The 72,089-nt window shown below is 37.0% G+C and overlaps 1 long non-coding RNA gene across 1 annotated transcript; it reads left to right on the forward strand.

Annotated features, from left to right (window-relative positions):
* The first annotated feature begins 20,844 nt into the window (after positions 1 to 20,844).
* LOC125244187 lies at positions 20,845 to 24,211 on the forward strand. The gene is made up of 3 exons (XR_007179245.1): positions 20,845 to 21,039; positions 21,142 to 21,239; positions 23,561 to 24,211. It is a non-coding gene; the product is annotated as an uncharacterized LOC125244187 (long non-coding RNA).
* The last annotated feature ends 47,878 nt before the right edge of the window (positions 24,212 to 72,089 follow it).

Here is a 72,089-nt window from a genome sequence, read left to right on the forward strand (position 1 = left end):
GTAGTATTTTTTTTAATTATTTTTTAGCTTGAACTGTCATAATATGGGCTCATCAAAATTCTCCTTTTGTACTCCATGAATATAACAGCATACCAGCATGAGGGTAAGAAAATAATGACATAATTTTCATTTGTGGGTGAAATATTCTTTAATGGAGTTGGTAATGGGTATTCCTGAAAATATCAGGGATTTACTTTTCATGATCTTGCTCTCAGTGACTTCATCCAGGTGAGACACAGGCGCGCTCATAAAGATGTCACTGGAGTTTTTTATTAATTGGCAGTCTTCTGACTGCATCCCTCAGTGCACGAGAGAAATTGAATATGGATATTCGGCTCTCAGTCTCATTTATCCCTCTGGCTTATAGATGGATGTGTATTCAGTGGAAATGAACTTTTGGTGAGTAAATGGAATGGAAAGTGCCCGAAGAGGATCCACAGGAAGAGTGGGTGATATGTGCCTGCAGTTGGAGGTATGAGAATTGACTGGGCTTTGGTCTCTGGATGTATTATAGACATTAGGATTATTTGACCTGAATTAATGCAGCAGTAATTCCAAAATGATTCCAGGAGTAACATACTGTTTATCCCGTGTGAAAGTGCCAGTGAGCGTTTACTCTATCGCACTCTCCTATTACAATCCGATTGCTCCCTCCAGACTTAAGTTAAACTGAATATCAGAGTCATAGAAATCTGGCTGTAAAATCATTGTGTTCATGTCAAGTTTTCTGTATCACAAATCAGACTCTAAAATACTAGGGAAAATTTTACAACACAGTTCATTTCCAAAAGGACACGCTCTGCCCGGCTGTCTGTTCTCTTTCTGTTTGGCTCATCAGTGGCCAGGCTGTGAGGTCAGATGGCTGTTGGACACTGGACAGCCTTGTCCCTCAGGGTTCGTGGCTCTGCGGACCAGAGATGATTAAATGTCTAATGAGTCCAGTGTGAAAATCCAACACCATCTGGAGGGTACGATCATCCTCTGTTCATCCAACAGATCTGGAGGACCACCCTGAGAAACAGGCCTGTGAACTTTGCACGCATGTGTACGCGCCAAGATGGTTATGTATTAAAAAAGCAACTATATGTTTTTCTTTTAGACATTAAATATACTTTGAGGCAAAAATACATCTTGGACCCAAGAAAATCCCACGAGGCCAAAGGAAATAATGAAGAGAGTATTGAGGGCACACAAGTTAAACTGTGAAGTTTTAATCCATTTCTCTGATTGTTTTGGACAGTTGTAAAACGAGCATAAGAACTGTTTTCCAGGTATTTTTCGAATTTCACGATCCACTTACTTTCTTAGGAATAGTAATCAGGACCTATGAGATTCATTCCGACTCTCTATAGGTCAAATGCTGGACTGAACAACAAAGAAATCATAAAACTGTGGAAAAGAGAAAAAGGAATTGAATTCTTGTTGAAAGCATTTGATAGCGGTAATGAAACGCTTGGGGGAAAACTGTGAGAAAAATGGGATGCTGTATAGCCACATGGAGAAATTAATGGATGATAAAGAATGATGAATGAATTGGGTAGAAATGAAAGACTTGCCTAAAATGAACATTTACAGGTTTTCAAGAGTATCTAAAATGAAAATGAACTACAAATTGTGGGTCAATAATACATAAAAAATGAATTACCTTAATACCTTAATAATTCTGTTAAAAAGCTGTGCTTTAGGCACATTTATATTATGTTTTTGGAAGTGAATTTTGATATTTGTTGCAAAATAGATAATTTGGCAAAGATTTATTAGTGGTAAACACAGCATTCATTGAGTGGATGTTTACCCTTTTCCCCTAATAGGGAAAAAACAATTATGAAACAAAATAATTCATAAAACAGCGACAATGTAAAAATATCCAACCATTGTTTTGGCCCAAAGTATTGTAATTAAGTTGGCTTGAAAAAGCCAACTTACTGTTACGCTATTTTCTTCTGAGACTAAAATTTCCAACTCTAACTCCTCCTAGAGCTTTAACTCTACATACTCCAAACTCGGGTCAGATCTTCAGACTGTTCTGACTTAGTGTGCTGTCTTTTCTAACTGATCAGACTTATGGTTTTCCTAAAAAAGACTGTTAAAGCTCGGAAAAATCCCATTGACTTTCATTGACGGAATGTTCAAATGAGCCAAGACTGTTCAAACTCCAACTGTCAAAATTCAAATTTAAACTACGGAAGCCCATTAGACTCAAAAACTCAATTAGACTCAAGTGCCATTCTATGTACTATTTCTAATCCATTGAAACTCATTGAAACTCATAAACTCATCTAATCTATCTATCTATCTATCTATCTATCTATCTATCTATCTATCTATCTATCTATCTATCTATCTATCTATCTATCTATCTATCTATCTATCTATCTATCTATCTATCTATCTATCAAACTAAATCTATCTATCAAACTAAATCTAGCAACACCCTATCAACCACCCCGAGTACCCTAGCAACCGCATAGCAACACCTTAGCAACCACCCCGAGTACCATAGCAACCGCATAGCAACACCTTAGCAACCACCCCGAGTACCTTAGCAACCGCATAGCAACACCCTAGCAACCGCGTAGCAACACCCTAGCAACCACCCAGAATACCTTAGCAACCATCCCGAGTACCCTAGAAACCGCATAGCAACACCCTAGCAACAACCCCGTGTACCATAGCAACCACATAGCAACACCTAGGCAACCACACAGAGCACCCTAGTACTCTATCAAAATTACTAAACTAAACCTGAAACTTTCAAACTGAAATCTTTTAAAACTGCTTCAAACTTTCTGGACCGGCTTTTTCAAGCCAACTTAAAGTTTGTCTCGACAAACTTTTTTATCTAGTTAATAAACTGTATGCCCTCATGTCATTACAAACCTGTGTGACTTTCTTTCTTCTGTGGAACATAAAAGAAGATATTTTGAACAATGTTGCTAACCAAACATTTGGTTTTGGTTGGCACTGACTTTCATTGTATGGAAAAACAAAACAGACATTTTTTTCCAAAATATCTTCTTTTTAGAATTTTTCTTATTTTGGGGGAAACTTAAGAGGGTTTTGGGTTAGGTGTTTGAAACCAACATACAGTATAAATCCACTGCTAGGGAAAACATTTTTTTTCAATCAAAACCGTACAGTTATTGAGATTTTTTGACAACTATATTGTGTGATTTCAAATACATTAATTGGCAATACAATGAACAAACTGTTTCTTTGCCACACATTTTTATGTGGGCTGCACCTGTAATTACAACCTAAGCATTTTGCGGTAGACTGAGCTTTTCAGCACATTTGAGCATAACAGTAGCCCACATGTGTTTTGTTTTTAGAGTACAAGTGTGTGTTGTGCACTCGGTTTTGTTACCTCTTTAATAAGTGGATGTTTGCTCGATCTCTCTGTCTTATTCAGACAAGCCTTATGAAGACACAGCAGCTAAAAGCTCACTGTACTCGTCAGATTTTAGACCAGAGTGTCAGCAGACAAACCCGTTTTTGCCACAGCGATGATTACTCCCTTAACTGCTGATGTCATTGTGTTGCGTATTTACCTCATGTTTTCTCTCGCTTTCTTTGTCTCTAGGAGACAGTCTTCTCTGCCAGTTGTTCTCTTATATATGCAGGCTGTCAGCTGGTGATGCCCTTGACTCGCGACCTTGACGGAAATGATGGACCTTAATACAGGAATGTATTTTTTGTTTAATCAGCAGGCATGTGCACTAGTGAGGGGTCTTAAAGGAGCAAAGGCCACCCCCCAGGTGAACAGAACTGTATTACTGCCCTGCGGGCAGCCGCACGCTTTTCCAGTTTTCTGTTTATTTCATCTCAGCTGGTTCGCACATTAACGCAGTAAGGTCCTTTCAGAACACATGCATGAAAAAATCCATATTTAAAAGATTAGGACAGAGGCCCACAGGATGAATCAAATATCGCAAATTCACAATGATTTACTAAACAACAAAAATCATAAACAGCCATTAATCCTGTCTGGGCACGACTCTTTCCATGCCAAAAACATTCCTCATGCTGTGTAGTCTTGGGAAAGGGGTGCAGAGCTGCTGAACATGTGGTGGTGTCTAATCACGCAGCACTGTTATCCCATTAAAAACCGATGCTGTAATTTCATTTATGAGACAGAACAGCAGTTGTCCTCCTTAGCAGGAAACAAATGAGATAAATATCTGTTTATCTCAACACTCTGACATGGAGTATATTAAGCAATGAATTAAATCCATTAAATCAGTTAATATGAGTGTGTGCATGGGTGTGAATGTCACTTTGACATCTATTCAATCAGATACGAAAAGATAAGTGTGGATGCGTTGATTATGCATCATTCATTACATTATTAAAGGAAGTAAACAGAAACATTTGCTTATTTAAAGGTAGTTGTTATACCAAAAAATTGAAAATCATTATTTGATATGGTCATATTACCCTTTATTGATTTTCAGTTTGTTGCTATTTTTTTTTTTTGCAAAGGCTTCCCCCGGGTGAACAGAACTGTATTATGTGCCTGAAGCCCATAAGGAGAAATTTATCCCAACTGTCGGATTTTGAATACATCTGATATAATTTTTTCACAAATTATTTCTTAGAAAATGTGTCATTAATGTAAAATGCTAAACGCAATGTTTATGTATGTTTAGAATTATATTAGAATTTAGAATTTTGGAATAATTCAGAATACTGTTATAAAATACAATCAAATAACACAATCTCTGTCAAAGAATTTAGACTAAATCCTAGTGTGATTTTAGATTGAATAATTCCACTCAGTTGACCTTTATGTTATGATTATTGATGAAGATTGTAAAAATTAAACAATACAAACATGTCCCAAGGCAAGACGAATACCTACAGTTATAAATAACTAGAATAACTAGAAAACGTAACTCAAAACACCTTAATGTACATTACTGATAACAAAAATGAGAAGTTTTATAATCATATGTCAGGGCAGGGACTTTTTACTTTGTTTTCTTTTTTTTTTGCCATAATTTATATGGCAATTCATAGTTTTTGCTTTTAAAAAACACAATTTTGACAGTATTTACTAGGGCTGGGTATTGACACAATTTTCATGATTCAATTCAATTTCTATTCACATGCTTGCAATTCAATTCCATTCTGATTTCGATTCAATTCGATGTCAATTAGGCCCTATATATACAAACACTTAAATTACACTTAATTATGTTTTTGATAATAAATAAAGTTTAGAATTATATAATCATATGTCTACTTCAATTCGTTTTTCTGAAATATAAACATTTAAATCATGGCTGTCATAACTGATTTATTCAAACATGCATTAAATATTGAAGAACATTAACAATTATAATGAATATGTAATGGTGCATAGCTATATTTATCAGAATGCTGCTTTCTAGAGTTCATTTTTCTAGCTGACTAATGAGTTTATAGTCACTGAATATGGTTTTACTGAGGTAAATGTGAAGTTACGTGACATTGTTTACAAGCTGTTTTATTGACGTCTTTCCGAGGTTCAGTCAGAAAAATTATTCTAGCTGCTTGTTCAGTTTATTTAAATAAAATAAGCTGAACCAACACAAATCTTTAGTTTTTTACTTAATTGGCATTTGCACTCAATTGTATTATGTTAAATGAAATTAAATTGGCAAAATGTTAGGTTAACCTAAACCATTTGTGTTGGGACTACATGAATAATTTATGTTGCATTGATTGAAACTGGGCAGTGGATTTCTAGTTCCCAGCATGCTTTGCGTAGGGAAAGATCAGGACAGTAAATGTTGAACTTAAGTGCTGTTTAATGTGTTTTTTAGTAAAGGGAAATACCTTTTAAAGTTTGATGTTCAGTTATATTTGACATTTAAAAGAGTTTATGTTATGTTGATTTTTTTGAGGTTACCATTATGCTGAAGTGTAGACCCTGGGTGGCTACATGAAATAAATCTATGTTGTTCTCAACAAGCTTTAACTGTGCTAAAGCCAGTGATGAGAAGTTCTTTACCTGATCATTACTTGCATGCTATAAATGTTACTTAGAGTATGAAAAAGTGTTATTTTAGTTTAGTTTTTAACATGTATGTGTGTGTACAACAGCTACTCACAACCTAAGCACAAGCGCACATATTCACCACGATGGTAACAAAAAAATTAAAAATAAAAAAATTATACGCTACAAATTCTTTTAAATGTTCAAAATGACTAAACATTAAACACTTAAACACTAACAGGTCTTTCCATTTCCTTAAAAGCGCAGAAAACTTGAGCAACTCTGCACAAGCGCACCAGTCTGAATTGCAATAGCATTGGTTGGATCAACAAGAATGAATTATGTTCAGGAAACATTCACAGAATATGTCAAATGAAACTGGTGTGATCTCATTCAATTAGGATGAATTTTACTCATCAGTACAATTAACCTAGCTTAAGTTCAAATAAATCAGTTCAACTGTGTGGAAATAGGTGTCATAATTGAATTAAAGGTGCCCAAGAATGCTTTTTCACAAGATGTAATATAAGTCTAAGGTGTCCCCTTAATATGTCTGTTAAGTTTAAGCTCAAAATACCCCATAGATTTTTTAAAATAATTTTTTTTAACTGCCTATTTTGGGACATCATTAACTATGCACTGATTTTTTCAGCGCAACGCCCCTTTAATTCACGTGCTCCCTGCCACACGAGCTCTTGATTATATTACAGCACATTTACAAAGTTCACACAGCTAATATAACCCTCAAATGGATCTTTACAAGATGTTCGTCATGCATGCTGTATGCATGCTTCGAATTATGTGAGTAAAGTATTTATTTTGATGTTTATATTTGATTCTCTATGAGTTTGAGGCTATGCTCCGTGGCTAACAGCTAATGCTACACTGTAGCTACACCTGTGCAGATCCAGACGTTACTGGCTGCCCTTGTCTAATGCCTTTCATAATGTTGGGAACATGGGCTGGCATATGCAAATATTGGGGCGTACACCCCGACTGTTACGTAACAGTCGGTGTTATGTTGAGATCCGCGTGTTTTCCGGAAGTCTTTTAAACAAATGAGATTTACATAAGAAAGAGAAAGCAATGGAGTTTGAAACAATGTATGTCTTTTCTATGTATTGAACTCTTGTTATTCAACTATGCCGAGGTAAATTCAAATTTTGAATCTAGGGCACCTTTAAGTTAGACCAAGTTATTTTTTTGAGTGCTGAAACACTGATTGAGCTATTACACAAGACATGATATGGATTTCGGTAAGTTGTACTGTATCTTTTAACATACCTTAAGATGTTTATTCATGTTTATTTTGTGCTGTAACTGGTATTAAAGCGGAGGAGATGATGTTCACATGCGCTCCATGCTGCCACTTCAGTGATCTGTCACACCACATTAAACAGTAACAAAACAGTATTTATTTTTTGATGGATGTCATTTGAAATCTGAGACTTTGCTTCATATCAAAAGTAACAAAGCACAAAGATTATTGCGATATATTGGATGGGAGGTGCACTACATGTTCCGTTCGTTCATCAACTGAAAACAGACTAATCGATTCTTGGGATTTAAGAATCGATATCGGTTCGTAAAAATGAGAATTGATTAAAGTCGAGAAATCAATATTTTTACCCTAGTATTTACAGTAAAATTCAAAATAATGTATTTTTTTAAAATGTAATTTAAAGTAATTGGATTTTAACTGATTAACAGGTTTAGCATTTTTGCATTTTTTTCTGTAAAAATTACAAAAAAAAAAAAAATGTTTACAGTGTAGTGACATCTATGGTCAAGAGAAAAATTGTGCTATAGGGGAAATCTTAGCCCGGGGGAGGCATCTTATCCCATCTTACCCTATTTGTGTGAAAAAGGGAGAATTATGGGCCATATCGTGGGAGGTAGCCGTCAGCAGTCTACCACAGACAGGTGATCCTTTTGTTTTATCTCAGGGAGAATGAGGGGTGAACGCCTGCTTTAAACTGACAAAACACTGCAGTCAAATATCACATCATACACACACATCCACACACACTCCATTTCTCTCTATCGCTACTGTCAGACCGGGATGTCTCTTCCTATTTCATCAATCCTTCATTTCTCTCCTCTCCAGTTCCATCTCTCCCGCCTTTCCTCCTTCGTTTGTCCTCGTGTCAGTCCATACAGAGCAAACAGACATATTTCCGTTGCACGCGCTGTATGCGGAAAAGCCTCTTCTTGCTTCCACAACGCTATCTTTTAATTAGCACCCACTTCTTTACAATTAATTTCTCTCAATTTGCCCTATTAGCGTAAGCATATAACTGCAAATCTTTGCTAGTGCTAATTTTATATTCACTTATTAAGGGGCTTATTAGAGCTCATATTAAATTAAGGATTGAAAAGCTACTTAAGAAAGGGAGAGTGGATGGCAAGAAAGCAATGTTGTTTAAATGCATAATTTCTGATGTTTTAGTCCTTATTGGTTAAAAAGGACTGTGGGCATCTATACAGTATGTTAAAAAATAACCTAACATGCTTAACTATAAATGTTTTTTAGACATTTAGGGTCTTTGTGCTATTTAGCAATGCATTTAGCTTCAGCTGTTGGCATACTGCCACCTGTTTTGATGTATTAAAGGCGTATTAAAGGTGCACTCTGTAACTTTTTGCTAATTAAAAAGTTGTACACATAAATAAATAAATAGCACTTTGGAAAATATCATTAAAATGATGTACAATAGTGTAACAACCCTAGATGTATCAGTCTAATATAAAAGGCTAGGATGGGTTGGGATTAAATCCAAGAAAGTCATAAATTTGTGTAGTATGAGTAGTAAGGCACAAAACGAAAGATAAACAAATAGCTCAGCAGAGCAGTTAGTAAATAAATTTCATGCATCCAGGCCACTAGGTGTCAGTCCAAAACCATTCATACCACTGGGATGAATAAAATCCATGAAACTCATATAGGCTGCGTCCGAAAAATTGCCCTATTAGGCAATGACTTTGCAGGCGGCGTTTGCACATGAAGTTACATCACAAAACTGATTTCGGACAGACTTCTGAGGCAGCGTAATATTATAATGATCTACAAAGAATTTCTTGTGAGAAATTACATCAAAAGTGGAAAACGTTGATCAAAAACATACATTTACACGCAAACTGACTACCAACCGCAACTTTTAGATGCCATCTTTCTTTTTTAGCTTAACTGTCATGGAGCACAGGATTGTGGGATATCAAAGGCAGCGAAGGATACATCTATGCTGCCTTCAAAAATCGATCAGATGAAGGTATCTCAGGAGACAGAAAGTGAAGTTAACACTGAATTCAGACATACCGTGATGCCTTCCTACCTTGCAATGCATCCTTTTAAGGCAGCATTTTTACGACTTCAGACACAGCCATAGTGAACTATTAAGTGGGGATGGCCATTCTTAGTGGTGTCCAAAATGAACATGGATATTATCCAGTGCATTCATTTAATCCCATAATGCACCTCAATATCAAGTGTACAACCAATAGTGGCTAGTCGTTAAACAATACCCATGCTCTGTGATCATTACATCTAATGAATTCCCACGTTTTGCCAGAAGATGGTGTCTGGTGCACAGTGTGTCCAAATTCGCCTGCTTGTTTTTATTCATTCATTCATTAAGTAGACTGTATTAGTCAAGTAATGTCGAAAGAGGGTGTAGGGGGCAACCTTTCTGAGTTCATTTTTAATGGTTCAACAATGTCCTTTCAACATCCTCCATCAAACCCCAAGCTTTGTTCTTCGTTTTGATTCACTGATTGATTAAAACAAGTTTAGGGTCACCAGTATTAATATTTGTGTTTAACAAAACACTTCTACACATTATATTGAAAACACAAATCTTTATATGTCATATGAAAAATGTGTCTTTTCTATTTGAATTACATCTGTTGCTTGGACTTCTGATCCTTGGAGACAAACAACAGCATGTAACCAATAATTATTTGCAGACCCATGAGCCAACCAATCATTTCAGAGATAGTGGGAGGGATTAGTTCAGGCTATATACCAACAGTGGGATTTGACTTGGGTCACAAATTTCAGTCAGTCTTTTCTATCTCAGTGTCTAATAACCAATGTATATTCACAGTCATGGGCAGAAATCTTGTTATTTTAGTCAGTGAGTTTGCAGTGACACTTTTCATACAAATGCTCAGAGTTTGTAGACAATGATGTGTGTGTGTGTTTTTTTTGTTTTTTTTTTGCACATTTTGTAAAGCCATAAATCAGAGGATATTATTGGAGTGAACTACACTTAGTAAGGTTTGACCTCTGAGTAAAAAGGACACTGATATAGTGAAAAAGCTAGTTAGTTAATGTAGTTAGTAAAGCTGACAACATTTTTGATGCTCAAAATGTCATATTTTGGAATAAATGAAGACACTTTTTTTTCTTTCTACGGCTAATTTTATGAGCACTAATTTCATGTATCTTTAATATACATCAATTAAATTATATTTTCACACTTTTTATCATAGTTTAACAGAATTACAGTTTGATTGGAAATGAGACGCAATAAAAATACTGTTCGCATGTGATATTTACAAAATGATAATTGACTTTCTTAACTTTTCATGTCTCATATCTCAATCTCTTCAATGACACTTTTGTTTCCTTGATAACCAAGTCCACTAAATTTTAATAACTTTATTAATGTTGTTTGTAGTTAAAATGACACCTAATTCAAAGGTGTAATTCAGGTAAATACTGAGATGAATTATTTTTACATTTTCACAATAAACATTACAATGAACTGACTCTAACTGACTGGCTGAGATAATCAGTTTTTATTTTAAAGTTATATTTAATTGATGAGAGCAGCTTGCTCTCATGCTCTCAATAATTATTTTTATATCAAAATACAAATATTTTTATGATGAATTTTCATATTTGAAAACTGAAATGGTAAAATAATAATAATAATCTATACATAAAAGGCATTGAGGTGCTGATAGAGAAACCGTTATCCTGAAATGTATATATCTTCAGTGCTGCACAGGATAGTTTTGAATGCAGTAAAAAGTACCATATTGTGGTGTGTTGTAAAATAAACAATGATATTATAAAATTATACAGCCATCAGTAAACTCACCATCTTCATTGTTTTCTAAAAGCACTAAGAACTTGCGTGGGACTTTCTTGAAACGCTAATATTCTGCTGTCAGTGACACAATAAAACAGCCTGTATGAGTAATCTAGCCCAAAGCTGTTCTCATCTCGGGACAAGCGCCTCTGCTGCCGAGGGCACAATTTACGAAATGTGCTGAACACAGCTTTCGGTCTCTCATTTGCATGAGTTGTTATTGTTTGAAATGATAAATAAATTGAAAGCGTAGATGAAAAATGGCCAGTCCTCAATAAGACACTGTGTTTTTATTGGAGCATGAAGCTAATCTGAAGCTTTTCTCTTTTCACCATTACCCATAATGCAGAGGAGACAGAACGCATTCGCATAAAAACATGCACTGATGGCTTTCTGACGCCTTCTCTTCATTTTCTGCCTTCGCAGAGATGTGAGGAGATTGCATAAAATTCTGTGTTGTAATTCACTCACTTCAAAAAATCTGCGGTATTAAACCGGTCATCCGATTCTGAAACAATCCGCAAACAAACAGGTTGGTTTATTGAATTGGTGGAAGTTTGATTTTGTGACTGACATTTTATGCTCTTTACAGTATGTTATGCAGATCTTTGGCCAGATGCACATATCGATGCAAATGAGAAGAATCTTTCCACATGACCGAAAACAAATAAGAATAATGGCAAACGAAAAGTGACAAAAGTGATCATTATAATCGCCTTGTGTTAACACAAAGAACTGAACAGGTAAAGAATGAACAGGTTATCAGAGCCAACGTGTTTTTTTTTTTTTTTTTTTTACTTTTCAATTTGACAGAAACCTGTTAGTAGACGGAGGGGGAAGAGGGAGTTAATCAAATCCCTTCATAATTTTGAGCGTGTCCAATCAGTCCAGACCAACCACCTCTGATTTTACCAACAGGTCTTGATTAACGTTACTCTGAATCCCAAACGAAATCACAAGCCTAATCAAATTCAACATTCTCCAAGAGCCATTGTACAGATCATTACCAAATCCTCTTGACTTTGTCTCAGGTCATTTAAGCCTCAAATTAGACTGCTTAGATTCCTGCAAATTAAGAAGCAGTCATGAGATCAGTGTGTTCAGCTAATGACATTAGTCAATATAAAAAAGTTGCCAGGTCATTGGACCTGTATGAATTTTTTAAATGGATACTTGAGAAAAGTCTGCCATGTACAACAGGAGTTTCCCACCCCTCCCTACGGGCTCTCGCCAGCTGCGGCGGGAGAGGAAACATTGGCAGAAAGTCTTCGCCTAAAGAAGCAACATCCATCACACTTGTTTGTCTTTCAACTCGGCCATCTTGGCAGACATAAAGAAAACCCTTCACCAATTGTGAAACAACAGCAGCACTTCTTGAGTTCCTCTCCACCGAGTCATTGACAAATCACTGGCTCACAAAAATTGCCACCCCCCACCTTTACCAAAAAACACATTTCTCGCTTTCTCCCACCCTCCCTGGGGGTCATGAGGTTGCCCGGCTGACAAAGATGGCTGGGATGAGATTTCTCTCAATGGGACCCGGACACATGATAGACAGCACATGACTAAAGACTTCACTGATTGACGGAATGAGTGAGAGAGAGAGGAAGATAGCGAAAGGAGAGAGACTCACACACACCCACGCAGACAGACAAAGGAAATAGATGCGTATGGAAAGAGACAGGCTGAGGGAAAGGGAGAGAACAGGGACGGCTGTGTGTGTTGCGGTGAGAAGGACGTGTCATCAGCAGACATGTGTCTGCAGCACACAATGGCTGTCTGCAGCTCCAGCCTGATGTTGGTATCAGAGCGATTGTGCTGCTCCAGGGGGAGCCTGTGAGCTCCGGGACGGAGGGAATCACGGAGAGGGGGAATGAGCCTTTCAGGAGATGCGTGTAAACGTTCTGTGCAGAAATTCTTCTGAAAGGCTTGCAACAAATGCACATGATTTGGCTGAATTTTATATGTATGTACATTTGTGTGTTGTTCATGCATTTCTGCAAATAATATGTATATACTGTACAACATGTTCAAAAGTTTGGGTCTGTAAATTTAATGTTTTTGAAAGACATCTCTTTTGCTCACAAAAGCAGCATTTATTTGATCAAAAATAAAGCAAAACAGTAATATGAAATATTGTTACAATTTAAAATAACACTTTTCTAGTTTAAAGAACCCCTGTGGTGAAAATCAAGTTTTTAAAGTGAAGTGATGTAACGTGAAGCCAAGTACTTGGAATTTGTGCTCTGCATTTCACCCACCCAAGTGCACACACGCAGCAGTGAGTATTGAACACACACTGTGAACACATACCTGGAGCAGAGGGCAGACTTTTTTTTTTTTTTTTTTCTTTTTTTGCGGCACCCAGGGAGTGATTGGGGGTTAGGTCAAGGGCACCTCAGTTCTGGGTAATGAGAGTGGAGGAGAGCGTTGTTCAATCACTCCCCCCACATATATTTCCTGCCGGTACTGAGACTCGAACCCGCATGTTACAAGTCCGATTCTATAACCATTGGGTGACAACTGCCCATGTTGTTTCAACACCATTGGTGAGTATTTTCTCCTTAAAACTGCAATGACCTAAAGACAGTCTTACGTTCCTTACGTCACAAACTACCTTTTAACCAATCACGTCAACGTGCAGGCAGGCTTTAGCATATCATTAACTATGCTCTGAAGCAGGGGAGTCTCATGAGAAGAAAGTATTTTTGCTCTGTTGATATGAAAAATTGTGTACATTTAGCAATATAGTGAATTATGAAAATTATGTATATTAAGATGTTATGATGAACTATATGCCTTTCTCCACTGATGTTCTAAGCTGTTCAAAGTGTTTCTAATACTGACGTTTAGATGGCAGACTGAAATGGTGAACAGGAACATGGTTTGTGTAACGTTAGCAACACACAAATAAAAGGCTAATCATATTTATTACCGTTATGTGTAAAGAGCCACTCTGATACATTCTGATACATCGAATTTGTAGACAACCATGGGTAATTCACTCTCTTCCATTTCTTCTGCCATCGCAAGCATTTACTACAGTAAAGTTGACCGAGTGGATCTCTGAGCTGGTGTGAGTGAGTAGAGGTGGGGCTAATTTGCATATTCATGGATCCACATATACTAAATGAAGTAAGGGTGTTACTATTTTAAGGCATTATTTTAAAGAATTCTTTTTTTTTTTTTTTTACAGGAAAAAAAAAAAATTTAAATATGTCATTTTGGTGACTAAAGATAAAATTATTGACTACAGGGGGACTGTGATGGCAAAGCTAAATTTTCAGCAGCCATTACTCCAGTCTTCAGTGTCACATGATCCTTCAGAAATCATTCTGTGCTGATTTGATGCTCAAGAAATGATTATTAATATCAATGTTTAATAGCTGTGCTGCTTAATATTTTTGTGGAAACTTACTTTGATTAATAGCAAATTCATAAGAACAGAATTTATTTGAAATGGGAAAATTTTGTAACATTACAAATGTGCTTACTGTCACTTTATGTGATCAATTTATGATTGGACGTCCTTGCAGAATATAAGTTAATTTCTTTAAAAAAAAAAAATAATAAAATAAAAAAAATCGGACTGACCCAAACTTTTTTCAAGTGTGATGATATAATATAATATAATACTAAATGTATAGTATTTAACAATTTTATAAAATAAATTTAAACAACAGTAGAAATGTGATCTACTCATGAACGTCTAATTAATGTAGTCTTGCTTTTTTCTATATATAGGTTTGTTATTGGTTTTTGATATGAGGGCATGTTACACAATCTGTCCATCTTGGCTGGCATATGGCTAATTTAACTGGCTTCTACTAAATGACAGTTGAATTTGTGTGAAAATACTCTAGAGTTTAATTTCACACAGCCTTTTTCTCTTCATTTATTTTACTATCCTACAATTATGCCTAATTTTAAGGCTAGTTACATTGCTCAGTTTGACCTTACTGTATCATTTTTCTTTTTCCTTCAGCACAGCCTTGCGGTACATTTTTTGAGGCCGTGACCCACCAGTTGAGAACCACTGCCTGAGGAAGAACCATTGAACTTGAGACTTGTGGACTCTGTAAGAAACTTTGAACGGAAAGAAGGGTTTTGAGATATTTAGCCATGCGGACCGATTAGCGGGTGAATTCAAGGATTATCTGAAAACACTCCAAACGAACTTTCATTTTAAACTCAACTTAATGTGTCCCCACCCGCCTCCGTTCATCCCCCCATCTCTTTCTGCCCCCCCTACGCTTCTCATTTTCACTCGCTTAATGACATGTAATAGGGATTTGTTTCAGGCTTTCACACTTCATTCACAAAAGCTGAAATCCTCCGGGTTCAAGGCACTGTGACAACCAATGCGGCGTAATTTTCCTCCCTGTCATTATTAGATTAGCACTTGTAACATCGGAAGAATAAATTGGAGCATCTCCCAACGAACGCTAGCTGTAGGGGTCTAATGTGCATCTCTGCTGTTTGTTTTCTGGTGCACAGCAGATGGAAAAGCCAGAAAAGCCAGAGGTGCAACATACTCTGCAGAAATGTGATCATCATTAGTGACTCGATGAGTGCATTTTGCCTTTAGCAAAGCATTTGAGAATTCAGTGTAACCTCAAGTTAGAATTTGAAAGGTTGTTTGTTTTTTTAGTGTTGTAGTTGTTTTTAAATGTAGTTTTTGAATGGTCACAAAAAGTGATGAGTAAACATTGTAATCAGTATTTTTTGGCGTGTATTTCACTAAAAATAACTGAACGTTCTGAACAATTCTTTATTTTAGATATTATTATTTTAGATATTGTTGAATAAAGTCGTTATTTTGTTTTTTTTGGTGCACAAAAAGTATTCTCGGTGCTTCATAACATTAAGGTTGAACCACTGTAGTCATATAGTCTTTTCAAAATTATTATTAATATTCCTAACTCATTTGCAAATTGTTGGTCCTTGTTTTAAACATAAACCTCATTAAATTTTGTTAGATTAATGCCTAATTAGAAAACAATATGCAAAAAAAAAAAAAAAAAAAAAAAAACTTAAAAATACACAACTCAAGATTCATTATTAAATATTATTAATATTTACATTAAATATTAACATATAATATATTGTATTAATATATTATGATTGTACACCATTTTGGACCCCAGTTTGGACCTCCAGTCACACATGGCATTGAACTTGCAAGAGCTTTCACCTTCAGCACAGGTCTGGCCAAGAATAGCCAACAGGGGTTGGTTGATTGACTTTCTCTGTGAAGGGTAATTGATTGGCGGGGGATTACGTGGAAAGCTTGGCCCTTGATAAAGCGGGAGGGGAACCTTGGATGAGCAGCCAAGTGATTTGTCCTGTCCATACATGTCCCTGTCTCACTTCATTACCGTATGGCTCTTACCTCCTCCTCTACCCGGCACAGCACGGAGGTATTTGTTACATCCTGCTGCACTCATTGCTTTCTCTCTTGATTAAAAAGTATCTACTTCACTTTTCCCATTCCTTTTCCAACCCAGACTGAGATGTACGTCTGGAGGGGGAATAGCCACAGAGGAGCCTGTGGATAAATATTTATTTAATAGCTGCCAAAAGCTCTCTTTTATTGTTGGTCACTGCTGAGATGGGCAGACGGAAAAAGACTCCTTTATGAGGCAATCAGACAAAACGGGCTCATAAATCACATGCCGACCAGCAAGCTGCCATGTATCAATGAGGGGGTCATTGAGGTAATGACATAGACTGAGAAAATGTTCCCAGCATGAAAAAAATCATATACAATTACAGTTAATGCTTTACTTTGTTATTTTAGGAAATTACAAGAGCTCTTAGCACACATGTGCTATAGAAAAATGGACATTATGCGTATTAAAGTGGCCATTTTTGAACTTGCTTTAAAATGAATTCATTTCATTTCTTTAGGCACTTTATTTGATAGAAGGAGTCATTAACTTGTTGCTTCCAAGTCTTCCATCTTGATGGAGCATGCTTGAAGGATGTCAGCACCTTTTTTTATTGCTAAAAATTCAATTATTGACACATGTACTGTACAGACACATGCCCATTTTTCAACAGTTACTTCATTTATCAGTCAAGCTATTGGCATTTAATGAAAATACAGTATACCGTTTAAAAGTCTGGGGTCTGTGAGATATTTTAATATTTTAGAAAGAAGTCTCTTGTGCTTACCAAGGCATTTATTTGAGAAAAAAAAATACAGTAAAAACAGTAATATTGTGAAATTTTTATTCAGTAATTACATCAGCAGTCATTACTCCTGTCTTCAGTATCACATGATCCTTTAGAAATTATTCAAATATACAGATCTGATGATCAAGAAACATTTCTTATAATTATCAATGTTGAAAACAGTTAATATGTTTGTGGAAACAGAGATTTTTTCAAGATTCTTTGATGAATAGAAAGTACAAAAGCGTTTATTTGAAATAGAAATCTTTTGTAACTTTATAAGTCTTTACCGTCACTTTTGAACAATTTGATGCATTTTTGCTGAATAAAAGCATTCATTTCTTTAGTACTCACTGTGCATCTTTACACCTCAGTGTTTGCCATGAGAACTATACCACAATCTGTAGATGCCAATCACTCGAAGCTTTTTACTGGGAGAGAGCAGAAACATCCTCGAAACATGGCCCAGATTTGTGCTATATTTACTCAAGCAAGATGGAATTCCACATTTGCTGAAAATCTCACGAGCTGTTTTTCACTCTCTTGAGACGCCAGAACTTTTGCCGGTAGATTTGCAGTCGGTTTGTCCTTTTGTGTGTGAGTGTGTGTTTTATACGTGAGCAATGAAGGTGGCGTGAAGTTTGTTGTTGGAGTTTGCGGTGATAGCTGGGGATACAGTTCATTTTCAGATTGGACTTCGTTCAGAGGGAGACGAGAGATCACGCATCATGTTAATTTTCTTTATTTTACAAAAAGCACAACATTGTGTTTTTACTCTGCGTGTACACAAATAAAAGAAGACATTCTATAGTTTCAATTGATATATTACTTATGTCTCTATGACAAGAAATGACGGATTATTTTAAGTCTGTTTTGCTGCAATGTGAAAAAAATCCAGACTCCAGAGTTAAGAATCTTGAGAGAATACACCATTACAGCTTACCCCAACAACCTGTTTGAGATGTAAAATCTGTGTGCTGATAGGATTTCCCCAGTGGCGTCAGTTACATTTGATTCATCTGCATATTAGTGTTAAAGAAATAAGTCACCGTTTAGATTAAAGCTATTCCATTTGCACAGAAATCTGTTGGTACAAAATGCGGTACACTGAAAAACATATCTTGAGTATTCATGTTGTATCTGTGAGGGAAATTTTGCTTTCTGTTTGTGTGCATGTAGCTTTAAATGTGTTTATTCTTAGCTTGTATCTAATGGCCCAGTCACTGCCTTAACTTTAGCTTGACATGGAGAAATATAGACCTTTTTTTTTTTTTTTTTTTTTTTTTTACAATAACTGCTAAAGCTTTTAAACTAAAGAAAATGGGTGGATGTCAGATCATTGACTTACCACTACATAGCACAAATGCTACATCAAAAAAAAAAAGCTAGTGTTATATAAAAATGTTGATTGAATACCAAGAGTAGACACTTTTTTAATAAAATATAAAAGGGCAGAAGCAGTTCCCTAAAGGACCATAATAACCCATATTTAAAATTCTGTTCGCTTGAATGGTTTATTTTTGCGAGGGTCAAAGGTCTTTTAAATTAACTATGCATGAATGTGAATGACTGTGTGTACTGGCTGTCTTAATCTTTCAAACAAACAATAATTCTTGCCTGGTACATTTCTTGTCATCCTTATAGTGTTTCTGCATTGTGACTCACTCAGCCATTGTGGTTTATATCACTTAGCTTGTTTGCATGCTATTCATGTGAGCTTGTATGATTGGCATTTCATATTATTAAAAAAAATTCCTATAACACATCAATTACATGCTGTCTGTGCTACCATTGCAGGCTAGCAGTAGCCGTAATGCTAACAGTACAGACCACACAGTTAATGGCAACCCATTAGTGATTATTTTACTGCTTTGGTTGAAGTTATATAAAGGTCAGGGGCCTCATGTACTGTATGCTCAAAATGAGCATCGCACAAGAACCCTGACCTTTAGATAGCTTTAACCAAACCAGTCAAAACTGTGAATCACTAATGGGCCACCATTAACTGTGTGGTCTGTAATGTTAGCATTACAGCCAGTCTGTAATTGATTGTAATTTTAGCATACACAGGCTGTAATCAGTGGGTTAGTGGACTTTTCCCACACACATTTCATTTAATACACCACATCTTGCATAAAAGTTGAGTTAAGCACTTAAATCAGAAGTGATCATCCAGGTAATGTAAATTTATATTAATGTTATGTAACTAATTGAAAAGATGATAAAATATATTGTATATATGACTTTTCCAGTGAAGATTAGTTTAATAACCATCATGAGTCATTAAAAACTTGTAAAGATTTTTATTCCTGAAGGTCATGGGCTTGGAATTGTGCTTTAAATTGAAGAAACCACTTTCTTAGTTAAAAAAAAAAAAAGCTAAGTTTGGACTCATAGATGACTAATAGAAGACAGCAAAGTGAAACCTATGCATAGTTTTACATGGCATTAACAGGTGAAATATTAGAGATGATAATAACCATTAAAGGATTAGTCCACTTTTAAATAAACTTTTCCTGATAATTTACTCACCCCCATGTCATCCAAGATGTTCATGTCTTTCTTTCTTCAGTCGAAAAGAAATTAAAGTTTTTGATGAAAACATTTCAGGATTATTCTCCTTATAGTAGACTTCAATGGGCACCAAACAGTTGAAGGTCAAAATTAGTTTCACTGCAGCTTCAAATTGTTCTACACGATCCCAGATGAGAAATAAGGGTCTTATCTAGTGAAACCATCGCTCATTTTCTGAATTTTTTTTTAAAATTATATAAGTTTTAACCAGAAATGCTCATCTTGAACTAGCTCTCTTCTTCTTCTTTTCTATTAGAATTCTGGCAGCGTAGACACTGCTAAGCATATTACTGCCCTCCACAGGTTAAAGTTTGAACAAATTTTTATATGCAATATGCTAGTTCAATAGTATATAACAATTAGTTCAAACTTTGGCCTGTGGGGGCAGTATTACGCTTAGCAGCGTCTACACTGCTGGAATTCTAATAGAAAAGAAGAAGAGAGCTAGTTCAAGATGAGCATTTAAGGTTAAAAAAATTTCAATTTTTTTTTAGAAAATGAGCGATGGTTTCACTAGATGTGACCCTTATTTCTGATCTGGGATCATGTTGAACAATTTGAAGCTGCAGTGAAACTAATTATGACCTTCAACTGTTTGGTGCCCATTCAAGTCTACTATAAGGAGAAAAATCCTGAAATGTTTTCATCAAAAACTTTAATTTCTTTTTGACTGAAGAAAGAAAGACATGGACATCTTGGATGACATGGGGGTGAGTAAATTATCAGGAAAAGTTTATTTAAAAGTGAACTAATCCTTTAATGTTATCAGAAGCCCAAACTAACCTTTTTAAATGTACAGTACACATTAGCTATTAGCATAAGTATTTATAACTAAATTTAGCCTACAGGTAATGTATCTCCTTAGTTTGGAAGGCTCAAATACTTGTCAACTAAATAATAAAGAAATATATGTATAAAAAATATCTTTATATTATTTTGTTAGAAGCTTAATCACCTCTGTGAGATATTTGAATATACAAACTATTTAGACTTGCCATGAAAAGCTCAGTAAAAATAATTTGCAGTAACTTTTTCAAGTCAAGTGATGACAATAGAAGGAAATCTATCATTGACCAGCTTTGTTCTCATTGTCTGCAGCCAATGACTGCATGTTAATCGAGATCCATGTCAAGACTACATCACACAAAGAATTCGAAATACCTGGCAAGGGATAAATGAAAACTCTTCAAGTAGAAGTTGCCCTTGTGTCAGGTTATTATTATTTTCCTCATTTTTTGCAGGAAAGATTACAGCTTTAAACCCACATTGGTGCCGATTTAGACTCAATTTTCATGGAAGTTTGATGTCATTCAGACCTGCAGCGTGTGTGATGTCAGACGGCTTCAGACAGGCTTTAAAACTTCTGCACCTGAATCATTCTCTCCTGGGAGCTGGAGGCGGCCTATCGAAAGGTATAACAGATGTATGCTTACACATACACGCACACGCACACACACACACATGCGCGCACACACACACACACACACAGAGAATCAGAGTGAGTGATAGCACAGCATTAGGCAGAGTAAAGAGACATAACACAAACTGGATTTGCATACTGAGATGTTTGTGCAGGCCTTTGGGATCTCTTCTCCATCTAAAGTTGGCTGTTGCCAGGCAGCTGCTATATGGTGAACTAATGGAGAGCGTTGACTGGTGGATGAACCGCTCTGTGTGCTATAAAAAGTCATCCGATCATTCCTGGATCATTTGTGTACAATTCATTATCTGCTATGATCAGATTTTTCTTGTTCAGGGTCTTTCTTTGCTTTAATCATGTTCTTTTTGGGCTCTCTGAGATCTAGTTTGACTTATGAATTTATTTATAATCTTATAAGAAATAACTATAAATGAAATTTTGACTTGATAACAAGCTTAAACTGCCCTTTATGAATAATAACTTAAGTTTGGGGTTTCAGAGAGCCTAGATATGAAATATGAATAACTGCAATGCATTTTCACATGATAAGATTGTCTAAGTGGTATATGTGTCAAGATTTTTTTCATTGCATTTCTTTGCTATGCATATTTGCTGGGGTCAAGATGACCTCAAGACAGACACAACAGTAATTGAACAGATATAAAGCAGAGAGATAAAGCTTCATAATATCTGTCTGCTTTGATTAGGTCAGAGGAACATATTAAAGTATTCTGAAGGGGAAAATAAAAATGTTAAAAGGATAGTTCACTCAAATGTAACTCTTTTCTTCTGAGGAACATAAAAAAAGATATGTTGAAGAATGTTGGTAACCAACCAGTTTTGGTGACCATTGACTTCCATTTGGGGACTAATAAAATATTGATACATTTCTCATAATATATTATTTTGTGTTCCACACAAGAAAGTAAGTCATACAGGTTTGGGACAACATGATGGTGAGGAAATGACAACAGAACTTTAATTTCAGGGTAAACTATTCCTTTAATATTTAATTACATTTTTACATATACAAACAAAAATATTACAGTCAGTTTCAACAAAACATGAGGGTTAAAACCTGAATGACACCTTTATAGCTTATATCGCATGACAATGAATGCGAAGCCACAGCTCACAGGATATTCACTGCATTTATCAGATCAATATTTATTTTGAGGAGGAGAAAATACTCAGCCAGATTTGATATTATATACTCTGTGAGCCTGAGTTGGATGTTGTCTTTTAATCTTTGAAACTTTGAAGATATTTCTTTTGAATACCGAAAGACCATACACCAGCAGACAGGATGAGTTTAAAAATAACACTGTCGTGAATCATACAGATTAATGGGTAAACATCATACAAACAATATCAAATGATTCAGGCTGGGCACCAATCAAAGATTTTAGTTTTTCTTTTTTTAATATATTGGGGAAAGCACAGAATTAAAGTGGTTTTTTATTTAGTGTCTTGATGATAACAAAAATGCAAAAGTAGGTTGGTGTGCAGTAACAACAACCTCATTATCATCATCATATATATATTAACCCAATAATATTATAATATTTAAAAAATAACCTTTATTTTACCTTCACATTCTTACACTGTCCTAATCAAAACCCGGTAGGCAGAAATTATTGAAGCATTATCCATTTGTTTTACCACGAAGTAAACATGCCTTCATAGATTTTCATTTCAGATAACATTATTTCAGTTTGAGGTCAATATGACCCCAGCAAAACACATTGTTAAAAGATACAATAAAACAAATCATATAAACAACTGGCGGGAATGTACATCTATCCAGTCAGAAAATCCTAGGCTGTGAAAATGCACTGGATTTATTCATGTCTGGCCTCTCTGAGTGATGTTACACTTTTCAAGGAGGTTAGCTGATATGTGTTATCAAGTTGAAATTTTATTTACAAGCAGTTATTTTTCGTTAGATTAGGAGAAGTCAACATTGTTTTGTTTTTTTGTCACTGAAGGTCATTGTCATGTTATATTAAATGTCCAGTTTATGAATGCAAGTATTTGATCATGATAAAAACTTGAGAAATGTTACATTTTTCTTTATATGTGAGTATTTTAATCTTAGCAGATGCTTCATCCAGTATTATGCTATTTCTGTTCGCTTTTTCAGTGCTGCCAATACTTTCTTATGTTAATTATTTATATTTTGTGTGAAATGTGGTTAAAAATCATTTTATTACATTTCTATCCACAAACCCAAAGGAGGCCTGCAAAGCTGCTTATGCAATTTTTTTTTTTTTTTTGTTCGTCCTTGCTTACAATTTATTTATTTTTTTGTAGCAATTTTACTCAGATAACCCGGCAAACAGCCAGTGAGCCATCAAAGATTATTCCCAAAGCAATAAGCTTTATCTGTTCACCGAAAAACAGATTACAAAAGCCTGTAAATGCTTCATCACAGCTTATCACACAAACATTGTACAGATCACAGCCATCGATTCTAATGGAAAGACACTTGGAGAGGCTGAACTGGAGAGCAGAAGACGTCAATATGAGCAGGAGGAAGTAATTAAAACAGGTAATCCCTGATGGCACGAGGTGTTGATTCTTGCTCGTGCATGAATCTGCGGTTTTCACTTGGCTATATTTAGCGTCGTCTGATTGTTTCTGAGGCTCTGGGACACTGCTGGCATCCGTTGTATTCGTCTCTGCCCGGACATTACATTTCTAATTTATGTTTTGGCCTCCAGAGACAGACTGAAGGTATTTATTAATTTGTGAGCTTTGCACATGAAATGTACCATAATACTGTGTCTGAATCATCTGTGACCTCTTCTGGCATGTACGGAAGCTCACTCTTTGGCATCTGTCACATATTATGCTGATCTTATGACTGTGTATCTTATAGGGATAATTCACCCAAATATGAAAATTCTGTCATCATTTACTCACCCTTATTTCATTCCAAATCAGTATGACTTTGTCTTTGTGAAACACAAAAGAAGATATTTTGTTTGTTTGAGTAATTAATGAACACAGACATGTGAAGGCTGCCTCTTTTCTCTGTTTTATTCATATCTGTGGCTTTTAAGATGGCATCAAAAGACTCATGATTCTCCATTTCACTGTATCATACTCCAGTCATTGACCTCCACAGAATGGCTCTTTGCTTTGACATTTGTGAATTCCCAGATTGTTTTGTATTACCAGAACATTTTTGTAAGAAACAAAATCAAGCCAGCAGATTATCACGCCCAAGGTTATCTAGCACAAACAAACACATTTTCCTGTGCAAGGTTGCATATGCTCTGCAGAAGCTCAGTTTTATTATGAACCATGATGGCATTGGGCCGTTTTTTTGTTGAGATGGAACAGCTATGTTCATAGCTGCATTTGAGATAAGTTCCGTGTTAATTCCAAATGAGAAATTATAAGTAAAAGAGAGAGGGAAGAAAAGGTTGGGTGTCGGGAACTGAAAGAGCTCATTATAACTTCAGTTATTGCTCCTCAGCCCTCCGCTTGAGCTTTAAAACCCTCAGACTCTCCTTTTGTGCTCCGTCAGCGACTTCTTTATATGAGAGCCGTGTGTGTTGGCTTCACGGAAGACTTATCGTGAAGAAATTTGTGAACAGAGAGTAAAATATCTTTGATGTTGGATATGCACGCTTCCCTAAAACCATAAAAGTGTGTTAAGATGAGAGAGGAGAGTCCCAAGAGATAGAGACAGAGAGAAATTAGAGCGCAGAGAGATAAGCCTTGGGTAAGAGCTGGACTTTATTGGTGAGAAAATCACTGTAGTAACAGCAGCCGGAGAGCGGGAGAAGGTCGCCCCTCGGATCCACCACTCCTTACGGTTAATCCGCATGGACTCATACCGATGTTCAAAACATGCTGCATCCAAGGTCATTTCTGACAGATTTAGCAATTAATATTGCATCTCCTCCTGTTCTTGGAACTCATACATATTAAGTAATACAGTTGGATGAAGTAAAACTCTTCAGGTGTCAAAGGAAATGAAAAGAAAGGGAAGTGGGAAAGGGAAATTTACAAAAAGGAAGGAAACAGGAATGATAGAGGAAAAAAAAAGAATAAAAAAGAAGGAAAGGGAAAATAGGAAATAGGAAATCTAAAATGTGGTCATAGCCATGGCCTAGCAGTATGCGAGTTTAAATCTCACTTTTGCCATTTCCATTCCCATTCTTCTCCTCACAATTTCCTGTTCTCGATCTGTTATCACTTCCATTAAAGTTGCAAACCAATAAACATCAGCAGTGATATACTCTGGAGCACACAGTATTATTTAAGAGAAAATGATTGATGTGATTTTAATTGTGTGCGCACACATGCATGAGAGCAAATGAGCATGCTTGTATCTCATTATTAAAGACATCATTTTTCAAAGTTCTCATATTGATTACTGTCGTGCGATTTAATTGTGGCTGTAAAATTTGATGCATAATGTTGGAAAACGAAGGCTGAAATCGCCAGACTCTCATAATTCATCCGTATGTGTCATTTTAATGAAGCAGTAATTCTTCAACAGCTTGGCATTGTTAAAGAGACTTATTTGTACCTATAATTTGGTGTGGTAATATTACTCTTTCTAGAGGAGAATGGGCCCTGCTACCTGCTGCACAGATGGCTGATCACTTCCCTTTCATTATCTCTCCTGCCTTTAAAAAAAGCCATAACACAATTACAGAGAGAGCAATTAGAGCCACGCTGTCAACATTAAGAAGCTGAAGGTCGTAATTACTGCCGTGAAATTTGTGACGGCTTGGATGGCACCAGCCTCCCCCCACTTTTGCAATTTCTGTTCTTTAACATGTGAATGTGTAACTTCAGTTTGATAAGCTGTCGAGCCACATGAATGGATGCTTTCTGCCATTTTAGACAGTTTTACCTACACCGTAAAAATGTTTTTTTTTTTAATTATCCGGTTAAATGGACTGGTTTTATTCAAGTCAGAAATGTCATTTAATCTGACTAAATCAACATGACAAATTAGGTTAGAGCAACAAAAGTAAGTTTGTATTGGTTAGATCAAGTAGCAATAATTGTTAAAGGTCCTCTAAGCGATGTCACGCGTTTTTAGGCCAAAACATTTTTTGTCACATACAGCAAACATCAACTCACTATCCGCTAGCTGCCTGTCCCCTGAACACACTGTAAAAAAAAACGCGGTCTCTGTAGTCGCCACAAGCTGCAAAAACGGCAACAAAAACAAACTGGTGCAGCCTGGACCACGAAACATAATAAACACGCTCCAGCCAAGAATGATTTTAAATGGGCGTTCATGACTGTTTCAGGAAGCACGGATGGGAGGGGAGGAGGCGGAGGCGGAGGGAGGGTCTAGCTAGCCTCTGTTTTGTTTGACAACACTAAGAACGTCAACAGGAAGTTACATCCACCCAGTATCGCTTAGAAAACCTTTAAGGGTCACTGTAGGTTAATACTTTTTCAGTGAACACTAATATATTCATATTACATGATGATACATATATATATATATATATATATATATATATATATATATATATATATATATATATATATATATACAGGTGCTGGTCATATAATTAGAATATCGTGAAAAAGTTTTTTTTAAAAACTTTTTTTTTTTATTGTAAATTATTTTTAAAAATGAAACTTTCATATATTCTAGATTCCCTACATGTAAAGTAAAACATTTCAAAAGTTTTTTTTTTTTAATTTCGATGATTAGAGCGTACAGCTCATGAAAGTCCAAAATCCAGTATCTCAAAATATTAGAATATTTCCTAAGATCAAAAAATGGATTTTCAAAACAGAAAAGTTCAAGTTCTTTAAAGTATGTTCATCTGTGCACTCAATACTTGGTCGGCAGCACATATTACAGCAAATGACTTGCTCCTAGCACAAATTACAGCATCAGTGATGTGTGGCATGGAAGTGATCAGCCTGTGGCACTGCTGAGGCACTATTGAGCCTTCAGATCATCTGTATATTGTTGGATCAACTGTTTCTCCTCTTTCTCTTGAAAATATCCCATAGATTCAGGGGTCAGGCATGTTGGCTGGCCAATAAAGCACAGTAATATCATGGTCAGCAAACCACTTGGAAGTGGTTTTTGCACTGTGGGCAGGTGCTAAAGTCCTGCTGGAAATGAAATCAGCATCTCCATAAAGCTTGTCAGCAGATGGAAGCATAAAGTGCTCCAAAATCTCCTGGAAGATGGCTGCATTGACTTTGCACTTGATAAAACACAATGGACCAACACCAGCAGACGTCACGGCCCCCCCAAATCATTACTGACTTCAGAAACTTCACACTAGACTTCAAGCAGCTTGGATTCTGTGCCTCTCCAGTCTTCCTTCAGACTCTGGGACCATGATTTCAACATGAAATGCAAAATTTACTTTTATCTGAAAAGAGGACTTTCGACCAATGTTCACTGTCCAGTTCTTTTTCTCCTTAGCCCAGGTAAGATGCTTCTGACGTTGTTTCTGTTTCAGAAGTGGCTTGGTAGTCCTTTTCCTGAAGATGTCTGAGTGTGGTGACTCTTGATGCGCTGACTCCGGCTTCATTCTACTCATTGTGAAGCTCTCCCAAGTGTTTGAATCGGCTTTACTTGACAGTATTCTCAAGCTTGTGGTCATCCCTGTTGCTTCTGCACCTTTGCCTACCCAATTTCTTCCTTCTAGTCAACTTTGCATTTAATATGCTTTGATACATCACTCTGTAAACAGCCACCCCATTCAGTAATGACCTTCTGTGACTTACTCTCTTTGTGGAGGGTGTCAATGATTGTCTCCTGGACCATTGCCAAGTCAGCAGTCTTCCCCATTAGTGTGGTTTCAAAGAATAAGAGATACCCGGAATTTATACTGTAGGGATAGTCATTTAATGAAACTCAAATGTAAATATTCTAATATTTTGAGATACTGGATTTTGGACTTTCATGAGCTGTACGCTCTAATCATCAAAATAAAAAAAAACTTTTGAAATGTTTTACTTTACATGTAGGGAATCTAGAATATATGAAAGTTTCATTTTTAAAAATAATTTACAATAAAAAAATTTACTTTTTCACGATATTCTAATTATACGACCAGCACCTGTATGTATATATATATATATTTATATATACACAACAGTTCTTTCTGGTTCTCGAATCTGAGCCGTGCAATGTTTTAGTGATAACAGCACTCTTACCTTTTCACCGTTTGTATCACTCCGCTTGAAGCGACCATCATTACGGCCGAGCAAAATCCACCATAATTTTTGCAAATACTACAGTTGTTGTACCACGAACTGTAGTTTTAAGAGTTTTTTAGGCAAGAATGTAGTTGTTTAGACCTGAAATATGTGACTTATATTTAATCATAACTCCTATTTTACTATTTTGACGTTTTCGGAGATGCGAGCACCAGGCCGTCAGTGGCCGTTCAGGGGTTGTGTACGCGTAGAGAACAGCTATGGTACGCAATATGATATAAATGAGGAAAAAAATATTTGTGGTGTTTTTTCCTGCAATGGACACTATAACAATATCAATAAACATATATACTGTTTTTGTACATAAAGTTAGTGAGGTCCAAAACAACATGGGACCCATTGGCTAGAAAAAGTTTTAGGTCGGTAAGATTTTATGCTCACTAAGGTTACATTGATTAAAAATACAGTAAAACCAGTAATATTGTGAAATATTATTACATTATTTACATTAAATTTAAAAATTAAATTTATTTTATTTACTGTAGAACAGTTGTGCTGCTTAATATTTTTGTGTAAACAGATACATTTTTTTTTAGGATACTTTGATTAATAGAAAGTTCAAAAGAACATATTTTTAAAATAGAATCCTTTTGTAATATTATAAATGTATTTATCATTTTCATTTTTAATCAAAGTAATGTGCCCTTGCTGAATAAAAACTGAAAAAGAGAAATACAATTGTGGATTTTTCCCACTGCACTGTGTGTTCCTGCATTAGTTTGTGATGGTGCTTTTTATGATCTTCCAGGAATATATGTGTTTGTGACAGAATAGAAGCGGGCATGTTAACCAAAACACTGAAAGGCCCTAAATCTCTAAAATCAGTGGTGTGTGTTTGAAATGGCCCAAGGTGCCCTATCACCTCGTTAGAGTAGTATGTTTATCAGAACGGCAGTCTTTCTCCTTCTATTCAGCGAGGCTGAGGGGCCTCATGTTAAATTTATGGTGCCATTGCTCTCTGTTATGGGCCTAAATGTCTTCTCTGAATGAGAGGGAAGTCACTCCATCAGTATAGGCCATCAGCGCTAACGTTGATTGATTCGAGGAAATTTGCTTTGCCTGCTCAGTCACCCACAACCAGAGCACAAAATGGCAGCATGTGTTTCTGCAGCCCTCTGCAGGTTCTGTCTCGCCGGACTGGGCCTCTGAGCGCCACGATAACATTGTGCATTTAAACTGACTTCTGATGGGTTCATTATTATTTATTTTTCTTTGATAGAGACAATGTGTACCACAGACTGAGCTAATTGAAGTGTAAGGCAGTCATCTGTGCCCACATCTTCCTCTGACTGAATGCTTAAGTGCGTTTGGCAGGGCAATCCGGCCTCTGCGTTACTGTGAGAGCCACCAGCTGAAGCTCCCGCAGATGGTACGGACTCTCCCTCTCTTTTCAGCCACACCATTCATGGACAATTGCAGCCGCTATTTTCTTCCCTCGCTATTGACACGCTCAATTACTGGCCAATTAGTTGGTTTCTTGGAGTCGACTCCCAAACTTACTATTTACCAGAAACTACTATTTACGGCTCGGCACGCTAGCATCTTCAGCGTCAGAGCTTCAGTCTCTGACAAATACTTGTGTCAAAGTAAATTGGAGTGTCTGAAATAGATTCTAGTTCGATGAACGCAGAGCTTTTGAAGAGATCTGAATCAATAAGGCTTTAGCAGACATGATGATATAAAAAGCAAAACATCCCAAGTTTGTTCAAGTTTTTGTTTGTCTTTACCCAGATCTGTTGTGACAGGCAGAACAGTACAGTTTGTGATGCACAGAAATATTGTTTCCTGAATACAACAGCTGCATGAACGGTCTTATGAATCAAACAGACTTAGAGAGCGTCATAAATAAGGGAGGATATCTTTAATCTCCACCATAATCTCCTTAGAGCAAAGATGATTGCTACACATGAGATTGAGATTTTTGCTCTTTTTTTCCTCTTTCTGTGGCATCTGTTAAACATGTAAAGATCGATTATTGTCTCTATGCTTTAAATCCCCTGGTTAGTATTCAGGAAGGCGGCTTTAGCTCAGTGTGAAATATTGAATTTCTGTGCCCCGGCAGTTCTGCATGTGATAAAAGTGCTGCTAAACTCTGATGTAATGCCTCCCTCCTCTCAAAATACCCACAATGCACCATCTTGTATGTGAACAGAGAAACTCTGCTATGGCGACAGGGGATGAGCCTGAGAAACAGTTGAATGCATTACACACCACACAAGACAAGGACGTTTTTACCGTGCAGTGGGTAAATGAAATTAGGTAAGGCTCAAGCGAATACACACCTCCACAGATTTACAGGCGGAGAGCTCTGTAATCAATTTACACAACGCTGTTCCTTTATAAGCTCCCCGCAACAGCCAGATGGTCAGTTCTAATTAGGGATGTCAATTTACATAAATTCCCATAATCGATCATTGTTTAAATTAATGATCAATTAATCGATTAATCGTTAAACTTAACCTCTTAAATCCGAAGCTGTGGGCGCTACTAAGTTGTCAGGTTACTTAAAGGTGCCCTCGAATGAAAAATTGAATTTATCTTGGCATAGTCAAATAACAAGAGTTCAGTACATGGAAATGACATACAGTGAGTCTCAAACTCCATTGTTTCCTCCTTCTTATATAAATCTCATTTGTTTAAAAGACCTCTGAAGAACAGGCGAATCTCAACATAACACCGACTGTTACGTAACAGTCGGGGTGTACGCCCCCAATATTTGCATATGCCAGCCCATGATCGAGGCATTACACAAGGGCAGCCAGTATTAACGTCTGGATGTGCACAGCTGAATCAACAGACTAGGTAAGCAAGCAAGGACAATAGCAAAAAATGGCAGAAGGAGCAATAATAACTGACATGATCCATGATATCATGATATTTTTAGTGATATTTGTAAATTTTCTAAATGTTTCGTTAGCATGTTGCTAATGTACTGTTAAATGTGGTTAAAGTTACCATTGTTTCTTACTGTATTCACGGAGACAAGAGTCATCGCTATTTTCATTATTAAACACTTGCAGTCTGTATAATTCATAAACATAACTTCATTCTTTATAAATCTCTCCAACAGTGTAGCATTAGCCGTTAGCCACGGAGCACAGCCTCAAATTCATTCAGAATCAATGTAAACAATATAACAGTATACAATACTCACAGTATGCATGACGAACACTTTGTAAAGATCCATTTGAGGGTTATATTAGCTGTGTAAACTTTGTTCATGCACTGTTCAAGGCAAGCGCGAGCTCCGTGGGCGTGGAGCACGAGAATTAAAGGGCCAGTAGCCCTGAATCGGCTCATTTATAATGATGCCCCAAAATAGGCAGTTAAAAAAATGAATAAAAAAAAATCTATGGGGTATTTTGAGATGAAACTTCACAGACACATTCAGGGGACACCTTAGACTTATATTACATCTTTTTTTAAAAAGTTCTAGGGCACCTTTAACAACTTACTTAACCAACACAAAATAGGTGTCATTTTAAAGCTTAGAAGCTTGACTTTAAAGTGAATATAGGGAATATGACCATCACTTAAGTGCTTTTAAATTTGCTGACATATTGGAAGTCCTCTATTTTCACAGAAGGCCTATACACATTATGATTTTGTGCCACATTTTTGGTTTGTAACTTCGCAAAACATTAGTAAACCATAGTAGATTATATATCTTTATTTAGAGCAGGTGGCTAGCCTACCTAATTCATTGCATGGCTTGGTGCGGTCACATTACACTTAAAATTGAATGTTCTTTATTGCCATCTATAGTTCCATTAAGAACAAATCCAGCCCCACATCCGACTTCATTGGTCAAGTCTTTCATGCCAATTACCTGTCAAATAAAGGTACAACAATGTTTTTGCGTTTAACTGGTTTGGGAGAAAATTATGGATTCTAGACAGTAGTAAGTCTTTCTGTAAGTTATACCGTTACACCATTAGGTATAACAAGTGACGAATCAAATTTATGAGTGAGTTATAGACGGGTTTCCGTGCAACGTCATCAAAGAGATGCGCGCGCAACTATAGGGGGCAGAAAGCAATGTTTCACCATTACTGAGACTTAATTTCTTGATATAATCAGGGGAGTCCGCGCTTCCTAGACTTCCAAAGTAATTGATGCTAGCCATTTCCTCACTGTCACACACCTAGCTTGCTGTCACAAGTCTCATGTCTTGTACAGTATATTTACAGTATCAAATTTTTTTCAAATGTGGAGGGTCGTCGTTTTGCCTTGTAAACATTTCGGATACAAAGGCTAAACAACCAACAAAACCAGGTAAGTTCATAAATTCATAGGGTATGTCAGGTTTTTCTGATTAGCAAACTTAGTTGGACAATTTCATTTGAGATCTGATGACTAACATTATAACTTAGCCTACTAGTCAGCTAACGTTTTACATCATGTTATATTAATATGCAAATGAAACAAACGAACCAACTCTGAAATGGCAACAATAATGCAAAATCTACGTTAATTACAATGGTAGATTAACGTTACAATCTTCTACAGGTGTTATGTCGAGTTCTGCTTAACGTTACATGCCAAGAATTGCATGCACCTCCAAGTACTGTTTAAAAACGATATAATATTCTTTGTGGGGTTCATTAATGGTGATAAATAATTTGGCAGAACAGATGTTGTAGGCTACCTGCAGAGATTTGCATCCACCTCTTTTCTCAGCATAAATGACTGTTACCTCCCGTGCAGGTGCATGCAGAACTAGCCATAACGGGACGATCTAAAACGTTTAATGTGAAAAAGCTTAACGTGGCTTAATTTACTAAGAGAGTGTTATTTACAAACCCAACTTAGTAAACACCATACCAATAAAGCATACTATGTACAGAAAAGCAGATGAGCCCATAATATGAACGCAACACATTTAATTAAGCATTTTCCTCAAGAAAACGCTTAACGTGGCTTAATAAGGCAGTGACATTAAAAGACCAAACTAAGTAAACACTATACTAATAAAACATACTATACAGAAGGTTTGTGCAGAATTTTAACTTTTAATATCACTATCTTTTAATATTATAGGCTACATTAAGCAATGTGAATCTTTTTCTTTATAAAGGTTTTCTATGGGAGGAAAACACAACGTGTAATAAAACGAGTTGCGTTCATATTCTGGGCTCAACTGATTTTCTGTACATAGTATGGTTTATTAGTATGATGTTTACTGAGATTGGTCTGTTAATATCACTGTCTTAGTACATTAAGCCACGTTAAGCATTTTTCCGACTCTATAGCGGTTTTGCCCCCTGCATGCAATATTGTTTGTATACAAGAAACCCCTCTATTCAATCGTGTTCTTGAATGATTTGTTCAAAACAAAGATTAACCCTTAAATGCATGACTGTTTCGCCAATCATTCTTACATATTCGGGTCTTTATCGACCTATATCTAACACGGAAGGATCTCTACCTGTCACGATAATATAAAACTTCTGTGATAGTAGCAATTACAGAAGAATAAAATAAATAATATTTTGTTACCTTTTGGAGCTTGAAAGGCCCCAGTTTGAGCAGATGTTTTATGTCATCATCACTGTCCTCGTCAGAGGTCATTTCCCAGTAAATTCAGCAAATAATAGGCTAGTTTTATGTTTGAGGTCACGAATATGAGCCCATTCGCGATCTCAAACGTATTCTCAAAACTATATAATTTTCACATCTTCAAAATCAATATTTCGATCGCTAACAGCTTCACCAGATCCATCCAGTGACAGTTACAGTCATATTTGATTGCGTTCAGTACTTGCTCTGCAAAATCGCTGAGCCATTTCATGTTTTTCTTATTATTTAGTTTTCTGTCTGAATGAGTCGTCACTTCAGCATTGTGTATCAGACATTGCCACCTTGTGGAATAAAGGTGAATTGCACTTATTCCGTCATCTAAGATTCAATTATTGTTGTGAAGAAAAAATATACATACACTCATACACACCTCGGGTCGTTAGCGACCCTATACAATTTTTTTACAAAAAATGAATACAAAAATAGGCATTCTTTTATAATTTTATGATTTTATTTCTTATTATATTCTTTATAATGAATTGATTGAGGAATACCAAGAAGTTTGATGTCTAACTTTAAAAAATGAATGAGGAGGAGGGTAGTGAATGATGTCCCGGGTCACTAAAGACCCGAAGTATGCATTTAAGGGTTAATTCAGAAACAAAACGTGTCTGTTTTTATGAGTCAATATAATTTACTCAACGATTCATTCAAAACACTAATTTATTAAGTCTGCCATTTTTGCTTGCGCATAATACACCCAATAGTACTATGTATTGTAGATATTTATTACTTTAATCAAAACACATAATCTGCTCCAAATATCATGCATTTTATTATGTTACAATACATCATGCCCTTTAAATGACACAATACTGTATGTTTAGGCTACAGACTTGCCCAAAAGAATTTTACTATTTTTCACAGGAGTTGACCTGCAATGCCTTATCTAATCAAATGTAATCATTTGCTAACGAGCATTTCTGTCTGGTATAAAAATGCCAATATTCTGCTGCAGTTATCAAAATACGTTATATTTATGAAGCTTTTGAGTGAATGATCTGTTCCTGGTGCCTGGGTGTCTAATGTTAAATGCATCAGGCTAATTGCATATTTTATAATGAGGCAATCAGGCAAAATTTGCAGTTCAGTTAATGATGTGTATAGCTCAGCCAAGCCTCAAAATTGCAGGACTGACAGAGTTTTAAGGATAAAAAGTTCAAAGCTCAGACCAGTCAATCTTTTTCTTTTCTTTTTTTTCTTTTACTTTTTTTTTTTTTTTTTGCAGATGGAGAGAGACTGAGAGATGAGCGTGGAGATTTTACCCCTCCTCCATCCCTCATTTTCACATATTCTTCCATCATTTTCCCCCAGTCAAAATCCAAATCAGTCGGTATTGTCCTTCTGCTGAGTGGAGACTTCTAACGTATGTTTATTCCAGTCACTCTATTCAGCGCTCTCCATCTCTTATGTGTCTTCACAGTTCAACAGATTTCTTTTGATAAATCCCAGGCAGTGAATGAATGTTCAGTTAAAGTCATTCAGTCGCCACTGGAGTGATCACATCCTAAATGCTATTTGCCCAGCTAGGTAAAAATAGAAGAACGATGCACCTTACAAGAGTTTTCTTTTTCATTTCTGCTAGTTCAGGGATCAGTGCACCTGCAGCTTCATCATGACCTCTTGTTTACCTCCCAGCCCAGCAGAAATGTTTCTTTTGGAGTGTACAGGGATGTTTTATTTTGAGAATGAAGAGTGAAAATGAAGAACACTGATTTTATGGTTCCAGAACAGTCAAACTTGAATGAGGAATGATCAGCAGTTTACTCTGGATTTCATGTACATCTGTTATATGAACAATAAAGAAAAGGAAAAATCAAATACAGCATAAAGTCAAATGATCGGATATTTTATTTTAAGAGACCTTGAGAGACCTTTTGACCTTGAGATTTTTCTAAGAAATTTTCAGGAATTTCAGTCTTTCATTGAGGCTTTTCTCCTAATTATGATATCAAGACAGTTGCCTCAACCTGACATTCTTGAACAAAAACATGTAAAAAAAAACATGAAACACATTAGCATTTCATTGACTACCCTAAATCATTTTACTATTTTAAATCATCAACCCACCTTCTGTGATGCAGTTTAACAGTCACTCTGCGCTCTCTATTTGACTTCATCAAGAACACTTGGCCTCCCTTGTCTTCCACGAATTGAGAAATAATGACAAAATGTACCATAATAACTGAATAATCTGAAGCATATTGTCATGATGTTGGATGGGGGCCTCTTTAGAGCCAACATTTGTGTGGAGACAATATGAGTGTTTTTGCTGTAATTAGCCATAATCAATTTCGTGTTGCTGTTTCCTTTCTCTTCTTTGGTTCCCCTTATGGGCTGTGGTAGAAGCTCGCTCATGGGACCCGTGTTGTGAAATTAGTTTTTTAACACTTTATTGTATCAGATGAAACAGAAATGAGTGAATGCTAATGAGTGCTTGGTATAGGTAAACATACTGAATCCATTTAGCTTCATTTGGGCTCTAATTGTCTGTAGAGGGTTGATTGTATGTGCTCAGTGGAGTTCTGCATTAACCTCTTCTATAAAGGGCCTATTAAATCCCTTTATTTCCGAAACAAACTGCTGTAAATCAATAATAGTATTCAGCACAGTTAGCACAGCACAGACTTCTGTAATCACCACTGCAGGACTGAACTCGGGTGAACCTGAGTTATGAAAATGAGAGGCAATTAGTCAAGCTTATCAGCATGGTCAAATCAATGAGAACCAGGAGCAATATACCCCCCAGGACCAACTCATCATTTTGAAGTCTTCCAAGTTCTCCAATAGTATTCTGCACAGACACCTAAGGTTTTCCAGCAATTGTGTTTTCAAGAAACAGCGGAAAGCACAGTTATATTGTAATGACAGCATCTAAAACTTAAGCAGGTTACGTAATTGAGCCGCACAACTTCAGAGCCATTCAAATGTTTTGGAATCCTTTTAGGTTCATGGAATATTGAATTCATGGAGTTAAATGTTTGATTTTATTGTATTTAATCAATGAAATGTTATTCAGTGCCATCGCATTTATTTAATGCATTTAACTAGTCTGACATTATAGAATGAAACAACTGTTTCATTCTGTTCACTGTGATTTCTGGTGTTGCATTCAACTCACTTTACCCAAGCCTTTTTAACTTTAAAATGTCAAAATGAATGAAAATTCTGTCATCATTTAATCATTACTTAATCATTTATGTTTTATTTTGTTTGCAGTGGGACAGCTATGGGTAAAATGCACCATAAAACATTCATAAACATTATATTTCAAGTCTTCAGAAGCCATTTGATAATTCAGTTTGAGGTAAAGCTGAAGTTGGGGACCCAAAAATGTCAATTTAATTGTAAAATGTAACTATAAATATATTTAGAATATAGATATTAGACATTTGGCAGATGCTAATCCAATTTTATCTGTTCATGCAATCCCAATCAAACCCATGAGTAAAAATATAAAGCTTACAAAAGAGATTAAATATAAAGGTTAAAAAAGAGGGTATTCACAGCGATGCCATATAAGAACAGTTATGGGTTCCATAAAGAACCTTGCAGTAAATAGTTCTTAAAGGTGCCCTAGAATTAAATATTGAATAACAAGAGTTATTATATATGCCAGCCCATGATCAAGCCATTAGACAAGGGCAAAACGTCTGGATGTGCACAGCTGAATCATCAGACTAGGTAAGCAAGCAAGAACAATAGCGAAAAATGGCAGATGGAGCAATAATAACTGACATGATCCATGATTACATTATATTTTTAGTGATATTTGTGAATTGTCTTTCTAAATGTTTTGTTAGCACATTGCTAATGTACTGTTAAATGTGGTTAAAGTTACCATCGTTTATTACTGTATTCACGGAGACAAGAGAGCCGTCGCTATTTTCATTTTTAAACACTTGCAGTCTGTATAATGCATAAACACAACTTAATTCTTTATAAATCTCTCCAACAGTGTGTAATGTTAGCTTTAGCCACGCAGCATAGCCTCAAACTCATTCAGAATCAAATGTAATACATCCAAATAAATACTATACTTACATGTTCCGATGTATGCAAGCAGCATGCATGACGAACATCTTGTAAAGATCCATTTTGAGGGTTATATTAGCTGTGTAAACTGTGTTTATGCTGTTCAAGGCAAGCGCGAGCTCCGGGGGAGGGGGAGCACTAGATTTAAAGGGGCCGCAACCTATATATCAGTGCATAGTTAATGATGCCCCAAAATAGGCAGTTAAAAAAATGAATTAAAAAAAATCTATGGGGTATTTTGAGCTGAAACTTCACATACACATTCAGGGGACACCTTAAACTTATATTACATCTTTTAAAAAGAAGTTCTAGGGCACCTTTAAAACTATTACCATTTAAAACCATTTTTTGTTCTTAAAGGGGCTATATATAAAAATTTCCATGTATTCATCACTTTTTTATTGCCTATGTGTGAAAAGCTTGTAATGAAAATAAAAAACGCAAACTTCCCCAACTTCCTAGGTTGTCTATGAAAATCTGTAGACTGATTTTTATGTGAAGGAAGCTCGTTTTTGCTAGGAAATCAAAAGGATTTGACATTTACACTTGCTCCCGAAAGCCTCTTCCATTCTATGACACATGAAACGAATGCTTATACAATGTTCAGGATTAGAGCCATTCTGTACTGCCCAATGCCAATGTGTCATGCAAAGAAAAGGGATTCATTTAAACTTAAAGATTAAAGTTTACAGCCTATAGACACAAATTAAAGTCTCACATTGCTATAGATCTATATAGTCTATACATACTTTATATCATAACAGTTTAATTTTAATTAATATTAATATTTTAATTAATTTAATCTGTTGACATGATGCCAGTGAATTGCAGAGCTGGCACAATCATATCCACATCACTATGATCAGATGTTTTTTTAACTGCTTATTTCTCGTTGCTGTCATTTTTGTTGTATGTTTATTTTGTAATTGAGAGCACAAACTGGCTGCAGTTTCGCTAATAAATGATTATTAATTCTTCATATAACCCCTATAATGTCAAAAACATTTTAGTAATATAAGAACCTTTTTGTGCAATGGAAAGGTTCAATGAATGTAAAGGTTCTTCATCTTCATGGAACCACACATGCCAATAAAAAACTTTTATCTTTTAAGAGTTTTAATAAGCTCAGTCTGGGCTATATCTTTTTGTCACCTTGTAAAGCCATTACATGCATTCATAAAGATGTGATCATTTATTTTTTAAATGACAGCTGTCAGTCTAATCACATCATTTGAGACTGATGATAATGTCATCCCAGCAGGATGAACAATGACATTATTATCCCAAAATATGTTTGGCACTTCTAGCATTCAGTCATTCCAAGGCGCAGGCAGATGGTTACCATTCACACTTCCCCATAATCCCGCTGTGATTACAATAAGTAACACAAAATGCACAAACATAAACCATTTAACCTGGACGTTATATCTGTCATACAGTCAATATGCCTGTCCCCCGTACTGTACAAATAAATGGAAGAGACAAATGATGAAACATACTGGTCGAGGATGAGCGAGGGATTTTAAATCTGTTGCAGCTGATCAAATGAAACGGCAGAACAATCGCATTACCAGGACAAACAATCGGATTAGAGATGCTGAATGACATTTCCTCCTAAACTGATTTATGTTGGTGTCTGCGAGGCCTGTACACACATACACGCACAGCTGTGAGAACAGGCCTGAACGTAACATGACACTGATGCTCCAGTGCGTCTCTGAGAAGCTTGCAGTCGTGTTCTGTAGCACAGTCATTTTGTTTAGTGATATATCGCCCATTGGGGCTAGTCATTTTTTACTGTTCTGATTACAGTAAATGTGGAATAAGAGATTAAAGATACTGTAGATTTATTCAAATAGATCTAATGCATCACTGTTTACAACTGGCTGTTTAAAATTTTACATTGTGTTTACATCCAATGTAACTCACCTAAGAGTAAATATTACTGTTTTCAGACAGTCAAGCTCCATATTTCACACTTAAACCTCATCTGTGTGCTGCCAGCTCCAGTCTATATGTATCAGACAGCAAATGACTTCACTGACCAAGACCTGCATCCCTTTAAAGACTCCAAAATACAACTGAATCTTAAAGCAGTGGTTCTCAAACTTTTCAGTCCAAGTACCACCTTTAATCAAATCAGTACATCCAAGTACCATAAAGTTCTTTGATTTTTTTTTTTTCTTTTTTCCAGAACTGAGCAAATCAATGTCTCTTTCACTTTTTGGGGGGTGGTCTAGAAGTGCTTGGAACTTCTCAGACTGGTTTAAATATTGATAGCTTGCTCAAAGCTGAGTGTGCTGATGCCAGTCAAAAGAAAGTCTTCATGGTGTCAAGCAAGGGCAAACAGAATAATATCTCGCCTGTTTTGTTGATCACAAACTCTCTTCTTAGCACATAAAATAAAATTGTGGTGAGTGAACTCTATATATCAAGAATTAGTATTAGTTATATGTGACCCTGGACCACAAAACCAGTCATGAATTGCACGGGTATATTTGTAGCAATAGCCAACAATACAATGGGTCAAAATTATCAAATTTTCTTTTATGCCAAAAATCATTAGGATATTAAGTAAAGATCATGTTCCATGAAGATATTTTGTAAATTTCCTACCGTAAATATATCAAACATGTATTTTTGTGAGTGGATATGTATTGCTAAGGACTTCATTTGATCAACTTTAAAGGCGATTTTCTCAATATTTTGATTTTTTTGCACCCTCAGTTGTATCTCGGCCAAATATTGTCCTATCCTAACAAACCATAATCAATCAATTGAAAGATTATTTATTAAGCTTTCAGATGATGTATAAATCTCAATTTCAATGACTGGTTTTGTGGTCCAGGGTTACATATGCACTACTGTTTGGGGTTGGGAAGATTCTTTAATGTTTTCGAAAGAAGCCTCTTATGCTCACAAAGATTGCATTTATTTGATTTATTTGATAAATAAAATACAGTAAAAACAATCATATACAGCCATAAATTGAGGGCTGCAGCAGGTGAAATAAAGGCCCTGTCCTAAATGGCACCTTAAACAGTCGCGGACTTCCTACGAGTTTACATTTTCGTGACGTAACGCTGCTGTGGATCTCGCTTCAGTGCGGGCTTGGCAAAAGTTCACATCGATGGCGCATATCGACCTAAAACAAACCTAAAATGACAAATGAGACACCCTACGGTCTCATGGACTTAACGGACACACACACGCAGCAACCATTGTAAGTCCACAAGACCGTAAGTGCATATGAAGTGTGCCATTTGGGACAGGGTCAAAGAAATGGATTTAAGTGCAGCAGTACAGCTTTAATAACAGGATTTCTCACAAATAACGTCTGAGCAGGAACAAAACAACCATCCAACACACAGATGAGAATGGACAAAGAACTGAACAGAACACAGGGCTTAAATACAAACTCAGACCAATTAAGGGAACAAGCAACAGGTGTGACTAATATATATATAAATATATATACACACACATACAGTCAAACCAAAAATTATTAAGACATTTTTTATATATTTTTACTAGTGGGTGCAGGGGACTGGTGAATGTGATTTCACCAAGTACGACATGTTCAACATCTTTGTTGATCCTGGAACAACATTCCAATCAACCAATCAGATTTGAGGGACAAGTTTAATGTTTATGTCAAGTTTAGGCTTACAGCCAGGGTTAGGTGCTTCTACATCAATGTTATTCACCTATCTTTCCCCTCTGATTTTAGGGATAAGTTATGGGTAGGATTAGGTTTAGGGGTAGGAATAGGGTTAAGACTAAATTTTCAGATAGGAATGTTGTTCCAGGATCAACAAAATATGTTGATCCAGGAACATGTCTTACTTGCATGCAAAATCACATTGACCGCAGGGACTATAGTTAATTTATGTTCATTTATGTAAGTGAGGATAGCAAAATAAAGTAAACTGTGACATATTATACCCAAAAATTCTTCATACAGTGGACTACCAGTAAAACTGATAAAAATTTGGAACCAAAAATTATTCAGACACTTTGACCTGACCATGTTTTGCTTAAGTGTTATCTGACATAATTAAGATTAATTTTTTTCTGACACAGTTTAACCATTATTACCATTTTTTTAACTATAGAGAATAAACTGTATTAATGAATGAAATGTTCAAGGTGTCTGAATAAATTTTGGTTTGACTGTATATATATGCAGGAACAGTGGTGAACAGTGGCGGGCAAGGCTCATTGATGCACGTTGGGAGCGAAGGCTGGCCCGTGTGGTTCGATCCAACAGACGAGCTACTGTAGCTCAAATTGCTCAAGTTGTTAATGCTGGTTCAGACAGAAAGGTGTCAGAATACACAGTGCATCACAGTTTGTTGCCTATTGGGCTGCATAGCCGCAGACCAGTCAGGGTGCAAATCCTGACCCCTCTCCATTCCCGAAAGCACCAACAGTGGGCAAGTGAGCACCATCCATGTGGATATTACTTTAACATGTACTGCCTACCTAAGCATTGTTGCAGACCATGTACACCCTTTCATGGAAATGGTATTCCCTGTTGGCTGTGGCCTCTTTCAGCACGATAATGCACCCTGCCACAAAGCAAAAATGGTTCAGGAATGGTTTGAGGAGCACAACGAGTTTGAGGTGTTGACTTGACCTCCATATTCCCATCTCAATCCAATCGAGCATCTGTGGGATGTGCTGAACAAAAAAAGTCAGATCCACGGAGGACCCACCTCGCAACTTACAGGACTTAAAGGATCTGCTGCTAACATCTTAGTGCCAGATACTGTACCACAGCACACCTTCTGGTGTCTAGTGGAGTCCATGCCTCAAAGGTTCAGGGCTGTTTTGGCAGCAAAAGGGGACAAACGCAATATTAGGAAGGTGGTCATAATGTTATGCCTGATCAGTGTATTGTAATTGAATCAACATAATTATAAAAATGAAGCATAGTTAATGTTTGAAAAATTTCCTTTACGCAGTTGCCTTTGGATTGCTCACTTAGGGCACCATTTTCTGTTTCCATAACAATATGTTGGGGAAAGCAAGAACAAGTACAGCTGACTAGACGCTCACCCATTAAGCATCCTCTCTTCAGTGCTGACTTGCTTTTGACTGTGCATTCACCCACTAAGGTCTGAATTATTCTGTCTCTACCTCATCACAGCCCTCTAACAATCCCCCTCTGGTTGTGGGCACCGTAACCCGTCTGTCCTCTGCTCTGTTCATACATAGCTCACTGATCGTAGGCAACCGCACATTTGAAAAATAAGTTTGACCAGCAGGGGAACAGGCGAAGAGAAAGCTTTCGCTCAGACTGCAGGCTGAGTGTAGCCATCGCTCTCCTCTCCTCTCCTCCCTCCTCTTTCTCTCTCTGTGTGGCTCTGATTGGGCGGGCGCTTTGCCGCACACGTGTTGTGATGGCTTTTGTCTCCAGAGGTAACAGAATAAAGGCAGACAGCTGGAAGCTCAGCCCAATATTCACCTGTCACACCGGCTGCCTGTGACAGGCTCCCCTGCTGCCGCAAAGCCACCGCAGAGAAATGATGCTAAATTAGGATGCTGCTTCGCTCTGTTGTCTCTGTCAGAGATCTCTCACAAAGCTCAGATATTCTCAGCAAGCTCGGCTAGGATAACAACTAACTGTATCACAGCTCTTAATATTGCGGTAGTATGGCCTTCGCAGGTCCTCGTGCGTGCTGTTAGCACTTGGCCTGGTAATAATAGGGATTCCGCCTGAATGACAGTATCTGTAATTGTATTTGTGGGACAGGCGTAATTGGCCCAGGGTCACGTTTAACTTGGCACTGTTAGTGCCCGTGGCGTTTTCATAATGAATATGCAGAATCACTTGAAAGGACAAGAGAGATAGCATTCTCTCTTAATGGATCCATTTTTAAAGCAAAGATCAGGCCATCAGCGAAGAATACAGAAGCATTATGTCTTATTGACGGTGGCCGTTGTTGGCGAGCGTGTTTAGAAAACCGAGAGCGAGTGAGTGAGGGTGAGGGAGAAAGGAAATGAGAAAAAGAGAGCGAGAGAAAGGCGCAGAGAGGGTTGCGGGATGTTTGTAAGAGAATTGATTTTGCTCATACATTTTCACCGATAACAAGGAAACAGACCAGGAACCCAACTAATAAGCTATTAGAGTGGATGCTCCTCCAAGGGCAGTGCTTGGGTTTGAGGGGTTTTAAAACAAGGATGTGTTAATTAGAGGGTTACAAAGAGGGAAAAAAAGAAGCTTCCATCCTTCATTTACACATGGCAGAACCATTTCAGTGCTTTTGTAATTCCTTTTTCTTTTAATTTGACTTCCTAATAGAACAAGGTTTAAGTGGTATACCAACACAAAGATGAATTTATCATGCTGGTTTTATAATTTTGCACTCCGTGATTAAATATGCAGTGTGTTTAAAGAGTAGTTGGAAAGGGATTTTGACCAATAGCACATTTGCAAATGTAATTTTGCTTTTATTTACAACTGTTAAATAAACATAAAGTTAATAGAGTGCTGCAGGGATTACGTCAAAACTCTGAAGACTAATTCGCCACTGGTTCCCCTTTGAGATTTTCCTTTGTGGTTTTATAATTCAATTTATGAGTAAAATAAGGTCTGTGGTAAACACAACTTGATGATACTTGACGTTTTGTTCTACAACGTAAACTGCGCACACTCACACCCCAAACGTTCTTATCTAGTTAGTTAATAGAAACATACCTTAGCTTCAAAATTCACGTGTTCAAAATGGGAGTGTGTAATTTACGTTGTAGAACAATGTTTACAACAGACTATTTTACTAATCGCTTCACAAATCCTCTCCCTTTGCCTGATGGGATAGTAAAGTGTCCATCAGATGTGCACTTCAAAATCTGGCCAGAGTAGTATGTCATCCAGGTACTTTTTGTCCATTGTTTTATGAATACTGTGAATTCGCAAGTACTACTCTTTTCACATACTGTTTTTCGCAGTTTCTTTCTAGTATGAATGATAGTAGGATGCAGCTATTGTTTTTAAGTGAAATGGTTGACTAAATGATTCTCCCTTAAAGACTTGTTTCATTCCTGAATTAATAATTATTTAACAAACCGGTTAAGTGAATGATTCCCTATTTAGATATGTAGACAGTCACTAGTTTAGTTCCTGAATGAATCAATTTATTGAACAAAACAGTTAAGTGAATAAATCAATGATTCTCTCAAGACTCATAATGTCACGGTGAACTTGATTTCACCAAGTGCAACATGTTGCTGGATCAACATCTTTGTTGATCCTGGAACAACATTCCAATCAACCAATCAGAGGGATACATTTACAATTTGTGTCAATTTTAGGCTTACAACCAGGGTTAGCTGCTTCTACGTCAGTTTTATTTATCTATCATTTCCCTCCGATTTTAGGATAACTTATTAGTAGGGTTGGGTTTAGGGGTAGTGTTCGGACAAAATTCTCGGACAGGAATGTTGTTCCAGGAACATGTCTTACTTGGCAAAATCACGGTGACCTAAGGTCACTTGTTGCACCTACATGGAGTAATTGTGCAATCAAAGAGTCAATGAAAATCTCAGTGGTGTTAGACTGTATATCAACATTCTTGGAAACAACTGGTTAGGTTTCACTTTATTTTGATGGTCCCTTTAACGCATTCTGTTGACTAAGTAACGTTGCACCTACATGTCTACTAACTTTCATTAGAGTGTTAGTAGAGTATAAGTAGACTGGTAAGGTTAGGGTTAGAATAAGTTGACAGTTGCAAAGTTACTTATAGTCAGTATGTCTATTGGGGGACCATCACAATAAAGAGTTAGCAGATATAAAGCAGACAGTCTACTGATACTCTAATGAGAGTTAGTTGACATGTAGTTGCAAAGTTACTTATAATCAACAGAATGTTCAAAAGAGACCAGGCAGCGTTACCTATAATTGATTATGAGGCGCTGAGGAAAAAATATGCTTGAATTAAGAAGTTTCCATAGTTCAACTTGGAATATAGTTCATGAATAGTATGGATACTTTTAAGGTATTTTTGGAGCTTGCCAGCCTGTGGTCATTATGAACTGTCACTGTAAAATATATATATATATATATTTTTTTTTTATTTATTTTTTTTTTAATCTGCCATGTAGCATACAGGTTTGGAAAAACATGAGTAAATAATGTCTATCTTCTCTCAGTCCTTTTTTCTCTCCTCACTCCATCTTCATCTCTCTACAGACCTGCTTTAATTTCTCCTCGTTTTCTGTCGCTCCATCACTCTCTTTGTCACTCTTCCCTTTCTCATCCTGTCACATTTGTTCCATTCTCAGGTTCCCTCTTTATTTTCTCGTCTCCCTGGCACACGCATCCTCTCCATCTCTGTCTCTCTTTTGTCCTCCTTTTTTCTCCTCCGTCACCTTCACTGCTCCCTTTAACAATCTTTTTGTGACTCGCTGATGTATTTTTCCTGCTTATTCAGATTTAACATTCCACTCTTCCCTCACCCCGTCACTTTTTTTTTTACTCCTGGCAGTGTTCTGCTGCAGAGGCAGTCAGCGTGTGCTGCGTTTAAAGATGAAGACACATGGCACATTCACTCTCACCCTAAAGCATTTCTGAACATCAATTCGTACCTCACAGCTCACCCTGTTCCCAGATGAGAAACAGCGAATCAATAGGAAAACCAGTCAGCTGCTTGGTTACAGACAGGGCTGGACATTTTTATTAATGAATATAATACATGGCCAATAGAGAGGGTAATCAAAAGAGAGGTTTTTGTGAGTATCATCCTTTCTGAATCAGTGAAACCCAGGAAAATTAAACTTTTAATAAAATAACTGCTTCTAATTTGACTTGTCACTGATCTAAAAAAGCTGGCTCATTACTGTTCTGCTAAACCAGGTTTGAAATTATATTTATAAAGCTTGCTATGTGAGGCATTTTATTAAGGCTTTTACAATTATGAAGTTATTTCTATAAATCCTTTTGACTTTCCCCTGACTTTTCTGAGACTTTAAGTCAAACATCCCTGCGTGACACTCTAATTGATAATTTCCCTGCTGAAGAAAAAACAGTTTAAACCAGCATATCAGGGTTGTATGGTTTCCCTAGCTGGCTCTCTGGTCCCTTTTAGAAGGATTTTCTGCAGTAAACCAGCTTAATACTATTGTCCAGGTTAGGAGACCAGCTAGCTTAGACCTGCTAAAATCAGCAAACCACCTTAGGCTGGTTTAAACTGTTCTTTTTAAAACACAATGCAGTCATGTTGTCAAATTGATGTGTACCATTACAAAATGAAATGCTCTCAGAAAGCTTTCCAGCTCACATTGTTATTGCGATGATTTAATACATCAGCTAATAAATAAATAAAAGAATGCCTATTTTTACACTGAGCTGAATGAAATCCAGCCCTTTTAAGGCCAATATTTGTACAGAGAAAGTACAGCACATAATGATCCAACACGAGGTGCTGCAATAAAAAACAAAACAAAAAAAAAACAAAAAACCCACATTGGCCTGGTTGTAATCAGAAACCCAATTTGGAGATGATTAAAAAAGAAATGTTCTCAGAGTCAGAGTTGTTCTCTATTCAGAATTTAACTGAGGATTGATGCTTTTTAAAGGGATAGTTCACCCAAAAATGAAAATTTGATGTTTATCTGCTTACCCCTGGGGCAACCAAGATGCAGGTGACTTTTTAACTCCAACCGTTGCCGTCTGTCAGTCGTATAATGCGTGTCAATGGGAACTCCATCTATAAGAGTCAAAAAAACACGACAGACAAATCCAAATTAAACCCTGCGGCTTGTGACGACACACTGATGCCCTAAGACACGAAACGATCGGTTTGGGTGAGAAACCGAACAGTATTTATATAATTTTTTACTTCTTAAACACCACTATGTCCAAACTGCCTTGCGCATCCAGTTAGTGAGGTCAGAAAACGCGTTCTGATGACAGAAGTGATCTCTCGCACTTTGCTTCAATGAGTGCGAGACATCACTTCCGTTGCCAGAGCGCGTTCAGACCTCACTAACCAGATGTGGAGGGCAGTTGAACATAGTGGTGTTTTAGAGGTAAAAAATTACATAAATACTGCTCGGTTTCTCGCACAAACCGATCGTTTCGTGTCTTAGGACATCAATGTGTCGTCACGAGTTTGGATTTGTCTGTGCGTGTTTTTTTTACTCTCATAGATGGAGTTCCTATTGACATCCATTATATGGCTGACAGACGGCAGCGGTTGGAGTTAAAAAATCATCATTTGTGTTCTACTGAAGAAACAAAGTCACCTACATCTAGGATGTCCTGGGGTAAGCAGATAAACACCGAATTTTCATTTTTGGGTGAACTATCCCTTTAAATTCCAGTTCAGTTCCTGCATTTAAATTGTACAAAAAAGGATATAGAATTGCAATTTGAATTTGAATTTAAGGAAGTACATTAAAATTAACCAACATTCAAAGCGATTCATATAAATGCAGTATGTCCAAAAAGAATTATATAAAAAAAGTATGTCCAAAAAGGATTATATATGATATAAAAAGGATTATAAAGACAAAGGTAGCCCTAATTTAAGATTTGGGGTGTCATAATACGACGTCAGGTGCATTCAGATCACTTTGGTTGGAGCAAGATGGCAAGGCTGACCTAGGCTGCATCTGAAATCGCATACTTCCCCACTATATAATAGGCAAAAAACAATATTTGACAAAATAAGTTCAGAATGTCAGAATTCACAGTGCTCATAAAGAGTAGTCAAAAAGTACCTGGATGACTTCTGGAGAGATTCTGAAGTTTGCATACTATGGACACTTTACAATCTTCACTATGTGTCCACCATGTTTTGTCACTGACACACCCCCAATTTCATGACTTTCTGGTGCTGCTCATGTGCGTTCAACTTGTGAATACGATCTTTCTGATGTGACTTAAATGCACAGTTTGAATGGTGGCTGGACAAAGCTTCATCTGAAGATCTTAAAAGATCTGAAGTTTGAAGGTTTAAAAAAAAAATTATTTTATTATATTGTTCAGTTTATTTAAAAAAAATCTTTTTCATTTAACACTATTGTATTAGGTTTTTCATTCAAACAATTGCATTGTGTTAAACTGACTTGAACCAGTTGCGTTTTGGCTCAACTTAATATCTTCATTTTGAAAGAACATGTTTCAATTAAGTAAGCCAAAAATAACATTTGATTCTTGTTCAATTTACTTAAGTAAATTAAGTTGATCCAACACAGGATTTCCCCTTCCCATTATGCTTTGCACAGGGCTGGATAGGGAGAGGGAATGTTGAAATAAAATGTTATTTTATGCATTTTTTTATCAAGATGATAAAATTGGGAGGCTTGTTAATGTTTAATGTTCTTTTAAGTCTGTATTTAAAAGAGTTTCTGGTATGTTAGTGTTTTTGGGGGCTTACCATTGTGGTGAAGTGTAGCGCATGTGCTTGGGTTGAGGACCTGCCAACAAGAATTAAAGTTGTTTTAATAATGAAAAACAGTAGTTGTTTTATAATAATAAAAAAACAACTACTTTGGGTATACCATGGATGTAACAAAACCATCTTCTGGCTATCGCCTAACAATAAAAGTCTTTGCAGAGAAAATATTTTGTTATTCTTAGATAATGTAAAAGTTGTAAAAATTGTTCTTGAACGCATTTCACTAAATAATTTACATTACATATTTTAATTTTTGTTTGATATTAATTTTAGGATAATTGAACTTAATAGTTTTGGATAAATTAAGCATGTTAACCTGATTCAACTAAATGGCATTGTATTAATCTTGTGTAACAAAAAGTGTACTGAAATAAATAATGTTAATTCATGTTTTTTTTTTTTTTTTTTTTTTTGATGAGTGCAGAGAGGATGATGGGTGTATGGACGGATGGAAATTCTATTGAAATTCTATATGAAATGATCAGATCACACTATATAGACAGCACCTGAAAGAAAACTTTATATCAAATGTATACTCAATTAGCAGTTTTGTCACAACTTGCTAATAATTTAGCAGAACTGGTGTTCAGCTTGCAAACAGCTGATCCGTCGTAATTTTAATGCTCATTATAACAATACAAACACGCAAATTCCTCTGGGCTCAATAATCAAACTTAATTATCTAGTTCCATCATTGTGCAAGAAAGCCAACACCTCCCACCCAGCACACGTTTCTTGAGGAACGCTCTTTCAGTCAGCTGTCAGGTGTGAGAAAAGAAATGTATCAAACCCAAACAGTGTTTGAAAGAACATAAATCAAACAAGCTGTGCAATAAGGTGGAACCGTCTCGGCTCAGGAGCTGTTGCTGGGTGTCAGTTTATGTCCAATAGAAGCGAGGCTGCCTGGTGACATGTCGGTTTTATGCGGAGGTGCCTGGTGAGCCTTCTCTGAAAGGTTTTGGCTTTTTTAGTAGTGATTGACCAGGATTCATTGTTCTGTCAGCGTTCGCCACTTCTACTGCTGGAAGTACCTGTGGATACTCTGCTGCATTGCTTTTATCGGCTGTCTCTCGTTCGACATGGTCACAGCCTCAAATGACTTAGTATCCAAAAGACTCACACTGGAGTGTCTGATTATGTATGCATTAAAACAGCTTGCGGACAGCTGAAAGATACTGGACAGCCAGCATGGGAAATCCAGACAGGAGAATCTGATTAAGTTGTCTGGATATCTGGAGACACCACACACATGCACCTTTACACAAACATTTGAATGCCTGACCGCTACATGACCTGTATTCATGTGAATGTCAAGATCTGACTCTAAAGACTGTTGTGGAAAGTTTCTTATGTTTTCTGCTATATACTGGAAACCAAAGCAGAGACACAGAATTTAAAGTCACCGTGAAATCCAAACTGTCATATTTTTTTTAATAGAATATTGCAGTATTTATTAAAATGATCTGTGAACAACATTTTTTGAAATTCATGTGCCCTCATAATCTTCAATCAAAATAACTTCCCCTCTCTTTTGCAACAACATCTTTTCTCTTCTCTGATGATGTGTTTACTTTTGCGGGGGCGGGACAGCCTGTCACTCACATGATCACAACGATCCAATCAATTCCCGATAGACAAAATAAAGTTCTGTTCCACATATTTCTTGTTCGAGAAGCAGTTTAATTCAAAACTTTTTCACTAAGTCACAAGTGTGCCGTACATGTCCTGAAGAGTGAAGCCAAAACATTTTGATCACCCCCTGGAGGCTGGCTGCAGTATAGGTCATAAACCCCGCCCTCTCCATGTCGAATGGGAAATGAGCCGAACTAAAAAAATCCAGTTACATTTAAAAGTTCTTATTACACTGATGTATGTTCATGTGTTAATTTTTCTAATAGGTTTGGTTTTAGTTAGTTATTTGATGCTACAAAAAGGGTTGATTGACAGCTCTGCTTGTGTTTGAGTCTGCAGGAGTATGGGCGGGACTTTGATGCCACGGCTCCACCTCACAATCACTAATGGGCAGACTCGGGCTCCAAGTGACATCATCATTTCTGATATTTTAGTTTCATTTCTCTACAATGAAAGTAAGCAGTACGGAGCCCCGCACATGACATGCAAGAAAAAAAATTTAATTGTGCGCACGATTTACTAATTCGTTCTGTCAATTTACTAAATCCGTACTGCTTCCTTTCACTGTAGATGATGATGTCACTTGGAGCCTGAGTCTGCCCAGTAGTGATTGTGAGGTGGAGCCATGGTATCAAAGTCCCGCCCATACTCCTGCAGACTCAAACACAAGCAGAGCTGTCAATCATGATGTTACATACTATTTTTTTTCCTGCATGTCATGTCCGTGGCTCCGTAAAGCAGAGACACGCTGTTTATCTTTTTTTTCTTTTCTTTTTTTTACAGCCTATGGTCACAAAAAGGAAGAAAAGACTATCCCAACTATTCTGCTATATTTCCTGATCAGGATATCGTAGCCAACAATCAAGATCAGTACAATTGAACTCAAATCTCTTAAAACTGTCAGTTAAATATTCATTCATTACTGAACAGTATGACACAGTCCATAAATACAAGCATCAAAAGATGTAGGGCTGTGAATGCAAAATAAAACAAAACCAAAAAAAATCCCAGCCTGCCACTGACAACCTCTTTCCCGCATTCCCCTGCTCAAAGCATAAAAAAGTTGAAAACAAGCTGTGTTAGTGGAAGATGGCTGGGTTGTTCATTCTCATGGATCTCCCGGGCCGTTTATGACAGTTCTTTGTTGGGCCCAGATGGCGGTTCTCTGGCGTCTTCTGTTCTCTGGGTTGAAACCACACAGTTTCTTTCTTGTGTTAGTATGCTGCACGACATGAGTACAACTCAACTTCATTTATTTTTTTGCAGTTGTTTTTGTGATACCAACCGCTTTGCTCGCCCTGAATCAAACTAATAAATGTGTGTTTTCATTATGCAGCGATGGGATTTGCTGAATGAGAAAATATGAGATGAGCTCAACTGAGCATGTAGCATACATGCTGACTACACACTACTGCTAAAATGATTTCAGATCTTGCTGATGAGTTTCGCACATCTTATTTTTTTCTTATTAAATTTTATGTTTATTTATTTTTATGAGGGTTTCAAGTAATAAACAGAACAGCAGACAGAGATACAGATAAGGTGAAGTGAAGTGGAGAATTTGCTACAAATGATTGGTGCTCCTACAAAGTAAATAATAATTCAAGGAATAAATAAGCAGAATAAGCAGTGGTAGGAAAGTTGGGGGGGGTGAAACGCAAGACCCTCTGTAACTATATATACATACAGATATATGTAAGCAGGTTCCAAAAGTAATTTTGCAAAACAAATTTGACAAATTTACCAATGGTGAATGGATTGAGAAAATTTGCTATCCATAGCAATTTCTTACCTGACAAGAAACTGCCATTTGTGTTGTTTCGTAAAGAAATATGTGTTCATTTTTGTACTCTCAAAAAAAATAAATGAATTGTTGGATTTACTTAAAAAAGAAGTGTCAAGTGGTTCCACACAACTATTTTGAGTAATTTGTACAAATAACAATTTAGTTGTATCAACAAAAGAAATTCTAGTTAAGCTGACAAAATTTCTTTGAGTAAATACAAATCATTTGAATGTCACTGTTACATAATATTTATATGTGCAGTTTACTTGATAATGTTATGTTTATTATATAAGGTGAACACATTTATTATTTACCTTATTAAAAGAATTATTTTCTCTATGAAATGCACTCAAAAAAAATTAATTGAACTAACTCAATTGAATTGAAAGCAGGAATTCCATCTGAAACATGCTATATGAGTGTGCACAGCCTAAATACAGGCCGCACTCTTCTGCATAATGGTAATCACCACAAATTCAAAAACATTACAGAAACTCCTCTAAATGTCCAACATAACTGAACATTAAACACTAACATAAACTAACAACATCTTTCCCTTTACTGAAAAGCACATAAAATAACACTTTAATGCCTAAATTTACTCTCCTAATGCAGTCCCTTGCAAAACATGCTGAGAACTACGGATCCACTGCCCAGTTAGTTATGTCAACATTAATTTGTGCGTTTCACTCAGCAATGTTAAGTTGACTGAACAAACACTTACTAAGTAAAGCTGACAATACAAATTTTTGCAGTTAAATTATGTTCATGTTGTTACATGAGTTTTTTAAGTAATGTGAACAAGGGTGGTTTGAGTGAAACTAACAACAGAATATATCACCACCGACTTGAGTTATGAAAATATATGGGAAATAATTTGGCTTTTTACGGCAATGACTAAAAGAGTTTTCAGCTTGCCACTTTATTTACTTGATAAGAACCATTTTCCCTCCCAACTGACACTTGACGAATGTTAATTTTCGACCCTGAATGTAAGATTGGAAATTTACGAAAAACCATGTTAATGAATTTTATGGAAATTAATAGAGAACACAAGTAAGTTATGTTGAAGAAGAGCCATTTTGTTAAAAATATAGAAGAGAAAAAAGGAATAATGATGTGTTGATATGGTTCAAGAATGAATGTGTTGTATTGAGCACAATGCTGATAAAACCAATAACTAATAAATAATGAAAATGTTGAATATTTAAGGAACCACATAGGAATATGTATAGATGGGTAACTATGAGGAACTGAAGGATGAACTAGAAATAGAATCACATCTGTGCTGAGGCGAGTGGAGGAATCTCTTAATCTCCATTATAATGTGCTTTTTCTTTGTTAGCTTGTAAAGAGTACATTTTGTTTTTATGTTTCAGATTATTGCTCATGCTCAAGCTTCTTGGAAGGACTTTATAACACTAACATTGTTTTTATAGTCAAATTTCTCAGAAATGTGTAAAACATAAATGAATGTTTAGGTCTTGTTTGACTCATTTTCTTCAAAATGAGTGGTTCTTTTCACTTGTCCCCTATTAGCATTCCACAGCTAGCTGGAATAGCAGGCTGTTTAGTTCTATATGATCCTACTTATGAAATTACCAATTTTTGACAATCCTTTCCTATGACTTTCCTTGAGCCAAATGAGTGAAATCTGTTCAGCACACTACAGGGACCAGCTTGGCATAACTTTATGACAAATGACTACTCAATTTTCAAACTGTGGGCTATTTGAAGTTTTCAGCATTACAATGTCTCTCCAATGTCATTTTCACTCCTGAATATGAATTTAAAGAAACATTTCTATCATTCTGACAGACATTAGTTACACAAGTGCTACTACTGCTGGAAAGTCATATTCTGGTTATAAAAACAAATGTGGGAAGATTTGGACATGTGCATCACCACAGAGGCCTGACAGCAACCACTGGCTTTGTTGACAGATTCTGGTTAGCACATATTATCTGCTTTACAAGAGGGAAGAAAAACTATTTTATAAGTGAGTTTATATGTAAATCTTTTGTGCTCTTTGAATTACTGCGCAAAACAAATGTGCATAGAGGAAATGAAATCACTCCAAAGCTTGTTCAGGGACTTTGTGTCTGCACCTTTACTTCTTCCTCAAGCCATCTAACACAGCCTTGGCTCAAGAACATTTGTTCCTTATTATTTTAAGTCATTTATTGGCTGGCCTGAGGCTATGCCAATGCAAGAACAAACTCTCTAATGGGACACGACTGTGAAAAAAAATAAAAAAATAACAGAGACTGAGAAAGAGAGGGCAAGACTGACATAGAGAGAGACCAAAGAGAGGGGGGTGGAAGAATGGGCTATATAAATCTGAGGCCGACGCTAGAAGAGAGTTCTCTGTTTTTTTGGTTTTTTTTATTAACATCGATTGCTCCAGGCTTAGCAAGTCTGTGTTTATGTGCTTCCATGTTTACAGCTCTATATAAAGTGTAGACTTCTTTCCAAACAGAGCTGAGAAGTTCACATTCATTCTGTTTATCATATGTGTTTTAATACAGGGAGAGTTGTGGCCACTGCAGGCACAGCTTGAGAGATCCTAAAAATGTTAACTATTGCCTCATCAAGTTGTGAGGCAAACAGTGACCCATATGTGCATTTAATGCTGCATTTGTTTAGATAAGTTTACATTCCACTTTTTTATTATAGGTTTACATATACAGCTTGCATAACCTTCAAGATTTTTAGCATTTAAAATTTTATTAATATAGTTCTGCCCTAAAAGATTAGGGCATATTTGCATATTTTATATAGAGCAGAATCATTTCTTAATTTACACAAATTATCTTTGTGCAAATATAGATTGCATATCCTTGTTTCTCAGTGTTGCTTCCTTGAAAATCAGTGACCCCATGCAGTGTTAGTTGTGTATTATCCAGATTGTCTTGAGTGGTGAAGTTCTCAGCTTCATTGAGCAACTATAGGAAAGAGCATGCTGGGAAACCCTATACTTACTAGAGTATTTTTACCAAGCTTCACTGCACAACTCTCAAAATACTGAGAACCAAGGTTGTCAACATTTTAATAGGACAGTTTGTGTGTATATATATACACACACACACACACACACAAACTGTCCTGTTAAAATGTTGACATAACCTTGGTTCTCATATACATTATACACATTATGACCACCTTCCTAATATTGTGTTGGTCCCTTTTGCTGCCAAAACAGCCCTGACCCGTCGAGGCATGGACTCCACTAGACCCCTGAAGGTGTGCTGTGATACAGTATCTGGCACTAAGATGTTAGCAGCAGATCCTTTAAGTTCTGTAAGTTGTTAGGTGGGACCTCCATGGATCGGACTTGTTTGTTCAGCACATCCCACAGATGCTCGAATGGATTGAGATCTGGGAAATTTGGTCAACACCTCAAACTCATTGTGCTCCTCAAACCATTCCTGAAACATTTTGGCTTTGTGGCAGTTTCCATGAAAGGGTGTACATGGTCTGCAACAATGCTTAGGTAGCTGGTACATGTCAAAGTAACATCCACATGGATGGCAGGATCCAAGGTTTCCCAGCAGAACATTGCCCAAAGCATCACACCGCCTCCGCCAGCTTGTCTTCTTCCCATAGTGCATCCTGGTGCCATGTGTTCCCCAGGTAAGCGATGCACATGCATCTGGATTCCATGTGATGTAAAAGAAAACGTGATTCATCAGACCAGTCCACCTTCTTCCATTGCTCCGTGGTCCAGTTCTTATGCTCACTTGCCCACTGTTGGTGCTTTTGGCAGTGGACGGGGTCAGCATAGGCACCCTGACTGGTCTGCAGCTATGCAGCCCCATACGCAACAAACTGTGATGCACTGTGTATTCTGACATCTTTCTATCAGAACCAACATTAACCTCCTGAGCAATTTGAGCTACAGTAGCTCGTCTGTTGGATCAGACCATTGGCCAGCCTTCGCTCCCCACGTGCATCATAGAGCCTTGGCCGCCCATGACCCTGTCACCGGTTCACCACTGTTCCTTCCTTGGACCACTTTTGATAGATACTGACCCACAAGAGCTGCAGTTTTGGAGATGCTCTGACCCAGTCGTCTAGCCATCACAATTTGGCCCTTGTCAAACTCGCTCAAATCCTTACGCTTGCCCATTTTTCCTGCTTCTAACACATCAACTTTGAGGACAAAATGTTCACTTGCTGCCTAATATATCCACCCACTAACAGGTGCCGGGATGAAGAGATAATCAGTGTTATTTACTTCACCTGTCAGTGGTCATAATGTTATGCCTGATTGGTATATATATGAATTAGCTTCTTAGTCAGCTTCTTAAATGTTTATATCATATGTATAAGTTATATAAATTGTAAACATATTAGCAGAATGTACTTTTTAAAATCACTAATTTACAGAACTGCAGGACATCATGAACACAGAGCTTGAAATGAAAGCCCAGTTATCAGAAAGAGCATACCGAAGGCTGGTTTCTAGTCGTATATTAATTCTATCCCTATTCTAAATGACACAGTCAGCCTGTAATTTGCACTGAGAATCCTTCAGAAATAGGCCTAATCTGCATCCAAGCCACTTTCTTAACACACAGAGAAAGTTGCTGTTTTTTTTCAGCCTGTCTTCATCTCAACTGAGCTCCTTAATCTTGGACTCCCTCTTTCCCTCCTCTAGCAAAGTCTTCGTCCGATATCTATAGTGAGTAATGAAGTAATTTGAGCCCTAAAGCACTGCCAACTTCCTTTAATTCAGGCTGTTTCAAGAGACGCAATTTACCACATCTCAGCCAATTGTCCTTAGCGAGGCAGCAAGGGCCTTTTACAGAGCTGCTGGTGAATGTTGCTGTCACCCTGATTTGTGGTTCTGCTTTCCGCTCCGAATTACACTGGTAGAATTAGTGCAGGTTTGGCAGTTCCCCATCTGCAGTGTGACTATAAACAGAAGCTAACAATGAACAACAAGAGCTTGGCTACAGAATTTTTATATATTTTTTGTGCGTGTGTGTATAATGACTATGCAGTCAGGATAGGAGCTCTGCTCTCATAAATACAACTGATTTCTCATGAGCCAGATGGAGTCTGGTATATTCTTGTTGTTTGTATAGAGTGTTCTCATTAGTTTAGAGCTTTACAGATCACCACAACTAAAGACAGAGAGCAGGTAAGCGGTACGTGAGTCTGCTTGAAAAATGCATGACACACACAATCACAACTATAGCTTAAAATGGTATTACAAAGCATGCATAGTGGTATTTCTTAACTCAAAATATACACAAATATTAGAAACAATCTTAGAAATAAATAATATTTATAATGTATAATTTTATTATCAGTTAGTCTTCTAAATGTATATATTGTTCAAAAGTTCATGGTTGGTAAGATTTTTTAAAAACTTTTTTAAAAGTCTTTTTTTAAAGTAAATAACTTTTTTTCTATTTTAATATATTTTAAAATGTAATTTATTCCTGTGATAGAAAAAGCTGAATTTTCTAGCATCATCACTCCAGTCTTCTGTCACATGATCCTTCAGAAATCATTCTAATATTCTGATTTAGTGCCCCAGAAACATTTCTTATTATTATCAATGATAGAGTATAATATTATGTATATTATAACATGTTTTTCTCATTTTCTTTCTTATTTAAAAATATATTTATAAGATAATAGGCAGGTTTTAGCACTGAAAAATTATGTGCATCCAACTTGTGAATTCGCCTTTCACAATCAGAGAGGGGGGTTACCCGTTCACTGCCTGTCTGCCAAATGAAGAACGAATAAATGACGAAGAGAATTAGTTAATTAGCATCATGGTGAGTAACAGGCTGAGGCACCATGGGTTTCATTTTAAAACAGTGGCATCTAATCAGCATAAAGTGCAACTCTTATTACCACCAACACTACGTGTCTTGGCTGTTTAGTATCGTGCTACACTGCTTCACTACTTCGCTTTTTTGTCTAATCAAATGCCAAAAGTCTCTCAAGAGGTCCTGGTAGCATAATGTTTTTCTTAGTTTCCGCTTGAATAAATATCTCTTGCATTTCTCTTCTATCATGCTTCTAGTCATTAACAATCAACTACTGTCAGTCTCCACGGATTACAGACCTCCTGCTTGTAGAACTACATCCTACCAACAGCCCATCTGGCATCTGCTGCAGAGACAGAGGGAGCAGGTGAACCTGGCACCCTGCCTGTCTGCACAGGCTCTATCCAACCTCAGCGCACCTGAAAGAAACTCCATCTAAAGCTTGAGGTTTATAAATAGAGTCCAGCTCACCATGAGCATTTCATCCTAGGATTGCAAAGTCCATTTGTCAAGTTACAGTTTTGGTCAAATCTGTAGGCAAGGAAAATCACAAATGAGATCTATTTAATACCTATTTAATACCACATGATCTTATTCCTAAACGACAACAATTTGGCTATGTCTATTAAACCTTGATCACAGCAGAACATTCAAATCTGCATTCAGTAGCAATCAAAACAGAGTAAAACACCTTTTGAAAGTTTGACACTTCAAATAAAGATTGTATCAATTACATCGTTGCAGCAGTAGGTGGCGACAAGTGACTGCTAAAAATGTAATGAAACAATGAAACAGTAATGAAACAAGTAGTCTTTACGAGCGAGTCATTGAATCATTCATTCAAACTTTTTTTCAAAAAAAAAAAAAAATCCAAAATTAATTACTTTTTATATTAACATTTTGTCTGAACCTTTAGTAAATTATGTTACTTTGTTATAGTTGTTGTTCAAAATCATGGTAGAATCGATTTCTATTTTAAACCAAAAAAAATTGTGATTCTCAATTTATCCAGAATCGTGCAGCTCTGCTTATAGTCTTAATATATGGCAACAGTAGTCTTATTTTGTCAACTTCTATTTCCCCAGAGGATTTTTAGGAGAAACATCTGAGACAAAGTTGATACATTGATTAAAGGAGCACTAAGCTATAAATAAAACGCATCATCTGACCAAGAAATTATCATTAAACATGGATGTGGTTTAAAATCTCTTTGATAATGAAAGATTGGCAACATTATCTGCCATATTAACTTTTTATTGGCTAGGCTGGAGATGATGAGTTTGCATTTTGACAGTGGAACAAGTGCTAGTGCATTAAACACACACTCATCAGGATGTATGAGTTGTGTTATAGGTTTATACTTCATTACACAGTTAATTTTTTTTTAAAGGTGAAAATACATTAAACTTTCGCCCACCATGGTGCTGATATAAAGAGAAGCGCTTATTTGTGAAAATGAGTGCAGTATAGTGTTTGTGCTCGGATAGCAGGGTTGGATGGGTCACAGTCTGCTGAAAGCATTAGCAGAATGAGAACAACTAAAGAGAGGGATGGATAAGTTAATGACAGAACAACAGCACAAATTTCATCAGGCAACACTGAGGATTCCTTAAATGGATCCAGCAGAGGCCATTGTGTACATTTCATTTCTCCGCCCCCAAAATGCATTAGCTCTCTGCTTTGTAAACCACAAATCCTGGTAAAGGCCCATTAAAAGTTCAATACTTTTATTAGGTTAAAATATTACCATTGAAATGCTCAAATTGTCTTGCACACATAAATAGGTTCAAAGCTAGCAGCTTTAATGAGTATAAACATGAAAATGTTTTTGTCACATGTGCATTTGATGTATAATGGTGGTCACACTTGGCTTTTATTTTTTTATTATTATTATTGTTTTTTAACTACATTTTATTTTTTCTGATTTTTTTTTTTTGTTGTTGTTGGTTACTTTCCATTAAATTTTGTTTAATTTTAATTATACTAAAAAGCTAATTTCAATACATTATAATTTATAAATTACTAATACATCACTGATATGTGATTAATGTAAAAATACAAGTGCTGCTTATATGTAAGAAAACTGTCCACTCTCTGTTGCTCTACAATTGTATCATATTCACATTTTTATACTATTTTCATGCAATTTAAGGCTATCTTCTGTTATATTGTGCAGAAATGCTATTTCTGCTTTGTAGCCTTGCAGTGATAGGAGTGTTTTATGTAGCCCCAGAGATGCCTCTGTAATGTAAGTTCAATGGCATCGACAATAATATAGAGCAGTAAAGTCAAAGGCCTTATTACTGCAGCCCTAAAGTCTAATCACCTAATTGCTAATTAACCACATACCATGCATTAAAAGATTTTGAGAGAAGTGAGATTGATCGTGGATATCACTAGTGTTTTGATCCATAAACTAATGGAGGACTCAGAACACCAACAGAGAGCAAAGAGAATGAAGACGCTGACATTTTGCTTTTGAAGATTCGGGAGACTGCCATATACTCAGCAGATATGCTGTTTTATTGAAACACTTCACTTTAATGCCAAAAGGAGATGACGAGATGGTACAATGCTAAGAGGAAGCTTCAAACCTTGTACTAATGAATGTACTAAGTGAATTGATTAAGACAAATTCAGAAGGAATATATATTTGACTCATTAAATGAAAAATTTGAGCTCCAAAATCTGATAAGATTAGGTACATTGGAAGTTGTGGTAAAATACTTGATATGCACTGACTGCACATCAGTTCAATTAATCTTCCTTTAATTTATTTGAAATAGATTTGTATTTTTATTAAGCCTTGTAAAAGGCTTTACTGTCACTTTTGATCAATTTGATGCATCATTGCTGATTAAAATTATTCATTTATTTTTATAAATAAAATCACACTGACCCCCTACTTTTGATCTGTATAGTGTTTTTTAGTGAATATAATAGGCTTATTATGGAATATTTGTAAATGTAATATTCTATTCTATATTCATTTATCAAACTATTTATTGAACATTAGCATCTTTTATCATATTGCCAGTTTATACAAACAAGAGGCCAAAAGTTACAGTCATGCCTACGAAAACTTTTTACCATAGTAAAATCCCCACATTGCTTTAATAACTTAAAGCCAATGGATATGCCCACTTCAGAATGATCTTAGGGACCACCATTAGCTTTGTCCCATGCAGTTATAACTTTGAAGTCTGCATATGTTATTGAAGTCTGCTGATTACAGTTATTACTCACCCACATATAAAAACTGACCAATATTTTCTTGTGATCTTGGTTGTTATTGGCACAAAGACCCATGGTCTGGAACATTCTGAACCTTTCCAGAGCATTTCCTGTTTGAGGCCCAAAAGCCTCATCCATCTCCATATCTATAAGATTCCTGCAAATATAAAAACATATTAATAAACTACTAATGGCATATAAATAAACCCAATCATTTGATTGTGAAATGTGCAATGCATTCATTTTGTTTGTATTGTGCAGATGATTGCTCACAGTTACAGTGTCTTTTAATCATTTCTTTTAATCCTGATCCATGCAAACTGTAAAGGTCAACTAGAAGCCTGTAATCCTCTCACAGGAAACACTTTTCCACCAGTTACAGCCTCACCATTGTGGCAGAGATACAGGGACATTTATTCAGTTGTTGTTTTGGTTTTTGATGCAGGTGAACCACAATTGAGGTCAGAAAGTGAAGTCTCCTCAAACATTTCCTCCTTTATCCACTAATATGAATCATTCAAACTGAATAATATGTTCCTTAACATACACGCGCACACACACAAGTTTTTGTACATCTATCTTTGTGAGGACATTCATTGACACAACACAATGCAATCTCTAGCTCCTTACCCTAACCTTACCCATCACAACTAGGTGCCTAACACGAACCTAAACCTAAACCTAAACCTACCCTTAATCTAATTATAACTTTATGTCTTGATTCTCAAACTGGCCTTTGAAAGGGTCTCAGAAAGTGAGGACCAGCCAAAATGTCCTCACTTTACTCTTTGTCCTCACTCCGATGGTCTAAAACACAAACTCCTAGCTGTACAAGTACACACACACACACACACACACACACACACACACAGTGGATGTTACTTCTTGCTTTGTGTGAGAGAGAGACACTTACGTAATCTAACCAAAGAAACCAATCACTGCTCTGATGATATCAGTTAATTCATTGTCTAAACAAAGCATTTGAACACTTAAAGGTGCAGTATTTTTGAAAACTGTTGCAAGTGGATCAGACCGAGCACCACAAGCAACACAACAAACTTGTAGCCAATCAACAGTAGGGGGCGTGTCCACTCATGATGGAAGAGGAGAGCAAGTGAGCTGCACAAGAGGGAGATTTGAAGAAAGACTTTAGAAAGAGAGATGGCTGAGACATTACAAAAGAGAAAAGATCAGAGGAATATCACTGGAAAAAGAAGAGCTTAGGACCTGCGTTAATATTTAAAAAGCTTTCCAGAGCTTGAGATACCCCGAGAAGCCCTGAAAACGGATGCTGAGGTGTTTCTGCTCCATAGAGTACGTGAGTAACAATGGTTTTGAGTTTCATGTCTGGAGCTGGTGTGCTACTGGCGACTAACAACAAACTCTTGCTTGTATATATTCTTGTGTACTGTATATGTTCATTTTTGTGCTTCCTTATTCAATCGTTTGTCATCTTCGCTTTATTTTTCATGAAGCATTATTTTGCATTGCTTCAGAGACACTCTTGCATTGCGTGTTTGTGCGTTTTGGGGGCGGAGCAATGAAGGGTGTAATATAATGTAATGTAATGTTGGTGTAATGTTTTAAAAGATGTAATATAAGTCTAAGGTGTCCCCTGAATGTGTCTGTGAAGTTTCAGCTCAAAATACCCCATCAATTTTTTTTTAATTAATTTTTTTAACTGCCTATTTTGGGGCATAATTAGAAATGAGCCGATTCAGGGTGTGTGGCCCTTTAAATCTGGTGCTCCACGCTCCAAGAGCTTGCGCTTGCCTTAAAGCTGCTGTAGGTAACTTTTGTAAAAAAATATTTTTTACATATTTGTTAAACCTGACATTATGTCCTGACAGTAGAATATGAGATAGATAATCTGTGAAAAAATCAAGCCAGGAGGAGTGTCTTAGCAGTGTCAATCAATCAAGTTCAGGATACATAGCTCCCTCCACCTCGGAAAAGCCGAGCTTGATTGATTGACACTGCTAAGACACTCCTCCTGGCTCTGATTGGTTGTTTCTTACCGGTAGCGGTGCATTTCTGCAAATGGCAATAGGACCACTGGGAGGAGCCAGAGGAGCTTGATTTTTTCACAGATTATCTGTCTCATATTCTACTGTCAGGACATAATGACAGGTTTAACAAATATGTAAAAATTTTTTTTTTACAAAAGTTACCTACAGCAGCTTTAAACAACATAAAAAAAAGTTCAAACAGCTAATATAACCCTCAAAATGGATCTTTACAAAGTGTTCGTCATGCAGCATGTCTAATCGCGTAAGTACAGTGTTTATTTTAATGTTTACATTGATTGATTGGTTTGAGGCTATGCTCCGTGGCTAACGGCTAATGCTACACTGTTGGAGAGATTTATAAAGAATGAAGTTGTGTTTATGCATTATACAGACTGCAAGTGTTTAAAAATGAAAATAGCGACGACTCTTGTCTCCGTGAATACAGTAAGAAACGATGGTAACTTTAACCACATTTAACAGTACATTAGCAAAATGCTAACGAAACATTTAGAAAGACGATTTACAAATATCACTAAAAATATCATGCTATCATGAATCATGTCAGTTATTATTGCTCTATCTGCCATTTTTTGCTATTGTTCTTGCTTGCTTACCTAGTCTGATGATTCAGCTCTGCACATCCAGACGTTCTGCCCTTGTCTAATGCCTTTCATAATGTTGGGAACATGGGCTGGCATATGCAAAGGCGTACACCCCGACTGTTACGTAACAGTCGGTGTTATGTTGAGATTCGCCTGTTCTTCAGAAGTCTTTTAAACAAATGAGATTTATATAAGAAGGAGGAAACAATGGAGTTTGAGACTCACTGTATGTCATTTCCATGTACTGAACTCTTGTTATTCAACTATGCCGAGGTAAATTCAATTTTTGAATCTAGGGCACCTTTAATATATTACATGTTAAGACATATGACATGGGAAGAACTGTTTGGTTACATTTATAGACAGAAAACGAATTATTGTTATATAGCTCAACACGCTTAGCCTTATTGCTTGAATCTCGTTTTCTTGATTTTCCGTGACTGCACCATTTTGTCAGTTGGCTAACATAGTATAATCAGATACAGCTTTATTTTTAGTAAAAGTAATACAGCATTTTCTCATTGTATGTTTTTCATTGCTATTATATGCAGAATGATCATGCCAATAAGGTACTTTGAAAATGAAAACTGAGCTGGAGAGAAAGAGGAAGAGGGAGTGTGGGAGTTAGTGAATAGATGGCATTACTTATTTCTTCACAGGTAGTATAGATCAGTTTTTTAGCACAGTTTGAGGTTCTCTGCGGGTCCATTCTTTCCCACACCCTCTCTGGGCTATTAAATGACCTGCCTCTTGCTGCCCACAGCGGGACATGGGATGGCAGTGCCGGTATGGAGACATTAAAGCCAGCATGGGTTCTCATAAAATATATGGATTTTTGTGATAGCCACATCGACAGCATTATGCTATTGGCTCTGTATCTTATTCACAAGTGTTTTCTGTGCAGCCATTTCACACTGCAAAGTGGACAATGAGGGAGAAGAACAAAGAAACATCAAGTCATTGCAGTTCTTATCGGTGGAAGCCATGTAAATAGCAACCGGTGGGTGATAGGTTTACTTTGTCAAAGGGAATGAATATGCAGGGTTGAAGGGAGCATGTCTACTTCGCTATCTTGCACGCATTTTCAAATGTTCTCGTTCCTCTTCTCCCCAAGGACGAAGGGGAATATGTATACACACGCCGCTTCAGGTCAGGGATCCCATGTAAATTGCATCAATCAGACAGCGCCCTATTGTCATGCAAATGTCCGTTGTGCGGAATAAAGGCTCTGGTGAAGTATCGCTACAAGATAAGTATAGTTAGATAGAAGCGTACATGAAGTGCCTGCCAACCCAGAGCATTGAAAACAAGCCGGGAATGTTTGGCATATCGGAATGTGATTAGGTGGAGCAGTTCGGGCAGATTGAAAGAGATTGTCCAGATTGTCTCATCAGATTGCACCTCTGTTTTTCGACACCCGCGCTTGCGTGGGGTTGAGCGTCTCAGTTATTACTGTGAGCTGGAAGCCATATTGCGAAGCTGTTTCTACAAATAGCCGCCTCTACAAAAAGCCTCACAGATGTCACTCTGCGTTTGCACCCTTCCGTCCTGCTGTGTCTGGTTTATCTGTCTGCGGCAGAACGCACCTGAGGAACAGTGAGGTGTCATCGTAGCTGTCACCTGTGGGAGCAGGGAAGCTTTCCCCACCGTCCTGTTCTGCCTTTAATTGCTGTCACAAGAGTGAGGAAGGGAGGGCTGGCATCCCCTGACAGCCTAATTAGTCTTCTGTAGTGCAGCTCTGGGCAGTAAACAGAGACAGACTCTGATGCGCAGGTCCATAGGCGCACCGGTTCGGCGGTGGTGGAGGAGTGGGAGAGGCTCCTGGTGTGTTACGGATCATCAGACCTCTAACACCCTTATTAATAGCTCTATCCATCCTACTGCTTTGATTTCATTAACACTGTGTCACCTCAAGGCCCCAGCCAGGCCCACAGGCACTCACTATCCTCACACACACTTGTGTCCGCTGTCTCCATCCGCTGACCTCCCCCTGCTGTACAAACGCTCATTATGCAAGGGACTCATTACGCGATTATTAAATACATGGCCTCGCATATGAGAATGCATCTGAATATTGATTAGATTCAAGTACGATTTGTGTGTAATTTGTAGGTAAACCGTGTGATAGGATTTCAATTTGCAAGGAAGACAGAAGGCTGCTGTTTTTTATAGGCACACGCCGTGCGCAGGAGGTGGCATACGGAAGATTGTTTGATTAATCACTGAAATAACTTCAGACATCCTCATGAACTGCATTACTAGTCCTGGCAGCATGTCCAGAATGCATTGACAAGAATTCAGTTAAATTCACAGATGTATGTTGTGCATATAACCTAATTAAAGATGAAGTGTGTAATTATTTTGATGATAAAATACTTTCTCTTCTAGTTTAATGGGTAGAGACAATGAAGTAAGCCATTCCCTGACAAGTGAAAGCACTGTGGCTCTGTGATGTTATAAAATATTGCTGTGTTTATTTGAGCAGAAAAAATGGAGCGGGTGATTTTCATGACATTCGGTTTTATTAACGGTTTTCGCACGTTTATTCTTGCTCCAATCATTCTCAGAGCGACACATACAGCTCAATCAGTGAAGACCAAGGCTGTGTCCAAAAACGCATACTCTCTTGTGTAGGTACTTATTTTGAGTAATTACTTCACAACTGCTAAAAAAATACATTCTGTATAGTATGAGTGTGTGTAGTATGAATGTAATCCAGACGTACAATATGCTGTCATTATCATGTGACCTGTCAGCGTCTGTTGTGTCGCTTCACTGCCATTCACAAATCCTCTCCCATGGCCTCATGGGACAGTAAAGTGTCCGTTGTATGCACACTTCAGAATTTCGTCGGAAGTAGTAGGTCATTTTTGCCTACTCTTTTATGACTACTGTGAATTCGGCCATGCTTCTTTTGTCACATACTGTTTTTCGGCTACTAGGGAAGTATGCAATTTCAGATGCAGCCCAATTCTCGAGTTAATGAGTCTGATGAGTTGGTTCTTGTTTATGAATCTAAAGCTGTCTCATCGGAGGTCTCATTTGTCGGCTGCATACATCATCATCAAGGATATCTCATTTCAGAAAAGTAACTATCATAAAATTGTCTGTTATTCCTTTGTAAATTGTTGTCATTTCTATATGACTTTGGAACATAATGGTTACTTTACTGAAATGAGGCAGCCTTGATGACGTATGTGGCCGACAGATGTGACGTCCAGACAGTGTTGCCAAGTATGCGGTTTTCCCGCAGAATTGGGCTACTTTAACACTGTTGTTGCATTGTTTTTTTTCATGTCCGCGGGTTGAAGCGACCCCAAATAACATGATATTTATCCCCTGGGATGCGAATTTCACCAAAAAAACGCACTAAAACGTGGATTTTACCCCCCAAAATGCTGTTTTTTACCCCCTGAAATGTGATTGGGCTAGTTTTGGGCTAGTTTTGAGAAGCAATTGGGCGGGTTTTGCTGTGAAAACCTGGCAACCCTGCCTCAGAGGACGCAGCCTTCTAAATGAGACACAGCATAAAGCATATAGCGTGAAAAGTTTGAGTCTCAAGCAAATTATTCTTATTAGCTGGTTCTTTTTTATGAATCGAAAGCATTCAGCACAAACAGTGAAGTCAGGTTTTCAAGCTAATGACTCTTAAGCCGTGGGTATACTTCATTTTTTTTACATGTACTCTAGTGTACGCTCAGAATCCAATGCACAGCCAGAGATTGTATATTATAGGGAGATGAGAGGGTGTTTCTTTTACCATTTGAGAAAGCGTAATGGCTAACTTAATCACATGCGTCACCTCTCAGCCTATCGTGTAATGGCCTCTGGTCTCCTTTCCTGCGTACCGCCAGTACCACCCGCGCATACAGGAGCGTTAGCATTAGCCGTTACGCTTTTTTGGCTAAAGGTTGCAGGCTTGCCTTCCAGTGGCTTTGGCACAGCCTTGCAAAGTATATTTCATTTGACTCGTACTCATACACAGGCGTTCAACCCATGCGCAGTTTTGAGCAATCTCTCGCCACAAGTTACAACCCATGTAAACATCTTTGTATTCTTTCATGCTAGAGTTGTACAAATGAGAGTACTTTCTAACCTCTTTGTACAATATCTCGTTTATGTAGGCCTCCATTGTCGCTGTAGCTTGCTTGCATTCCTGTTTATGCAGTTTTTCTTTAGGCAGTAACACACCAAGCCAACGCCGATGAACTAGTGGCAACGAAAGCAGACTGCGGGGTTGGCTCATGTCGGCAACGTCTGGGTCCAAAGTTGGCCTGACACACCAAACCGACGCTGGACAGCCGACGGCCAAGTAGCATGCCCGTTCTGTGCCTGCGCAAGATGAAATGCCTTTCCGTACCAGCAGGTGGCAGTAGCTGAACAGCCAATCGGAATGATCAGATGGCCAGACGGACCTACGAGCTCAGATGCCGATTAAACATGACTAATTGGCCGAAAAAAAGCCAACGAGGACCAACTTCAGCCGACGGTGCGTAAAGGCCAGAACACACCAAGCCGATGCCGACGAACTAGTGGCGACAAAAGCAGACTGTGGGGTTGGCTCACATAGGCAGCGTCTGTGTCCAAAGTTGTCCTGACACACCAAACCGACGCTAAACAGCCGACGGCCAAGTAGCACGTCAGTTCTGCGCCTGCGTGAGATGAAATTCCTTTCCGAACCAGCTGGCGGCAGTAGCTGAACAGCCAATTAGAATGATCAGAAGGCCCAACGGACCAACAAGCTCCAACGGCGATTCAACATTTCGAATCGGCCGAAAAAAAGCAGACGAGGACCAACTTCAGCCGACGGTGCGGAACACACTGAGAAATCTTAGTCGGTCGACGAACAAAAACTGCCCGATGACCGACCGTCGGCTTGGTGTGTTCCGGGCTTTTGACTACCTTGTGAATCGACGCCCCCAGGCACAGTTGCCACCTTGTGGATAAACTAATTACTACAAATAAATAAATAATAAATGTGCATGTGCAACCTGAGTGTACAAGTAAATGTGGTTACAAAAGTCCAGCGGTACTTGTGTGCTCTTCTGATGACAAAATTCGCGTCCCATGGACTATACGCTGACTCTCACGTACATGTAAAAAGTGAACTATACTTTGGGCTTTGTGAGCTTTTTTTTTTTTCGCAAAGTATATAGCGCGACTAATGAAGTCTGATTCTCGAGTGAATGACTTTGAGCTTGTTCTTTTTGTGAATAGAAAGCATACAACATGCATAGTTAAGTTACATTCCTGAGTGAAAGACTCATTTTTTTAAACTATTCACAAACACTTATGAATCTGTTGGAGACATTTCTCAATTAATCTAACTCACTTACTGAACCATAAGTCATTAATTTCAAAATGTAACAAGAACTTAAATCAGGGTAATTAAACAACTGGTTGTTCATATGACTAAAGATGCTCATTATGAGTTCTGACAGTGATGTTTTAACAGTTAAAAATAAATTAATTAATAAAAAATGTTACCACCACATTTGGCAACAGAAATGCATTTATTTTCCAAGTATTTTTATTTTTAAATTAATTTTCCCCCTAGTATTTCTAGCTAAAATTTAACAGTCATTAATGGATGCGTTAAGGAACAGGAATCATTAAATTCTTCATTACTTCCATTCAGTTCTTTTGGAGAAATGACAGCATCATTTTGCAGTCCTTAAATTGTCCTGGAAAGACCGCTCGGCCCATAGCAGGAATAGGGCAGCTGATGTCAGCAGGAGCCAGACCACAAAAAGAGCCAGACCACAAAAAAAAAAACCAGACGGCTTAGAGACCCAGAGTAGCACTGACCCTTTCTGCCCTCATGTCTTCCAAAAAAATGCTTCTTTATTATCATTTATGTGCCCCAGGGTTCCCCCAGCCCTGTCAGAATGAGAGTGGGAGCTGGAGACGCATAGATTCAAAATATCATGATTGTTTTTAACTCACTTAAACTAGACAATAATGTGTTCTTCCTAGAAACAAACAATGTCCATGTTACCGAAAACTGCATTTGGATGACAAATAATTGCAGATGCAGGAAAATGCCAATGCTGTTTAGTCAAATGAAGAAGATCAGCTTTGAGGAGCTCATAGAGGATGAAATTTAATTTTGGCATTGAGAGATGAGGGGAATTTAGATTTGGTCCACCAAACTGCTCTTCAGGGTCAACTCATTTTCTTCAGCTATAGGCCTATAGCAGGATGTGAACACAATACATGTGCAGAGCACGTAATTTAATTCCATACATCTTAACAGAGAGCTGAAGGTGACAAAACACAACTGTTGTTGATAAGTTTTGTTGTTTACAATCAGTTTTAACTTAGGACAATAATACACACATCTAACAAATTTCCCTGTGCTCTGACATCATGAAAAAAGAGGTAACAGAGACAGAATTTGGATAAAGATTGTTTTATGATCACTAAATAGTTTAAAACATCCTAGCTATTTGCCATACTTGACAGAATCATTGGTTCTGCAAAGTCAAAAAGGCACATCTTTGCAAGTTTAAGATCCTGCTAGGAGAGTGATTTTCCATGTGGAGCTGGCTGCAGAATTGATGTTTTATGAATTGTGGAGGGGTTGGAAGTAACAGTTTGGGAGCAGATTTGACTTGCAGATGGCACTGAAACAGTTGCACCCCATTGGATGATTGACAACTTCATACAAGGCCGTTTCTCTTCAGTGATGCTCAGACCTTTTGGAATCAATCAAGGACATACTGTATACAATTGTCAACCTAAAGCATAGTACATTATACAGTTTTAGCTTCCAAACATATTGGTAGTTCTGGATTTATTCAGATAAACAACACTGAATTTATTTACAGATCTGAAAATGTTTCCATAAACTGTAAGCAAAAATGTCTAATCCCAGAGAAATCTTTTCCTAGCTTGGACAGTGACATTAATCAAAATTAATGACAATAAGTCTTATTCCTACAGTTGTAGTTTTTGTAAATTTTTTCTTTAGTTTTTTTTTTTTCCATTTTTTTATTTTGTAATGTTGTAAGTTGGGTGAGAAATTGAACTCTATTGGTAACGACGGAACTTGCGACCATAGTTCGCTTTGGGAAACGCACCCCTGAATGACACAAACCAGAAGCACTCTCTCTCGCGCGCGCGCGCGCTCTCTCTCTCTCTTTCCTTGCGCGCGATCCCACAACAGCGCGAGATCAGTTCTTCTTACGCCTGAATGGTCAAATACACATATATAGTTGTCAAAATGTCCATTGTGTGCAGTATCTCACGTAAATACAGTCAGTTATGGCCTAAGTGCACGTAAACAGGTTGGTAAAAACAGGATATGTGTTAGTACATCCATGGATTAGGTCTTAAAGGAACAGTAGCCTAATTAAATATTTGTCTGCCATTAATGTTAATAAAACAAGAAAAGATGTTAAATAAATGTATACATGGTAAATAAACCTACTGTATCTGAAAAACAAGTTTATTTAATTTGTATCTCTATCATATTTGTTGTATTGTTTGTAAATTTCTTTTTTATATAACAACAATACATATAACATGCTGTAAA

This window comes from Megalobrama amblycephala, linkage group LG13 (genome assembly GCF_018812025.1).
Source record: "Megalobrama amblycephala isolate DHTTF-2021 linkage group LG13, ASM1881202v1, whole genome shotgun sequence".
NCBI classification, from domain to species: domain Eukaryota; kingdom Metazoa; phylum Chordata; class Actinopteri; order Cypriniformes; family Xenocyprididae; genus Megalobrama; species Megalobrama amblycephala.